General features: G+C 34.8%; 1 protein-coding gene and 1 pseudogene across 2 annotated transcripts; both read left to right on the top strand.

The window, feature by feature from the left end:
- The first annotated feature begins 19,263 nt into the window (after window positions 1–19,263).
- LOC108485723 (beta-glucosidase 46-like) lies at window positions 19,264–22,620 on the top strand. Of its 2 annotated transcripts, XM_053029946.1 has the most exons (12): window positions 19,264–20,020; window positions 20,115–20,181; window positions 20,276–20,334; window positions 20,423–20,498; window positions 20,590–20,664; window positions 20,743–20,830; window positions 20,918–21,170; window positions 21,246–21,361; window positions 21,432–21,690; window positions 21,766–21,868; window positions 21,962–22,070; window positions 22,185–22,620. In XM_053029946.1, the coding sequence occupies exons 1-12, from the start codon at window positions 19,880–19,882 to the stop codon at window positions 22,420–22,422; spliced, it is 1,584 nt and encodes a 527-aa protein (XP_052885906.1). In that variant the 5' UTR covers window positions 19,264–19,879; the 3' UTR covers window positions 22,423–22,620. The 2 variants fall into 2 exon arrangements, with proteins under 2 accessions (XP_052885906.1, XP_052885905.1); XM_053029945.1 differs by having other exon boundaries at window positions 20,590–20,830.
- A 2,545-nt stretch (window positions 22,621–25,165) lies between these two features.
- On the top strand, window positions 25,166–58,398 carry LOC108485340 (jasmonoyl--L-amino acid synthetase JAR4-like; annotated as a pseudogene).
- Window positions 58,399–72,089: the final 13,691 nt, after the last annotated feature.

The raw sequence follows: 72,089 nt of genomic DNA, 5'->3' as shown, positions 1-72,089 counted from the left end.
AAATGCTAATGTAAATTTTAAATATTGTTAACATGGTTAAAATTCTTTATTAAATTCAGGTCCATTATAATGTCTCTTTTTTGCAACATGGTTAACAAGTGAGTTTTTTTTTTTTGCCATAATAACAAATTCAACCCTTAAAGTTTACATCTTTTATCAATTTGATGCTTATTCTTTTGTTTTTTTTTAGCTAAATTTGACTCTCAAGATTTAAAAAGAGTTGAATTTGATCATTAACCTTTCAAAGGATTTAAATTATTGTTTTTTAACATAAAACACAAATAAAACATTAAATTTTTAATGTGGCGATCCTCATGACAATCTACGTGTAATTAATGCTATTTTCTTATTTTTAAACTTTTTATTATTTTTGAATTTTAAATTTTTTGAATATTTTATAATTTTTAAATTATTTTTAACATGACATATCGAGAAATATTGTCAAATCAACATAGAGTATACATGAATTGCCTTGCAAGTTGCCACACATTCATTTGATATGACCAAACATTGAAAAGAAAATTAAGATTGAAAAGAAAATTAAGAGTGTGTTTGAATGAAAAATTTTAAAATTTTTGAGATTTTTAAAATGCTAGCATTTTAGAATTCATCAATTCAAAATGTTAGGAGTTGTAATTGCTTTGTTTAGATAAGTAATTGACTTAGTAAAGAATTGTACAAATTATAAAAACTAATTATAAAATAAGAATATACTAAAATAAATAATATAAAAAATATTTAATATGAATGTCATTATATTTGTAAGATTTTATAAATATTTTAATAAAATAAAATTTAAAAATATATTATAATTAAATAAAAATTATTTTTAAAGTTTAAGTTTTTTATCTTATAGTGGGACCATATGTATTAAGTCAAATAAAATTATGAGAAAATTTGAAAAACTACATATTTAGGCGGAGTTTGAAAAAAGAAATTGAGGTATTAAAATCTCCTCTTAAAATTACTCACAAATTTTGGAATTCACCAATATATTTACCTAAATAAGTAAATTCATTTTTAAAATTTTGAAAACCATGAGACAAATAAAATCCTTCCTACAAGTTATTCAAATACACCCTAAAAGATTGGAGGAGAAAGAGGTTGATGGAGATGGAGTTTACGCAATCTATGTGACAAAGAATTCCTTAGCTTCCAAATCCCATGTAATCTACTATAAATGTTCTCTACATTCTTTTTTTAGACCAAGGTTTTTGTTTTACAATTCATGATGAGTAATTTTTTTGAAGTTCATGGTAACTTTTCTCAACAATGTTATTTGTAAGGTTTGAACTTGAGTTTGTTTCCTTATAACATAGTCAATTTTTTTTTTTTGTTTTTTGGAGATTTGAGATAAACTTATAAAATTTTATGGGGCAAAGCTAAAGAAATTTGTTAAAAGGGTATAAATTGAATTATTAATTTTTTTGTAAGGGTCAAAAATGTAATTTTTAATAATTAACAGGGTTAAAAAAGCTTAAATTAACTAATTAATTGCTGCTAGGTCCTCAATCATTTTCTAAATTAAAACTCAATAGCGATTGAACTTTTACAATTTGGTTTCTAAGCTTTAATTAAAAATTTTCTTGGTTAAATTATTTAACCAATATTCATTATATTTTCATATTAACTTCATTATCATTATACTTCATCCTTGCAAACTTGGTTTTTTTTTAAAATGGGGTTTCAAAACCACAGTTTTTGACACCATTTAAAATTAGGTCTTTATAATAGATGAGTTTACACATTTTAGCAAAATCAGAAAAGATCATAAACTAAAGATTTTGTTAACAAAAATTGCAAACTCCATATAGGCAAGTTATGAGGCTGAACAGTGCCAGACAACAATAGGCACTGTTAGTGGCACTCCTCATAACTGCCTCAATAATAGAACATTTATCAAGTCTTAACATGTCACGCCTGGTTTCCTTTAAACCTAAAAATTTAGAACATTTAGGGATTTAATTGAAAAAGACCGTAAAGTGGCTGTCTCTACTAAAAGATTAGAAAATATAGTAATTGAAATTGGACAGGGTTGAGAACCAAGTTTGGTTTGGTTGGATTAGAACTAGCCAATCCTTTAGTGGGAGATAAAATAATTTTCAATGGACGGCTTTTACATGGTCAAAGACTGTGCAGGAAGGGTTATAAATAGCTGAGAGGTAACTTCCAGGAGGGGTTTCATCTCAATTTTGTTTCATTTTCTCATCTTCTTCATCTTCCTTGGTTGCTCTGAGTAAGTGGTGGTTATGGAAAGCTCTACATGGAGTGGTGACTATGAAGAGTCAGAGAAGTAGAAAATTCGAGGAGCTGGTAAGGTTCTAAGTTCTTCGGTGTACGTAAGATTTAGGAAACATTGTTAAGGGTTTTCAGAACCATTTTAGGTGTTTTGCATGTTTCTGGAAAATCTGAGTTTAAGATGCAAATACTAAGTTTAACTTATGATTTTGGATTTGTCATGCTTAGCTTCCAGAAGAATGGAAGCTCTGGCATTTAGAAAAGCCAAGCTAGGGAGGCAATGAAGCATCAGGTGAGTTTCTGCACTCCACTTCTAGAATGATAAATATTCTAAGATTTCATGGGTTTATGAGTATCTACCAATCTAGTTTAATATGCATGATCCCAAGATATTTTATTTACAAATGCATGTATTACATACAAAATATGGAAAGGGGTCTTCATCGGGATTAGACAAAGTAAAGAAGGAAAAATGGGTGATTTTGTTAGATATTGTCATACGGTGTTGTTGTGTGCACCTGTGATGTGCGAAGCTCTGGACCTTGAGGAGGGGACACTGTGGTGTTCGAGCATCAATGCTTGGAATGGTGAAATGGAGGAATGGATGGAATAAAATAGAAAAAGTAAATGAGAAAGATCATGGCTAGGCAATGGGTCTGATCGGGGGCCATATGCCTAACAAAAGTAAACTATAGTTGAAAGATGCTATGGCATCACGATAAGTAGGACAAATATCATAGCTGAAACACGCTATGACATCCTTGGTAGTCCATCGAGACAATAAACACTGGGTTATATTGTGTAAGACTATAGCTGAAAGATGCTACAGCACTATAGAGAGTCCGCTGAGACAAAAAACACGGTGAATACGAGGTGTAAGACCATGGCTCAACTTTGGCAACCAATGGAGTCCACCGAGACAGAAAACATGAGGAAGTTCATTGGGACACTAAACACAAGGTAGTCTGCCAGAATGATAAACACGGGATTATATTACGTAAGACCATAGCTCAGTTGTGGCAGCATGAGGGAGTCTATCAAGGCAATAAACACTAGTGGGTAATCAGGGAAATAATCGTGGGAAACCCTACCAATAAAGAGAAAGGGGTATAAGAAAATTGGAAGCATAGACATGAATTAGTCAGCCAGCGGGTTGAAGGAATCCACTAATGAATGAGAAGCATAAGAAATGTGGGAAACAACTTTTAGAATAGTAGTTGCGAAAGGCAGTCGGACATATAAGTAGTAACCTAGTAAGAAATAGTTACGAAAGACGACGCACCAGTGATGCCAAAAGTATAGATGAACGAAAGATGGATTATCCAAGGATATCAAATAAGGGTTTTCCAGTAAGAGCCACCAAAGAATGTTCAGTGAAATTCTATTCGTTAAAGGTTGAGCATAGGAAAAACAATCAGTTTACAAGGAAAAGAGAGGTTAGTTAGAACTCATTAACAAAGAAAGATACAGGGGATGACAGATATGTCTGTCAAGACTATTCTTCATTAAGGGGAAACCATTGAGGAAGTGTTAGCCAAAAGGGCTAGTTAAGGGAGGATGTAGTATGAAAGAGAAATCATAAACCTTGATGGTCACTCAGTGACAATTGGTTGCGTACTGTAGGCTATAGTGGTGGTAGGAGGGCATGTTATGCTTAAGGTTAAGGTAATATGACAAAAGCGGGTTACAAAGAAGTAATCTGACCACTATTTAAACTAAGCGGGATTTGGTCCACTAGAGTGGCGTGGGATCTTGTTAGTCATGCCCATGGATGGAATGTGGAAAAGGTATTCAAAATTATAATAAGGAAAAGAGTCTGATATGGACTAAATGGATGTGAAAGAACTCTTAGGGGGAACTGTGAAATGACTAGTAGGTGGGATGGTCGATGACCACCTTATAAGAAAACAAGGGAAAAGGAACACATGTGAAGGAAAGACAGAGTCCACAAAATGGTGGGACATTCGAGGAACCACCAAGACGGGTCAAAGGGTGTTAAAAATCTTAGGAGGACCATTGATATAGGACTACCTTTTAAAAATCTTAGAAGGACCATTGATATAGGATTATTTTATTTAAATGATTCAAAATCTCTATTAACCGGCTATGCTGATGCTGGATATTTATTTGATCCACATAAAGGTCGATCTCAAACAGGATATTTATTTACATGTGGAGGTATTGTCATATCATCGCATTCAATAAAGCAAACATTAACTATCGCCTCTTCAAATCATACAGAAATAATTACAATGCATAAGGCAAGCCAAGAATGTGTCCGGCTAAGGTTATTGTAACACCCCCTACCCAAATCCGTCATCGAAACAGGGTACGAGGCATTACCGGAGCTTATCGATGTAACAGTTCGATTTAGACCCTAATCGAAACGGTGGTTTTGGGACCATGAATCCGAGTCAAAAAAATATTTAAATATTATTTTTCGTGTTTGTTATATGTGAATTAGCATGTGTGAAAGTTTCGTATGAAAATTTGATTGTTTGTGTGCTTAATTAAACAAAAGGGCTTAATCGCGTAAAATGAAAACTTAATAGTTTAAAGCATAAGGACTGTAGTGTTAGTGGCTTTTTAATATAGAGTACTTATGTTGTAATTAGGCCATTGGCTATATGAGTGGATGGTTGAAGGCATGTTTTATATGGTTTTATTATTAAATTTTTAAGGATAAAAATGTAAAGTAATAAATGGTATATATGATATATTATAACATAAAAAAATAAAGCCATGCATTTTTTTTCATACTTGGTGACCGAAACCTTAAAAAGAAAAGAAGGAAAGAAAGCTTAGGTATTCGACAACTTTGAAGCTTGATAAAGGTATGGACTTTGCTCGGTTTTTGATAATTTTTACGTTTTTGAGATCGTTACTTCGAGTACTACCCGACCCATGCTTGAATTTTTTATTTTGGTGAATATTTTGAGTTATTCCATTGATGAATATTTGTGTTTTGTGATGTTTGATGATAAACTATGAAAGATATGTTTTGGATTAATATGTTTTGTATTGGAGTTTTTGATGATTTTGAATTATTAGGACTAAATTGAAAAATATAATAAATTGAAGGACTAAAATGCAAAATAAATGAAATATATGGATTAGTATGAGCATAAGGAAGATTCAACCTAACTATGATGTGGTGAGATTTTGTGTATTTTGTGTTTTGTGCAATTAGGACTAATTTTTAAAAGTATGAAATATTAGGGGTAAAAAGGTAATTTTCCTATTTATGTGTTGTTGGATTAAATTTAATGAAATTGTGTTTAAATGAGGTTAATTTGAAATTATATAGATCAAGAACAAAAGAAATCAGACTTGGATTGGGAAAAAACAAAAATAGTTGAATAGCCAATTTACAACGTACGTCGATATCCGAGGTAACTTTTTAAGCAATTAAACATCATTTATATTGAATATAATCTGGTTTAATATGCTATTTTGGAATCTATAGATTCATAAAAGAGCTAGCCGAATGTGTTTAAGTATAGAAATATTGTATTTGAGTTTAATTTTACTAAGTTATATCATTCGAAAGTTCGTATGATTGATATGAAATATTTGGAATTTTTGTTATATGAGTTGTGTACAAAACAGCTTTGTAATGTGATATTTGGGCATTGAGCCTAGCAAGCCTTGTGCTGGTGATTATAATCGGGTTTTATGCCTAGTAGGCTTAATGCCGGTAAATAAATATCAGACCTTCGGTCTAGCAGGCCTTGTACCGGTGTGTGATTCAGGCTTATACCTAGCAGGTTTTATACCGGTGATTTATTTTCAAGCCTATGCCTATAAGGCTTCACATTGATGTGGAAATTGAGCACGTAAGTTGATCTAAATGACCTTGTATATTTGGTCACATAGGTATGTACATATGTGATGATATATTGAACTTGTATATTTGGCCACATGTGATGTTATATTAAACTTGAATATTTGACTACATGTGATGTTTTATTGAGCTTGTATATTCGGTCATATATGATGATTTATTGTACTTGTATAGTTGGCCATATGTGATGATATAATGAACTTGAGTATTCGGCCATACAAGTAAGTATTTATAAGATGATATATTGGATCTTGAATATTCACCAAATAGGTATGTATATATGTGATATTATATTTGATTTTCTATAATAGACCAAATGAATGATGTTGGTTTATAAAGTTGAGTTTAATTCATGAGTATATAGGTTTGAATGTAAGCATAATTAAGATAGTGTTATTTTGGGAATGAAAAGTTGAATAATATTATGCTAAATGAGAAATATTAGTATTCGACCAAGGTAACTTATTTTTCTTAAAGTATAACATTAATGATACAATTCGACTTGTTTGAAATGTTTTGATTATTCATTTGAGTTGTTTAATTTGCTTAAAGCTTACTAAGCTAAGTTAGCTTACTCTGAGTGTTTTTGTTACTCTGTTTTATAGATTTTGGTTGTAAGTTACGAGCTTGAGGATCGTCATCGAAGTCATCCACGATATCGTCAACCTTCGGTATTTTTTTAAAAGTCTATTTTCGAACTTATGGCATGTATAGGCTAATATATATATATTGATCGACCTTGGATATGTATAATTTGAGCCATGCGAATATGGTTTAACTTTAAAGTTTGGACTTGGTTATGTTTGGTAATGGCTTAATCCGTTTTAATTATAATGTTATATGAAATGAATGAATAGCGTATGTGATTGGTTCTATATGTTTTGAAAATAGCTTGAAAATGATTGTGGTTGATGTGTCAGTCATGGTGTGTATAATTTATCATGAGTTTGTTTAGATGATTCGGCTTTGATTGAGTATGAATAAAGTATATATATATATATGAAATTGGTTTTATGTTTAATATTGGTGTTATTATGTAAATGAGCATTTGATGGTATAAATATATATATTAAGTTCGAATATATAGTAAGAAGTTATTATGATATTTTAGGTTTTATAAAGGACTTGTAAGTTGACTTAATAAATGAGTAAGATGTTGATTGTATATATATATATATATATATATATATATATATATATACGTGCGTTTGTGCGTTTGTGCGTAATCGAATGATGCTTGTCATTATGTTTCATTTTTTTTTTAAATGAAAGTGAATATGCATATGTGATGTTTATGTGATTGGCATAATAGGTATATTTGATGAACCTAAAATTCGAATATACAATATGTTTATAATGTATGTTTTATAATTATGTAATTATATGCTTTACATATAAATGTGATTATGACTTGTGTGAACATGAGAATGTTCGGAACTGTAAGTATGTTCAGTAATGCCCCGTGACCCTAGTCCTACGATGGATATGCGTTAGGGGTGTTACATTTTATTGGTATCAGAGTTACGATTTAGTCAGTTCTAAGACTAACGTAGCATGTGTGAGTCTAGCTCTACATGTCATAATTTTATACTGAGATAGTGTGATGACTTCTGACATTTGAAAATGTGCTTTCATATAGTAAATGGATCCCGACAGAGCTATAGTTGATGATGTCGAGAGCGTAGTGCCTGCTCCCACGCATGGGATAGCGCTAGTTAAATCTCGACCTATCTCGAGTAGCCATGAGGGGGAGGCTAAGGAAGCCTTCTATCAAATGATGAACGATTGGTTTACTCAGTATATCCAGACTATCTTGCTACACAACAACCTCCACCCCCGAATAATCTATCTTCAATACCTGTGGTACCTCCGATGATTGATCCAATGATAATTAATAGGCCTCCTATAGATAAAATCAGAAAACACGGGGCCGAAGAGTTTAAAGCTAATGATGATGATGATGCTGAGCGGGCTGAGTTGTGGCATGATAATACCATCCGTGTGTTCAACGAGCTATCTTGTACTCCAGATGAATGTTTAAAGTGTGACATATCTTTATTACGAGACACGCATATCACTGGTGGAATACACTAGTATCGGTGGTCCCAAAAGAGATAGTGACCTAGGAATTCTTTCAGACTGAATTCCTTAAGAAATACATCAGCCAGAGATTTATCGATCAGAAACGCAAAGAATTTCTGAATTGAAACAGGGCCATATGACCGTAACTGAGTATGAACAGAAATTTGTAAAGCTCATTCGATATGCTCGTGAATATGTTTCAACCGAAGCTATCATGTGTAAAAGATTTGAAGATGGTTTGAACGAAGAAATTAAATTGTTAGTTGGTATACTTGAAACTAAAGAGTTTGTGGTACTTATTGAACGAGCTTGTAAAGCCGAAGAACTCAGAAAAGAGAAAAGAAAAGCTGATTTTGAAGCCAGAGATTCCCGTAAGAGATCAACGAGTAAGAATTTTCACTCAACATCGAAGAAGTTTAGAGATGATTCTAGTCAATTTAAAGCTGCTTCGGACTTTTCTAGACGAGATCGAGACTGACCTCCTGTGAGTTCACGATCCACTTCTATTGCTAGTGTTGGCAATAATCGACAAAACAGACTCGAGTGTAAGCATTGTGGTAAATGGAATTTTGGAAATTGTAGATTGCATGATCTATCTTGTTTTAAATATGGATCGATGGAACATTTTATTCAAGATTGTCCGATGTTAACCGAGCAAAACACTGTTCAGAACGTGAGACCGAGTAACATGTCAGTGCGAGGCAGACCACCCAGACATTTGAGTAATATAGGTGGCAATCAGAGAGGGACGAAAGATACAGCGGTTCGATCTGAGGCTCGTGCACCTGCTAGAGTATACGCTATATGCGCTCGTGAGGATACTTCTTCCCCAGATGTTATTACCGGTACTTTCACTCTTTATGATACTAGTGTTATTGCATTGATTGATCCTGGTTCGACTCATTCATATGTGTGTGAAACATTAATATCCAGTAAGACTTTTTCAGTTGAGTCTACTGAGTTTGTGATTCGAGTGTCAAACCCCTTGGGCCGGTGTGTTCTGGTTGACAAAGTGTGTAAAAATTGTCCATTGATGATTCGAGATTCATGCTTTCCAGCTGATTTGATGTTGTTACCTTCCGACGAGTTTGATATAATTTTGGGTATGGATTGGTTGACTTTGCACGATGCCATTATTAATTGCAAAAGAAAGACCATTTATTTGAGATGTCAGAACAGCGAGATTATTCGGATTGAATCTAATGATCTAAATGGTTTACCAGTAGTAATATCTTCGATGTTAGCTTGGAAGTATGTGAGAAAAAGTTATGAAGCTTACTTTGCTTATGTGCTTGATAGTAAAGTAACTGAAAAGAAGATTGAATCTGTACCAATTGTGTCTGAGTATCCGGACGTGTTTCTTGAAGAATTACCGGGTTTGCCACCTATCAGAGAGGTAGAGTTTGGTATTGAGTTAGTACCAAGGACGACTCTGATTTCAATAGCTCCTTATCAGATGGCACCTACTGAATTAAAAGAGTTGAAAGCACAGTTGCAAAAGTTAACAGATAGAGGTTTTGTACGACCGAGTTTTTCTCCCTGGGGTGTGCCAGTTCTATTTGTGAAAAAGAAAGATGAAACTATGAGAATGTGTATTGATTACCGCCAGCTAAATAAAGTGACTATAAAGAATAAATACCCATTGTCACAGATTGACGACCTGTTCGATCAGCTGAAAGGGGCTTCAGTGTTTTCAAAGATAGATTTGAGATCGGGTTATTATCAGTTGCGAGTCAGAGACTCCGATGTGCCAAAAACTGCTTTTCGAACAAGGTACGGACATAATGAGTTTCTAGTTATGCCATTCGGACTTACTAATGCACCTTTTTTTTATGAATTTGATGAACCGAATCTTCAGGCGGTATTTAAACCAAACATGCTGAGCATTTGAGACTTGTGCTACAGACTTTGCGAGAAAAACAGTTGTATGCGAAGTTTAGTAAATGTGAGTTCTGGTTACACGAAGTTAGTTTTCAGGGACATGTTGTTTCAGCATCAGGTTTTCGGGTTGATCCAAGTAAAATTTCAGCAATACTTGAATGGAAACATTCAAGAAACATTTCTGAAGTCTGAAGTTTTCTGGGACTTGCTGGTTACTATAGACAATTTGTGAAAGGGTTTTCGATGATTGCAACCTCGATGACCAAACTACTGTAAAAAGATGTTAAGTTTGAGTGGTCAGAAAAATTTTGATCAATTGAAAACTCTTTTAACCGAAGCTCCAGTGTTAGTTCAGCCAGAATCGGGTAAAGAATTTGTTATATATAGTGATGCATCTTTAAATGGTTTGGGCTGTGTTTTGATGCAGGAAGGAAAAGTTATAGCTTATGCCTTCAGACAGTTAAAGCCGCATGAAAAGAATTATTCGACACACGATCTAGAATTGGCAGCTATTTATGTTTGCGTTGAAAATATGGCGTCACTATTTGTTTGGAGAAAAATGCCATGTTTATTCCAATCATAAAAGTCTAAAGTATTTGATGACTCAGAAAGATCTGAATTTGAGACAACGCCGATGGTTAGAGTTGCTGAAAGATTATGAGCTAGTGATTGATTATCATCCGAAAAAAGCTAATGTTGTTGCTGATGTTTTAAGTCGAAAATCCTTGTTTGCTTTGCGCGCAATGAATGCACATATAGCTATGTCAGATGATGGTGCGATAATAGCTGAGTTAAAAGCAAGACCGTTAATTATTCAACAAATTTGTGAAGCTGAGAAAATCGATAATGATTTGATAGTGAAACAGGCTTAATGTAGCACCCCAAACCCGGCCCAGAAGTTATGGCCGGATCCGGCATGCCACATCAAAAACGTAAAAAAAAAAATTCATTCTAAGTCCAGAAAATCGTACTTGATGTTCAAAAGATTAATTCATTAAGGGTTAAGGTGAATGGAAGGCATGCACCGGTAGGAAACCGAAAAAGAGGTGGTGAGTCCATCGGATTGCTTAAGTACCAAGCTCCTTCGGATCCAATCCTGACATGCATACCGCCATTGCCACACCTTAACGTCATGGATATTTCTAGAAACCGATTTGATTAAATCATTTTTAGGAAAAGTGATTAATTTTGGAAAATACTTTCATTCGGAAGCTTTGCTTGTTGTCGTGTTATTTTGAAATCAACTGTTGTTTTTAAAACGCGCCTAAAGCTATCCAATTTCAACAGTTAAAATAAGTATTACCTATCTTAGTAACACATATTAAAACCATCAAAAATAATTAAGTGGCCTTATTACATTTAAAAGCCCAAAACTTCAAACGTAAATAAAAGGATGTCCAGTTCACGGAAGAAAATCAAACTTTCGAGCGGGTGGCCACTCCAATTCCCTCACGACTCAAGCCCACTATGGTTCGGGATTTCTGCGTGGATGAAAATAAAAGGGTGAGTTTGGGGAAACTCGATGTGTAAGGAAAACCCATTCAAAGCCCAAGTCACTCAAGCCTATTGGGCCTAAGCCCATTCAGTAATAGAGTGTTCTTGGGCGAGCCCTTTTGATTACAATAAAGCGGGCCTTAGCCCTTATTCAGATAACAAGATGGCCCATAGGCCTATTTCAAAATACATGCAACATCGGTAAACATATGCAAGCCCATTTGGGAGACTACTCAACCCACCAACCACTACACTCCACCGTACCAGCCATACACTCCATGTGGGAATAGCTCAACCCACCCAAATTTAACACTCCACAACACGGCCTTCTTTGCTCGATTATCGATAAATTGAGGCAAAGCCTCCAAGACGTGGACAAGCCACTTTCAGTGCTTCCTCCGTCAATATCCCAGGTCCATGCATCGAGATAATAACATGGCATGCGATAAATAACAACGATCAAACATGCATTTAGGTCAATTTAACCCTAAGGGTATTTCTGTAATTTATCTACTAGGGGTAAAAGCGTAAATTTTCCACTTTTAAAGGTATTTCAATAATTTATCTATTTTAGGGTTTTTCATGCATATTCCTACCTTTCACGTACTAATAGAATCACGTCTGAGGGTTCTTACCGAATTGAGCAGATTGGCCCATCATTCCAATTTTGGCCCATTAAGCCCAAAAATATCGAGGCACAAATCTTGCACTTTGCAGTCTAAACATTGCAGCTTACCAAAAATATTAATCGATTTACCTCACGAGCATTCGCATACGATGCAAATCTAGAAAATACTGGTTTTCGGCATTTCGGCTTTTGATCTAGACTAAGAAAGAGGGTGTTAGTTACACACTGTTTGCGACGATATCTTGTGAGATCCACACACGAACGCCTACAATTGGATTACTAATCTGTTTGACTAATCTGAAAATAGACTCATATATCTTCTATCCATAAAATTTTCGAATTTTTCGTTTAGCCAATCAATACCGATTTTTCTCAAAGTTTCCCATGTTTCCTTTGTTTGACTAATCGACCACTCTTCATTACGAATCAAATTTCTCATTGTACAGAATTAAAAATAAGTTCTTGTTTATTTCATTAGAAACTAGACTCAATAAGCTTTAATTACATAATTTATTCAGCTTCTAATTCATCTCCCACAATTTATGGTGATTTTCCAAAGTCACATTCTCTTCTTTGTCCCAAGCGGTTATTACCAAATCACTCTTTCACACATAACTTGCATGCATGTTATTTAAACATGTATATCACCAATCAATCATCACATATCTATGAGTTTACTTAAGTATAGTCTCCATTTCATCATTTTAAAGCACAACATGTTAGCCGATTTTTCCCCTTAGCATCTAAGGCACATGCATGCTCATTTGTTTGGCTCAACTTCACCTATCTTCCATTTTTCATCAAAATAACATGAAACAACAACCATTCCCTTCATTTTAATTCATGACCAAATGCTCACAACACAACCAAAAACCAAAATATGCTTCAAGAGTTAAGGTAGAATCAAGAAGAACTCATGAACCTCAAAATAGAAACAAGGTACCAAGAACTTACCTTCAATTTTCCTCCTCCTAATGACCGAATACTCAAGAGCTTTCCCCTCTCCTTTCTCTTCTCTAACTTTCAGCTATGATGAACAAAGATGGACAAAACTTTGTTCTTTTCACCCCTTTTTCTTTTAATAAAACTTCATATTTCATCCATTTAATTCTTTAATACAAAAGACATGAAATTCTTATCATGAAGCATTTACCTAACCCATTATCATGAAACATTTACCTAACCCATTATCATGGAACATTTACCTAACCTATTATCATGGAACATTTACCTAACCTATTATCAATTTGTATCAATTTGTACCATAAATTATGGATATCAAGTGCACATTTTGTCTACAACAACATGATGGCGGCCACTTCATGTAAAATGGGAGGTTTGTCATGCAAATCCTCCTATTTTGCACTCCTATTTATTTGGTCACTTCAATTTAGCCTATAGCATTTTCAAACATTTTCACATAGGTCCTATTTCATAATTTCACTCACAAATGACAAAATTAAAGCATGAAATTTTGCCAACATTCATAGAATTCTCGAAAATTGGGGCGTTACACTTAATGTGATTCAAATGCTGATTCAGAGTTTTGAATTGATGATGATGACTGTTTGAGATTCAGGAATCGAATATGTGTTCCAAGAAGTACAGAGTTGATTCAGATGATTTTAAACGAAACTCATAACAGTCGGTTATCTGTACACCCAGGTAGTACGAAGATGTATAATGATTTGAAACAACACTATTGATGGCAAGGTATCAAACGAGACATTTCTGACTTTGTATCAAAATGTTTAGTCTGTCAGCAAGTAAAAGCTGAACATCAGGTACCTTCTAGATTGCTTCAGCCGATCATGATACCTGAATGGAAATGGGACAGAGTTACGATGGATTTTGTATCTGGTTTACTGATGTCATCGAGCAAGAAAGATGCAGTCTGGGTTATTGTGGATAGATTGACAAAATTAGCTTACTTTGTTCCAGTTCGTACAGATTATCCGCTTGATAAACTTGCTGAGTTATATGTTTCTCAGATTGTAAGACTACACGGCGTCCCTATTTCTATTGTTTCAGATAGATATCCGAGGTTTACATTGCGGTTTTGGAAGAAATTGTAAGATGCATTAGGTACTAAACTGTATTTTAGCACTGCTTTTCATCCCCAGACAGACGGTCAGTCCGAGCGAATCATTCAGATACTTGAGGATATGTTGAGATGTTGCATTCTCGAGTTAGAAGGTATGTGGGAGCGATATTTACCTTTGGTTGAATTTACGTACAATAATAGCTTTCAATCGAGTATCGAAATGGCACCTTATGAGGCTTTGTACGGTCGTAAATGTCGTACACCATTGTACTGGACTGAGCTCAGTGAAAATAAGTTACACGGGGTCGACTTGATCAGAGAAACTGAACAGAAAGTGAAAGTGATTCGTTAAAGTCTGAAAGCAATATCAGATCGTCAGAAATCATATGCAGACTTGAAACATAAAGATATAGAGTTTCAGATCGGGGATAGAGTGTTTTTGAAAGTCTCACCATGGAAGAAAATACTCAGATTCGGTCGTAAAGGCAAATTGAGTTCAAGATTTATTAAACCGTACAAGATTATAGAGAGGATTGGACCGGTTGCGTATAAACTGCTGTTGCCACCTGAGTTAGAAAAGATCCATAATGTATTTCATGTTTCGATGCTTCGACGATATAGATCCGACCCCTCGCATGTGATTAGTCCATCAGAGATTGAGATTCATTCAGATTTGACTTACGAGGAAGAACCGATTCGTATTCTGGCTCATGAGATTAAAGAGTTACGAAATAAGAAAATTTCGTTAGTTAAAGTAATGTGGCATAAACACGGAGTTGAGGAAGTAACATGGGAGCCAGAGGATACAATGAAAGAGTGTTATCTGAACCTATTCATCGGTAAGATTTTCGGGGACGAAAATCCCTAAGGGGAAGAGTTGTAACAGTCTGATTTAGGCCCTAATCGGAACGGTGGTTTTGGGACCACGAATCTGAGTCAGAAAAATATTTAAATATTATTTTCTGTGTTTATTATATGTGAATTAGCATGTGTGAAAGTTTCATATAAAAATTTGATTGTTTATGTGCTTAATTAAATAAAAGGGCTTAATCGCATAAAATGAAAACTTAATAGTTTAAAGCATAAGGACTGTAGTGTTAGTGGCTTTTTAATATGGAGTACTTATGTTGTAATTAGGACATGGGCTATATGAGTGGACGGTTGAAGGCATGTTTTATATGGTTTTATTATTAAATTTTTAAGGTTAAAAATGTAAAGTAATAAATGGTATATATGATATATTATAACATAAAAAAATAAAGCCATGCATTTTGTTCATTCTTGGTGATCGAAACCTTAAAAAGAAAATAAATAAAGAAAGCTTAGGTATTCGGCAACTTTGAAGCTTGATTAAGGTATGGACTTTGCTCGGTTTTTTATCATTTTTTACGTTTTTGAGATCGTTGCTTCAAGTACTACCCAGTCCATGCTTGAATTTTTTATTTTGGTGAATATTTTGAGTTATGCCATTGATGAATATTTGTGTTTTGTGATGTTTGATGATAAATTATGAAAGATATGTTTTGGATTAATATGTTTTGTATTGGAATTTTTGATGATTTTGAATTATTAGGACTAAATTGAAAAAATAATAAATTGAAGGACTAAAATTCAAAATAAATGAAATATATGGATTAGTATGAGCATAAGGAAGATTCGGCCTAACTATGATATGGTGAGATTTTGTGTATTTCTTGTTTTGTGCAATTAGGTTTTATAAAGGACTTGTAAGTTGACTTAATAAATGAGCAAGATGTTGATTGTATATATATATATATATATATGCATATATGCGTTTGTGCATAATCGGATGATGCTTGATACTATCTTTATACAAATAGTACACTTGAGTTGCACAATTCTATAATTATGAACGAACACATTTATAAAATATATTCTATGTTCATATATCATAGTCTCATGTCTCCATATATCAAATATATAACCATCATTTTCTTGTGTTTCAGATAAATACATATAACCATACATAAACATGCCATTCACTAGTTCTTCATGTCTATCACAATTTCAAATGACAGATTCATGTGAATGAGTTCAATAATAACCATGAAAATACTTACCACATTCTTTCACACATGTTCCACTTATAACTTTTTTTTTTATATTTGGTTTGACATTTACTAAGCAATATCGGATATTCATTTATTAGGCAATACCAAATATTCAAATTATTCTTTAACATATATAACATTTAATTCAAACATGAATTTATAACATTTTCATTTTAACAAATTTTAACATTTACCAAATATAATCGAGCATGTGATCAACTTATTTATAAGTCACTCACATATTTTTCTCCTCATCCTCTCCATTCCACATTCTTAATGCATATAACACGCTTATAAATAACATTATCTATAATTTCACTATTTAACTATATTTATATTCCAAAGCTGTCCATCCGTGTCATAGTCACTTAATTATTTTTAACTTGAGCTATAGAGATCCAAATTAAGATCATCTAATTTTCCTTGAAACTGGACTTATATATCTTCTTACCATAAAATTTTCAGAATTCTTGATTTAACCAATAAGTACAGTTTATTCTTTAAAATCACCCCTATTCTGCTGTCTGACTGTTCCGACCCTTCTACACTAAAAATTAATTATCTCCTCCTAAAAAATTCAAATGATATTCCCATTTATTTCTCTTAAAAATATACTCATTCAGGATTTTAAACATATAAATTTAAACCCATAATTATTTTTCTTCAATTTTTGATGATTTTTCAAAGTCAGAACAGGGGAACCCGAAATCATTCTGACCTTGTCTCATAAAATTTATTATATCTCATGATTTACAATTCCATTATTTACATAGTTTCTTCTATAAGAAACTAGACTCAATAAGCTTTAATTTCATATTTAATTAATTCTCTAATTCGATTTAAAAAAATTTTGGTGATTTTTCAAAGTCATACAACTGCTGCTATCCAAAATTGTTTTATGCAAAATATTAACTACCATTTTTTCCTCTAAACTTTTAATAAGTGACAATTTCATCCCTGCTCAATTAACCTCTCAGTTCAGCTAATTTTCTCAATTAATACTTTATTCTATCACTTTAAACTACTTTATAATGTTAGAGATCAGAATTTCAGCACTAAACTATAATTCCAAACTTTTTCACAATTAGGTCCTAAAATCAATTTCCATCAATTTTACTTGATAAAATCATCATATATCAAAATTAAAACTTTAATTCTATGTTTATTCATCATATGCTTCTAGCACTCATCCATAGAAACTTTAAAAATTAGCTATGAAATCAAAAACTAATGACATAATAAGTTGGACCCAATTGTAAAAGTCCAAAATCTTAGAAATTTCAAGGAGAAAGAAAGAATTAAACTTACATGAAGCTAGAGTATGAAAATCAGCTTGAACACTCTTCCATGGTTATTTTTCAGCTGATGAAAATGAAGAAAAATGAAGAGAATTCTAGATATTCCAATTTGGTCCCATTTTTATTTAGCTAATTTTGGTAATTTTCCAATTTTGCCCTTATTTCACCCAGTTCCTGATTTTTTTCCTCAGCTATTGCCGCCCAAAATATCTCCTTTGAGCTTATTTTCACTTTAGGTCCTTCCTTATTTGACAATTGAGCTACTTAATCCTTCTAGCAACTTTTACACCTTTTTCAATTTAGTTCTTTTTATTTAATTAATCACCCAAACGTCAAAATTTTCTAACGAAATTTTAATACTACCTTATTGACACTCCGTAAATATTTATAAAAATATCTATGGCTCGGTTTATAACACCGAGATCTCGATACTTTTTTCTCAATTTCTTGACCAAATAAATCTTTATAAAACACAATTTATTATTTCAAAAAAATTTAAAAGCTACATTTGGTTCATAAATATTAAATAATATAATCTACGAGTTCATTTTTCAGATTTAGTGGTCTCGAACCACTATTTCTGATATCGCTGAAATTTGGGTTATTATAGTTATTGACCCAACATATCCAGAATTTATGTAATTTGCCTGGACAGGAAAAGATGTCAACTATCTTATATGAAGGTAATACATGTATAGCTCAATTGAAAGGTCGTTCCATCAAAGGCATTGCTAACCACAATATTTGAAAGACTAGTATACAAGATTGAATGCGTCGACTCAAAGATGTAATGTGATGTTGCCATTAGGGAGAGTCTAAAACAAATTGTACTCTTTTCCTTTAACTAAGGTTTTGTCCCACTTGGTTTTCCTAATAAAAGTTTTTAACGAGTCAGCTTGCAATAGAAGATTGTATACTCTTTTTCTTTAACTAAGGTTTTGTCCCACTTGGTTTTCCTAATAAAAGTTTTTAACGAGTCAGCTTGCAATAGAAGATTGTATACTCTTTTTCCTTTCATTAGATTTTTATCTTGTAAGGTTTTTTCTAATAAGGTTTTAATAAGACACATTTTTATTGATAGACATCGAAGGGGGAGTGTTGTAAATCTATTGTTAAATGGATGTCCATAACCCCCCAAATTTATCTTATTGTATAAAAAATGAATATTCATAACCCCTAAATTCATTATCTTGTAACCCCTAAATCATGTATAAGCTACCTTAATATTAGTTTTTAGTACTTTGTAACTTATGGTTTTTTAAGCCTTATAAAAAGAGGGATTTTAAAGATTATTGAATGTGAATGTTCTCTTGTTGATTCTATATTTATTTTAAATTTTATAACAACATTTCTTAAAACAGATATTGTTTAGTTTATTAATATGGAAATGATTGTTTGGAGTGAATGGAATTTTAAAAGGATGCGATTCCCCTCTATATATTCTGTTTCCATCATAATTTATTGCGTTCCCCTTCTTTTTCTCTATTATTATGTTAATTTAATCATTATTTTTATTCCATTTATAAGATTCGTCAACATCGCATCCAACCCTGTCAGCATAACTGTATCTTTTTGGTGTTTTCTTATTCTTTTTTTAGTGCTGATACTGTTTCTCCATTATTGGATGTCTGCCCAACTCCTTGTCTAACTTCATCTATTTAAGCAACCTCTGCTGAAATTGATTTATGGTTAAAAGAACTGGAATTTGAGATGAAGAAATTAATTTGGGTTCGATTTTTATAAGTGAACTCCCGAATGCATGAATTCCATATAAGAAACTGCACTCCGAAATGAGATTAAGACTAGACAAAGTCTAAGATACCCTCGATTGTCACCTTATCAGAAAAATCTCATGTAGTTCCAAAATTGTTGCTTTTCTTAAAGAAGGAGAAAACCGTGGAATGAAATATGTTAATTACACTATGGGGTTTTTTGCTTAAATTTGTTCAAATGAGATTCTGTAGTTGCTAATGAGCAAGAGTTAGGCTTAGATAACTTTATTTAGTGTAGTTTTTGTTCCGGCAATGATTGTTGTTTAGGCTTTTGTCATTCTCAGTTTTTTTCTCTTGGCACTAGCTTTCCATGCCAATTCCAAGCTCCAATTCTTTATTTTTGTTTCAAAATATATGTCCTCTCAATGCGCATATATGGACATGAAAAATATGATTCGTATTTGATACTCATGTTTAAATTTCTCCTCCTGCATCAGTCACTTGGCACCCCAAGCTTTCTTCAGTGACTACTCATACTAAACTACTGAAGCAGCAGAGATTATTGTTTAGCTTCTGTTCTCTTGTTATGGAGTTCTCACTCTTTGTGCTAGAGATGTGTTTCACAATTATAGCATTACTATGTTATCCAGTGTGTCTACAGGGGAATCCAAATGCATCCCCGTTCCCCAGTAATTTTCTGTTCGGAACAGCCTCTTCATCTTATCAGGTTCCTTTTTTGCTTTTTATCAGTCTCTTTTTACAGTTTGTTTTTAGCCACTAATGGATTGTTTATCATGTTTTCATACATAACTTTCTCCCAGTTTGAAGGAGCATTCTTGAGTGATGGCAAAGGCCTAAACAATTGGGATGCTTTCACTCACAAGCCTGGTTAGAATTACTCATATTATACAAAGTTCAATGCACATGTGTTTTATCTGTTGTTCCTTTGGTGCTCAAAACAGTTATGTGGGGGGGTTTACAGGCAATATTCTGGATGGAAGCAATGGAGATATAGCTGTTGACCATTACCATCTATATCAGGCAATAGTTTCAAAATAAGACTGCATTTTGTTCAAATATCTAAACATGTTCCATGAAAATGAGCAAGTTTTATATGATTTTGAAACAGGAAGATTTGGATTTGATGCAAGACATTGGGGTCAACAGCTATCGCTTCTCCATTTCATGGGCAAGAATCCTTCCTAGTGAGTTTTGTTTCATGAAAACGAATGAGTTTAACATGATTCGTCATAGCTGTTTCTTTTAAGTCTCTTAATCTCAAAATGACTTGTGCAGAGGGAAGATTTGGAAGTGTTAATAAAGCTGGCATCCATCACTATAACAAGCTCATAAACACTCTTCTCCTTAAAGGTCTCTCTCTAGTTCCCCTTTATGTTACTCAGGTATCTCCCATGTATTCGGAGGATCTTTTAACTTTTTGTGTCACAGGGATCCAACCCTTTGTGTCATTGACTCATTACGACATTCCTCAAGAACTTGAAAATAGATATGGGGCATGGTTAAGTTCCCAAGTACAGTAAGTGGCAATCAATCTCCTACAATTCCTTGTCTTGCTATTCCATCTTCATTTGGCTACCATCAATATAGATTTGAACATTTTCAGGGAAGACTTTAAGTACCATGCAGATATATGCTTCAAATATTTTGGAGACAGGGTGAAGTATTGGACTACCTTCAATGAACCTAATGTTGCAGTAATAAGGGGCTATAGATCAGGGATTTACCCACCTTCTCGTTGTTCAAGCTCATTTGGGAATTGCAGTAACGGGGATTCTGAAAAAGAGCCTTTCATTGCAGCCCACAACATCATCTTGTCACATGCAGCTGCTGTTGATGTTTACAGAACCAAATACCAGGTAAATTCAATTACTCAAACTCTGAGAAACATAGTTCAATGTTAAAAGCCATACTGTTTCATTGTAATTATGTAGAAACAACAAGGAGGTAGCATTGGAATTGTCATGAATGCCATCTGGTATGAACCTATAAGCAATTCCTTAAAAGACAAACAAGCAGCTGAGAGAGCCCAAGCTTTCTACATGAATTGGTAAGAAATCAAACATTCAGAAATGAAATTAAGAGCTTTCAAGCCTTGCTTTGACTCTTTACAACTTCAGGTTCTTAGATCCAATCATAATGGGGAAATATCCTAAAGAAATGCAAGAAATCCTTGACTTCAATTTGCCTTCATTTTCAAATCATGACCAGGAGAAACTAAACAGTACTGGACTTGATTTTATTGGTATTAATCACTACACCTCTTTCTACACAAAAGACTGCATGTTTTCAGTGTGTGAACAAGGACCAGGAAATACCAAAATAGAAGGTTTTGCCTTAAGAACAGCTACTAAAAATGGGGTCTTCATAGGTGAATCAGTATGTAACTTCAACATATACCCAACTTTCCCGTTTCCTAGAAAAACACTAATTTTTGCATTTGGTTCCATGTAGACTGCACTTGATTGGCTATTTGTTCATCCTCAAGGAATGGAGAATATAATAACATACGTAAAAGAGAGGTACAATAACATCCCAATGTTCATTACAGAAAATGGTGAGTTGAAAAGCAGAACTTAAAGTGTTATCATTATTCATTAGCATTAAACCAATACATTTTTATCAATGATTGTGGTTGTTCTTTCATTAGGGTTTTGTGAGAATGACAAGTCGGATAGCCTTACAGAAAAGACGCTCAATGATGTGAACAGAGTGGAATACATAAGTGGCTACTTGGATGCCCTTGCAGCAGCTTTGAGGTAATAATTTTGTCGATATTTTCAGTACCATACTACCATCTTAAGAAATGCAAACAAACCCAGGATTCGAGATAAATATCCTTATAATTTTGACATGTTTGATGGAATAAGCAGGAAAGGAGCAGATGTACGAGGGTACTTTCTGTGGTCCTTGTTGGACAATTTTGAATGGACATTGGGATTTACAATTAGGTTTGGCCTTCACCATGTTGATTTCACCACTCTCAAGAGAACACCAAGAGGATCAGCAACTTGGTACAAACAGTTCATTGCCAACCACACTGCTGAGAAGATTTTAATGCCTCAACATTATCCAGGGAATCAACTGGGACAACATTTCAATACCATTTGAAAAACTTTGTTCAAACTTTATCTTATTAGAATTGGTCCATAACCAATGATCATGGCTGCTGATTTCTGAACCCCGAAAATTATTTATTGGAAATCTAGAGTCGGCTATTAGTGCTAAAGAAGACAAAAAAGGGTTCTAAATTCTGTACAAAGCAGATTATTTGGAGATAATATGCATCTTATCATCGAAGTTTTCGAATTCACTTTTCAATCCCATCAATATTGCTTTGAAATTTTCCTTTTACCCCAAAAAAAAAAATGAAATTACATGAAAAGAGTTTGAAAATCTGAATGTATTCGCACTCAAATTTAAATAGTATAAATAAACAATCTTAATTAAATTGATGTGACAATAAAATTTTAATAATTAATTCCAATATTTTCCATAGATGAGTCATATTTATTTCAAAATTATACGCCCTAATTTTTAGAAAACTATATTTATCAAAATATAACTATTTTCAAAATATTTCTTAGAATTTTAATGAAAATAATTTATTCAAGTATGGATTATTGGAAATATTCAATAACTATAATGAATTAGTAAATTAATTTCAATAATTTTCTAAAATGCTCATAATCCAGATATTTTATTCTTAATTAGAGATCTGGACTACAATTCATCATCGCAAGTTTCACTCTGTCAGATATGGAAAACTATCCAAATCTCTAATTTTCATTTAATCTTTGTATCCTAAAATATAAAGGTAAAAAAAGGCTATAAAATTTGTAATTTTTTTTAAAAATATTTTCTGATTGTGTAAAAAAAAAATTAAAATGATGAAATGAAGACCGGATCAATTAAGATTTAAAATCAATCTGATGACATATAATTTTCCCTTGAATAATGACAAAAACTGAAACACCTTAAGCCGACAATTCTTTCTAACATGCTTATGAAATGAATTTAAGGAAAGGAAATTTAGTTTTATACTTGAATATATCATTTTTAAAGATTCTTAAAGAGGTTCTATTCTACAAAGACACTTCATTTTTTATCACATCTCGTTTTTCACAAGAAAATCATATTTCTCCATACTCTAATCAACTAAATATCAAAATAAAGATTAACTAATCAATTCAGCTACCAACTAAATTCTGTATCAACAATAATGCAGTGGGCGTGGTCTGAATCGTTGCGACCTTCATCCTCAACACCAACCACTGTATTGAAATATTCTACACTATTTAAATCTCTTCTCTCTTTAATTATTCAGTCTATGCGGTATTTGCATGGGGTCCGTAATTTGAATTCGGATTGCAAATTGGTAGTAAAATCTCTTTTGGGTGTTTGTATGGACATGAGGTCCGCTGGTTGTGGCAAAAAAAAACAAGGGGAAAATAATGATGAGAGTGATGGTGCACCTTCCCCAACGTCAGAGACTCCCACCAAAAAAAACAAAGAAAGCTCTAATAATTTTATCAATTTTTATTTTGTGCAAAGAAGCTTTATGTATATGCATACCAAGTGTTTCATCCATAAATCTTTAACCTTTTGAGAATGAATTGGTTGGGAAATGTTGTTGTCTGTGAGTTATAATTTCCTTGACAATCTTTAGATCTAGTATAATCTCTTTAACCTGACTTAAATGTTATGGAAAATTACATTCGTTATCAAGATAGCCTGACACTATTATCCAAGTTTTGGAAACTGTCATCTTAAAACATTTGTTTAATTTAGTATAACATTTAGTTACAAACCTTTTTGTTATTCCTCAAAATCTTAATTCTAATTTAGTATCGGAAAAGTGATATGTTTGTTTTTAATAAAAATCGGGATTCATGCATACTAATCAATAATCATAACATGATTTCTTAATAATTTATATTGAATATCATGCAAAATAAAATAAACTCAAATCTTAAGTCTCATGTCATAGCTTTAAATAAAATAATAGAGTTTCTGAATAAAAATAATCTTAAAGTACTTTAATAAAATAAAACATTCCGAGTCAAGACCTCCGGATGTCACATCCGCGTCCTAACCCTGTGAGTTTTCTATAAGGATGAAATCTTAAGAGGGAGTGAGCTATGACACTCAGTATGAGTTCATTTACAAGGAAATCAGTGCAAACAGTTGGTAAGTCACATTAAATAATATTGCAAAACATAATCACAATCAAACAACAATCCCGAGTATTGGTTTTTCAATGCAACCATCATTAATATAACGAAACTCATAACAATAGTTTTTAGAATAACCAATTTTTAGATTTGCCCACAATATACATACATATATATATATATATATATATATATATATATACCATAGTAGAGTTTCCAAATTTGTATGCACATGATTATAAAGATGCCATACAATTTTGGCTTTTAACAGAACAGATCCTACCCCACTTCTGCACACCAAAACCAAGGTGTAGGCAAGGGGTTGGCTGGGGCCCCGATATCCTCTAAAATGGAAAATTTTCTATTTCAGCCCTTTAATTTTAAAAAAAATCAATTAATAAAGTAAAATTGCACTTTGGCCCCCTAAAAATGATAAAAATTTGATTTAATCCATTAAAAATTATAAAGATATAAGCTATTTAAATAGTGAAATTGCATTTTTACTATCGTAAAAATTAAAATTTAATTTGGCACCCCTAAAAAACTTTTTTCTCTTCCCCGTAGCCATAACAGGAGTTCCCCTGAACTCCTTCTCCAACACACCAAGATGTGGATAAGCCATTACTGATTCGAAGATAATAATTGTCATTTGGTTGTGGACACACATCAAGTCACCACAGATGGAATCTGCCTTTGGCTGTTTACAGCAAAAAGTCTTACAAATGAAACTTGCTTTTGGCTGTATATTGCGCAGCATAAACCCGCAGTTGGAATCTGCCTTTGGTTGTGGATACACAGTAATACCCGCAAATAGAATATGTATTTGGCTGTGGATGCACAGCAAAACAGATAAATGCATATAAACTGTCAAACTTCCTCCAATCACATCGTCCTATCCCATACGATGCAATGTGACATATTTAATATAAAACAATATGATAGCAATTAATGTACTAAACAAGAAAAATCAGTAGAAAAAGTCATGCTTTTCATGTATTCAGATTAACAGTAACATAAGGCATGTTGTACGTATGATCCCAATTATAGATACAATAGTTATATATACTATTCATAATTTGTGAATATATATACATATAAATACCGTATTAATGCAGTCAATCATGGATTCTAACATAATTCATATTATCAGGGACTAAACTAATCAAAACATAAAATTTTAGGTCAAAACTGTAAAATTTGAGGTACAAGGAACACACAGCCATGTGACCGGGCCGTGTGAGAAGCCCTGAACCATGTGGATAGGGTACATAATCGTGTGTCTAGGCTGTGTGACTGACTGTAACTCTATGGAACATGCAAAGTTAAGCTTTAGGGGTGACAGAGGCGTATGGGGGTCCTAGGCCATGTGAGAATCAAACATCCTAGGGTTTCAGGGAGAGGCATGGTCGTGTGGTCCACATGGATAACCCACATGCCCGTGTGACTGGCTGTATGGCGCTATCCTAGGCTTAGTTTTATCTTGATTCACTTGCAAAAGAACACACACATATCACCAGAGTCTTAAGCAAAGTCCATTTCATTCAAATCTGGTCTGCAATACCTAAATCCGGTCCTTCAAACGACATTTATCCAAGAATTCGAGATTATTTTCAAGGTTTGTTAAGATTTGTGAAATATGTCACAAGATTTTAATTAGATCCATTAATTGAACTTAAAGATTAAGGTTGGAGATTCATACAGTGAAATTACGAAAACAAATCATAGGATTAAGGTTCACTTACCGTTTCTTGGCAAGAACAAGGGCGTTATTGACAGTAATCACCAAAATGATAAAAAAAAAAAGGTTAAAAAAGGCAAAAAGATAATTCTTAGCAATGGAGTAAAGATGTGATGCAAAAGAATAGGAGAAGAGGAGAAAAATAAGATGATAAAAGAAAGGGATTGAGAGAAAATTCTAATTGTATTGGGAAAGAAATTAAAATTTTAGGGTAATTAGGAAAACAAGGATTAAATACCTAGGGTTTTCAAAATTTTAGAGGTTGTTTAGTAAATTACCCCTTGGCTGCAGAATTTAAATTGGAAATAGGGAAGGATGGCGTGATTCAGACTTGGTATGTAAAGGGAGAGTGGATAGTTAACCAATTGGGTAGTCATAGGTTGCTAAAAAAAGAAAAGAAAATAGGAGAAATGTGATTTGAGCCTTGGATATCTAAGCAAATATGCTAACTACATAACCATCAAGATTAAGCCATTTCTTAGTAATTTATTTTATCTAAACCTATATATTTTTGGGGTGTTACATCAAGGGTTAGGTTTTATTGAGAATAGGGGCTTTTGTTGTTTTTTGATTCATCATAAATGTGTTGATTCATATATGACTAGTTGTGATGGTCTAGAGTTTGCAAAGAATGTGTTTGATAAAATGTCAGAAATAAATGTTCGTGTGGAAAAGTTGATGATGTAAAGAAAGTGTTTGGTAAAATGATGGAAAGAGATGGAATAGGGGAGCAAATGCAAAAAGAGAATAGGAAACCTAATTGAGTTACTATTGTTGTGTTTTGTTGGCATGCTAGCGACCGGGACTGTTAGAATTTTGAAGATGGGATCATTCGTACATTAAAAACATCATAGGATAGAGCTTAACCAATTGATGAAATTTATTCATATTTTTGGGCAAAGATTGTAGTTTATTTTTCTTTTCTTGGTATGTATACACGTTGGATGATTTTTCTTGCTACATTTGGGCTTATCTTGCAGTTGATTGATTTTGGGTAAGCCTCACCATTTCTCTTTCATCTTGGAAGTTATAATTGTCTTATCAGTTGTTGAATTTCTTATCTTTGGTTTTAATTTAATTTCTAGTGTGTAATGATTTATCCAGATCATTAAAATTGCTAGTATTCATTACTTTCTTCATCAGCATAGTATTGTGGGCTGTGTTGTTTTTCCAATTTTGGGAACGTAAAAACTCTGCGCTTTCATCCAGATGGTATTTTAATTTTTCAGTCAGCACAAGCCAAGGATACAAATTATCTGGGATTGAGTGGAACTCACTGCAGCCTTCCCTAGAACTTGTAAAAAAATTAGGAATTGATAAAACAAAAAAGAAAGAAGCATTGCAAAGATATGAATGGTTTGGTTATCTCAAACGATTCAGAAATGATGTTATCATTATTTTAAGTATCATTTGCCTCCAATTGCCATTTGAGTTGGTTTATGCTCATCTCTACGAGGTTCTCAAGTCTGATATGGTGAAGTTCAGATTAACTGTAGTTTATCTTCTTGTAATTTAGTTTTTCAGAAAAAAATAGGGGAAAGATATCATCTGACTCATTAAGCTTGAAAACAACGACAATAGTAAATATCAACCTATTGTTTACACCTGTAACCGTAGAGAATTGGTGAATTTGGGGTTTGTTTTTTACCCGATCATGTCATGTGTACTTGTTATCATTAGTAGCCTTGTATACAGATTGAGTACAATCAACTTGAACATAGGGAGTTTATATCTATATCACCCATTTTTTCTTTCTATGTGTCTTATATGATATGCTCTTTGGCTCATGTTCTTTTATCTTTTTGCTAATTTTTCAGTGTCGGCTTCTGGTTCTCTTTATGGCAGGGCAAAGCATGTCCAAGCTCCATCTTGCTTGTACTTGGTTGCATAAAAAGGGAAAAAACTAGTTTAAAACTTTTTTTTGAGGTCTTGTTAGTAATTTGCTTCTTTTTTCATGCTTTCCAATCAGTTTCTTCAATAGGAAGTTAGATAGTGATCATTTCATTGCCTTCTCTTATTTTTAGTCACAGTTTCAACGATTTTGGAAAAGATGGAAATTCTAGACGTTGAAAAGGTTATAGCATATTTCGAAGTAATGACCAAAGATGTTGAGAATGTTCAAAGAGAGACTTTAAAGATGATTTGGAAGAAAATGGATGCGTCGAGTATTTGCAGAATATGGGCCTCAATGGCAGAATTGACCTTGAAAGCTTCAAGGCTTATGTTCCTCTCGTCACTCACAAGGACTTGAAGCCTTATATTCAGTGAGTTGCTGATGGTCATTTTCCCCTATTCTCACCGAAAAAATAGATAACAACCATTTCTCTCAGCGCCCAAATTTATGCCTTTCAATGATGAATTGATGGAAATTAATTTGCAAAATATACCATTCTTCTTTTATTTTCAAAAATAGAGAATTTCCTATTGAGAATGGTAAGGCTTTGCAATTCATTTATAGTAGCAAGCAGAGTAAGAAAAAATGGGGTTTGTTTGCTGAAACTACAACCACCAATGGCTTTCGTAATTCACAGTTCAAAAAAGCGATGAAAGTAATGCAGTCTGAGTGTTGCAACCCTGATGATGTGATATTTGGTCCTGATTTTCACCAATATTTGTACTGCCATCTTTTATGTGGGCAAGTTTGAGAAGAGCTTTGTGATGATATAAGAGAAGGGGTCCTCACAAGTCGAATCAGTTCTCCTTTTGTTCAGTCTGCTATGGCCAAATTGCTGAAAGCTAAATCCTGAATTGGCTGATGTTGGGATTTTGGAGCACTTTATCTGGAGGAAGTATGAAGTTTAGTCAAAACTTGAGCAACAACGTAATTAATCCGAATAAAGAATGAAGGAATATTGAGCTTCAAAAGGGTCGATATTTGCAGGATAAACAAACAGAATTTTACTTGGTGAAAGAAAGCAAAAATTGAGAGGCATTTTTCTTTGAATGATTTCTATTGAAAGTCATTGATTAAAAAAAATGGCATACTGCCAATACATATACCAGTCATAAGCTAGTCTGTTTTAACATATTTACTATTTTTAAACTTACTTGCACTGCTTGCACATTCCAACTTGCAAATCAACTTGCACAATTAGGTAAGCTGATCTATCAATCTTATCAGCACCCAATTACATTAAATACACTACCTACTTCATTCTAATTTAACTAAGTTACAAAATATTACTTAAAGTAACAAAATGAAACTGAAATTGAACAATAGCATCAACTTGATGAGTGCATGTACTTCATCCTAAATACTACAATGACTTGATCTTCATACTTTATCCACATAACTTGGACTGTATGTACTTTGTGTGCTGTAAGTGCGACTTGATCTGCTTCTTCATACTTCATCCGCATAACTTATGTTGCATGGTCTGCTCCTTGGTTACTTTATCTGCTTCATGCATGCCAACTTCAACACTCCTCCTTGGCTTGCATGCTGCAAACTCCCATTTTGGCTCTTAAATCTTCAAATCTTGACACACTAAGGGGCTTTGTTAGGATATCAGCAAGTTGTTCTTTAGATCTGCAATGAATCAGCTTCACTTCTTGAGCTTGCTCCATCTCTCTAACAAAGTGCAATTTGATCTTCAAGTGTTTCGTTCTCTCATGGAACACTAGATTTTTTGCAATTGCAACGACAGATTAGATGTCACAATTGATCTCTGTCGCTTCCCTTTGGTGTTGATTTAGATCGGCCATTATTTTTCTTAGCCAAATGGCTTGGTTGATAGCTCCTGCAGTTACCACATACTCTACTTTAGTAGTTGATTGAGCAACAACAGTTTGCTTCTTTGAAGTCCAGTAAAAAATGGCTGAACCAAGGGTGAACAGATACCCTGAAGTACTGTTCATATCATCTATCGATCTAGCCCAATCACTATCAGCATAGCCAATTAATTTCATGTTTTCAACTTTGCTAAATAGCATTCCAGAGCTCTTAGTACCTTTGATGTACCTGAGCACTCTTTTGGCATCTTGGAAGTGCTTCTCATTGCAGCAATGCATGAATCTTGAAAGCAAACTTACAGCAAACATAATGTTTGGTCTAGTGGCAATTAAATAGAGCAAACATCCAACTAGACTTCCATAGGTTGATTCACTAACCTTTTCAAAATCACATTGGCTTGATAGTTTCTCTCCAATGGCAACTGTTGTACTTGTTGCTTTGCATTTCAGCATGGAGAATTTGTTTAGAATTTTTAAGGTAAAAGCCTTTTGACTTAGGAAGATCCCTTGCTGATTTTGGGATACTTCCATGCCAAGAAAGTAAGACATTTTTCCCAAATCATACATCTCAAACATTTGTTGCATTTTGCACTTGAAGTCTGTCAGCATTGCTTGGTCTCCTCATGTTATTAACAAATCATCAACATATAGAGACATTATCAGTTAAGTTTCACTACCTTGCTTTTTCACATACAAAGTAGGTTCACTGATGCTTCTTTCAAATCCAAGGCTAGCTAGATAGCCATCGATCCTACTATAACAGGCTCTTAGAGCCTGTTTCAAGCCATACAACGCTTTCTTCAGTTTGTACACCTTGTCTTCTTCACCAACAATTTTGAAGCCTTCAAGCTACTCAACATATATCTCTTCTTCAAGAAATCCATTGAGAACGGTTGACTTCACATCTAGCTAATGGATTTTCCATTGCAATTATGCTGCTAAGGCAACTAGCAGCCTTATGGTGTTAAGCCTAGCCACTGGTGCAAAGGTTTCAAAGTAGTCAATGCCATACTTTTGGCTGAACCCTTTTACAACCAGCCTTGCTTTCAGTTTGTTCAAGCTTCCATCAATATTGTGCTTGGCTCTAAACACCCACTTCACTCCAATGACTTTTCTATTGAGTGGTCTTTCAACAAACTTCTAGGTCTGATTCTTCTCAATCATACTGATTTCATCTGCCATTGCCTGTTTCCAGCCTTGATGAGCTTCAGCTTCTTCAAAGTAGCTTGGTTTAATAGCAGTCACATGAGCTCTTTTATAAATCTCAGCCAATGGTCTAGTGCCTCTGACTGGTTCATCATCAGTGTCTATTTCAGGACCATTTTCATCAGCTTCAGTCTAATCTGTCACCAAATCTTCAGCAGCAGTTTCTGGTTCATTTTTATCCCAGTTCCAACTTGACTTCCCATCGAATACAACATCTCTGCTCACAGAGACCTTGTTTGTTAAAGGATCAATTATTCTATAACCTTTCTTGATACTGTTGTAGCCCACCAGAATACCAGGTTGAGCTTTCTTAGCAAGCTTGTCTCTTTTTGCTGCTGGAATATGAGCATAACATACATATCCAAAGACTCTTAGGTGAGCAGTGATGGTTTGAACCCGAACCAAGCCTCGAATGGAGTTTTCTAAGCTAAAGCCTTGGTTGGGAGCCTATTTTAGAGGTTAACAGCAGTGTTAACTACTTCTGCCCAAAATGTCTTAGGCAAATTTCTTTCAAACATTAGGCATCTGGCCATATCCATCAAGCTTCTGTTCTTTCTTTCACTTACACCATTTTGTTGAGGTGTATAAGTGTTGGTGAGCTGGTGTTTGATGCATGCTTCATCACAAAACATATATAACTCGGATGAAGTATACTCAGTCCCATTATCAAACCTCAATGTCTTCAACTTGCAACCTGTTTCAGTCTCTACTGCAGCTTTAAACTTCAAAAATACTGAAGCCACTTTTGATTTCTTTTTCAAAAAATAAGTCCAGCAATATCTCGAGTAATCATCAATGAATAAAATGAAATACCTGTTGTCATTCAGAGATTGAGTCTTTATTGGACCACACACATCAGTGTGTACAAGTTGGAGTCTTTCAAAAGCTCTCCAGGCTTTGTTTGTAGGAAATAGTAGTCTAGCTTGTTTTCCTAGCTGACATACTTCACAAACTTCTTCCTTTTCAACTAAGTTAGTGAAGTTTTCAACCAAATCTTCTTTGGTTAGCTGATCCATTGAGTTGTAGTTGACATGGCCAAGTCTTTTGTGCCACAGCTTGGATTCATCCTGAGTAGCTGTATAGGCACTGTTTGCGCCCTTGTTCCAGTCCACCACAAAGTTTTTGTCAGCCATAGTCACTGTCATGAGCTTGGATCCATATGGATCACTGATTAGGCACTGATTGCCTTTGAACACCATAGAGTAGCCCTTTTTCTAGTAACTGAGCTATACTGAGCAGGCTTCTATCTATTCAGGCACCAAAAGTACATTAGAGACAAGTTTGCTACCTATAGAAGTGTCTATCAGCACATCTCCTTTGCCTTCTACTCTGATGAAGTGTCAATTTCCAATCTTCACCCTTGTTTTGAAGCTTTTATCAATTGACTTAAAGATAGTAGCATCTGGAGTCATGTGGTTTGTGCATCCACTGTCAATTAGCCATCTTTTTGTGGCTTTTCTTTTAGCAGCTGAGCAAGAGACAGCAAAGACTTGCTCTTCTTGGTCACTACCTTCTTCTACTACTTGAGCTTCAGCTCTTGGCTATTGAGGTTGATTTGGCCTCTGTTTGCCTTTGTTTATGCAAACTTTGTCTGCATGGCCCATCTTTTTACAGATTTTACACCATCAGGCCTAAACCAACATAATTCACCTGGATGACTTAGCCTTTTGCAGTGTGGGCAAGGTGGATATTTTCTTGCACCATCTGTTCTAGGCTTATCTTTTCAGGTTTTCTTCCCCTTGTAGGCAGTGGAGTTTGTGGCTGGTTTGCTTTTGGCTTGGAAGGCTCCTTCTTGATGCTCCTCCAGTCTACTTGCTCTCCTTTGCTCTTGAGCATAAAGAGCATTAATCAGCTCTGTCAAGGATATGCTAGTCAGGTTCCTCGAGTCTTCAAGAGATGAGATATTTGCCTCATACCTTTCAGGTAAGGTTGAGATCACCTTCTCCAAAATTCTTGCTTCACTAAATTGTTGTCCAAGTAGCCTTATATTGTTTACTACAGCCATGATTCTATTTGAATATTACTTGACTGTTTCTTCCTCCTTCATCTTCAAGTTTTCAAAGTCCCTTCTTAAATTCAGTAGCTGTTGCTGCCTTGTTCTTTCAGTCCCTTGGAACTCCTCCTTCAACTTATCCCAAGCCTGCTTTAGTGACTCACAAGCCATGATTCTTTTGAAAATCACATCAGATACACTGTTCTGGATACATGACATAGCTTTATGCCTCTTTCTTCTTTCATCAGTATGCTGGCTGATCTGAGCCACTGTTGGATTGGCTCTGAGTGGTTCTGGTTCAACATCTGAGTTGACCACCTCCCATAGGTCAAATGCCTGTAGGTAGGTCTTCATTTTCACTACCCAAATATGGCAGCCTTCTCCATTGAAGACTGGTGGTGGCACTGGTGAGAATCCTAATGAAGACATGGTTCTAAGGATTGAAAATGACAGGTCCACTAAGAATAAGGCTCTAGATACCAATTGATGGGATTTTGGAGCACTTTATCTGGAGGAAGTATGAAGTTCAATCAAAACTTGAGCAACAACGTAATTAATCCGGATAAAGAATAAAGGAAGATTGAGCTTCAAAAGGCTCAATATTTGTAGGATCAACAAACAGAATTTTACTTGGTCAAAAAAAGAAAAAATTGAGAGAGTATTTTTCTTTGAATTATTTCTATTGAAATTCATTGATTAAAAAAGATGGCATATTGTCAATACATATACCAGTCATAAGCTGGTCAGCTTTAACATATTTACTATTTTTAGACTTACTTGCACCGCTTGCACATTGCAACTTGCAAATCAACTTGCACAATTAGGTAAGATGATCTATCAATCTTATCAGCACCCAATTACATTAAATAAACTACTTACTTAGTTCTAATTTAAGTAAGTTACAAAATATTACTTAAAGTAACAAAATGAAACTGAAATTGAACAGTAACATCAACTTCAGTAGCTGCATGTACTTCATTCGGAAATACTACAGCAGCTTGATCTTCATACTTCATCCACATAACTTGGACTGTATGTACTTTGTGTGTTGTAAGTGTGGCTTGATCTGCTTCTTCATACTTCATCCGCATAACTTATGTTGTATGGTCTGCTCCTTGGTTGCTTTATCTTCTACATGCATGCCAACTTCAACAGCTGATTTGATTGAGAAGAAATGTTCAAGATCAAGTAATTAGTATGGATTAATACCAGAGTTGTTCCCTAATGTTAAATACATTTATGGGATCATGACTAGGTCCAGGGAGCTTTATCTAAAAAGGTCAAGGTATTATGTTACGGATGTGCCTCTTATAAGTGTTGATTACAATTCTTCTAAGGGGTGAATTGCAAAAATATCAATCCAAGTCTACCTCCTGAGTTAGCTACTTATGTGTGCTTCCTAATATTGGGTATTTTGAGTTCATTCCTCTAAAAGAGAATGTTGACGAGCATATGCAAGAAAATGGTAATGTTTCTTTCCTTTTCATGGAACCAAAGCCAGTGTGTTTCACTAAAGTTAAGGTTGGTGAAGAATATGAGGTTATCATCACAAACTTTGCAAGTACCTTAAATTTTTCACCTTATGATTCAGATAATTTTTGTAACGCCCCGTACCCGAGACCGTTGCCGGAGTTGAACACGAGGTGTTAACAGACTTAATTCCTTTATTTACACAGTTCATTTTAAAATTTCCAGACAAGCTGGTTAACTGCATCACAGTCACTTTAAAAGTCATCTCTCGAGTTCCAAAACTCGAAAACTGATTCTGTAAATTTTTCCTGAAACTAGACTCATATATCCATCTACAAATTTTTTTCTAGAATTTTTGGTCGGGCTAATTAGTACAGTTTATTAGATAAAGTCTCCCCTGTTTCAGAGTTCGACTACTCTGACCTTCATGCATTACGACTTAGATATCTCCCTGTACAGGGCTTCAATACTTATGCCATTTGTTTCTAATGAAAATAGACTCAAAAGGAATCTGTACATATAAAGCATGACTTCTAATTATCTCTGGTTAATTTATGGTGAATTTCCAAAGTCAGAACAGGGGATCCAGAAATCGCTCTGGCCCTATTTCATGAAAACTTAAACATCTCATAAAATACGGCTCATATGGTCGTTTCATTTCTTTCATATGAAAATAGACTCATCAAGATTCGATTACCTAATGTATTCATTATTTAATTACATTTCTACTATTTTTAGTGATTTTTCAAACTCACATCACTTCTTCTTTGTCAAGATCTACTTTAAGGTAAATCTCACCTATTTCATAGTTTCCATAATTCAACTAGCCACTTGACATACATAGCACCAAATATGATCAAGATTAACCATTCCAATGGCTAGTCATTACCAAGCATTTCCATACCACTCAATAACCATATATACAAAATGATTATAATGCTATGCTCAAAATATATAAGCCATTTTCGCATGACTATCCGAATGTATACATTACCAAAAGGTACTTAATTAACAACAAAGGTCAGTCCTATACATGCCACTATTGAAGTTCAACTAAAAGAGTACCAAAAGGGCTTAGATAGTGTGGACGACTTGACTTTGACAATCCCGAGTCCGATGGTGACGAACAAAATCTATAAAAGAGAATTAAAGAAATGAATAAGCATTTAATGCTTAGTAAGTTTTGAGTAATGAAATTATTTACGACTAAAGTATAGCGTTCATATGACCAAATGAATAATTGCATATATGCATATTCTCAAAATCATACTTACTTCACGCTTCAACCATTATACTTATACACAGGGAATCAAACCTATCTAAAGGCCGGAAGATCGTTAATCAATTGAGCGAATACTATTAAAAAGGAATCAACTTTTCCGATGCATATACGAAACATACCTTATCGTTTGGATTTTATGAGCGGATATAGCAACTCGCACGAATGCCTTCGGGACTTAGCCCGGATATAGTCACTAGCACAAATGCCTTCGGGACTTAGCCCGGATATAATCACTAGCACAAATGCCTTCGGGACTTAGCCCGGATATAATCACTAGCACAAATGCCTTCGGATCTTAGTCCGGTTTTCATTCGAATAATCATGCACATATATCAATAAATCATAACACATCTATATTTCCTTTTCATTACTAGAACTCAAACACAAGACACTTATCAACCATTACCATTTTCGGCTCAATAGCCACATACAAAGAGCATGATTTTGATTTACTTCATAACATGATCTCTATACACATTCGACTACCCGTCATAAGTATAAACTAATTACCTCAATATATAACTCAAGTAGAATCATTATATCACCGTTTATTTGTTATGCTTATGTGTCATGACTTAAACAAATCATAAACTAAGTTCCATTACTCGAAGACTTACCTCGGATGTTGTCGAACGACTTCAACGGCTATTCAATTACTTTTTCCTTTCCTTTATTGGATTTAGTTCCCCTTTGCTCTTGAGCTTAATTTAACAAATAAATTGATTTAATCATCTTGAACATCAAGAGAAATTCAAGGTACTTAGCCCATATACATATTAGACATTAGAGTCATATGTATGAAATCATGAATCAAATTCAACATATTAGCTAATATTCTCCTTTAGCCGATTATCTAAGTCAAGATAGAATCATCAATATGCTTACCTATAGCCGAATACATGCAACACCAATCTATGTATTCATTCATGTGGTCGAGTATACATATTCCAATATGATATCATTTCCATTTCATTTAACACTTAACATTTACCACATATCAATTAACCCATTTTTTTTTTATAATTACAAAACTCTTCATCTATTCATGCTCTCATATTCGGTTATCCATACCTATACTAACCATATAACTAAAAATTCTAAGTTTAAACACAATACAACATTTTAGCACCATGGCCGAACATTTCATGAAGTTGCTAAGACCCATCCTTTTCAAATTCTCACACACACTCACATCCAATCCTTTTTGTTAAGCACTCAAACTCTATCATCTTCATACCTCATCAACACAACATCAAACACCAACCAAGAAAGACAACATCCATGGCCGAGTATCATCTCCATCAAATAGCAAAGATTTAAACCATGGGCTAGGTAGAATTCAAACTAACAACTAAAAATATGCATGAATTTCATGGAATAACATCAAACTTACCTCTTCCTAATCATCAACCAACCAAACATGAAGCAAGAGAATTCTTTTCTTCTTCCTCCCTCAAGTCATGACAATAGAGGAGCAAGGATGAAACAACTTTGGTTTCTCCTCCCACTCACCTCATGTTTTATTATTCTTAATTCATTATTTTATTTTGTAACTAAAAAATTTTAATAAAAAAATACATATTACCGTTAATAGCCCATACCATGGCCGGCCACAATCCAAGATTTGGCTAATTTGACATGCAAGTACACTTTTTTTGACATCATGCACTATTAGATCCTTATAGATTAACCTATCACGTTTCAAAAGTGTCACACCTAAGTCCTATTAACTAAATTCACATGCAATCGACTAAATCGAAGCTTAAAACTTTCACATATTCATATCCACATATTTTAGACAATAAATATTATATTCAAATACATCGGTGATTCGGTTTAGCGGTCCCGAAACCGCTTTCGACTAGGGTCAATTTAGGGCATCACAACTCTCCCCACTTAAGAAATTTTCGTCCCCGAAAATCTTACCGGTAAATAGGTTTGTGTATCGTTCTTTCATAGAGTTCTCGATTTCCCAAGTAGCTTCTTCGACCCCGTGTTTGAGCCATAACACCTTTACTAACGGAACCCTTTTGTTTCGCAACTCTTTCACTTCACGGGCTAGGATACGAATCGGTTCTTCTTCATAACTCATATCGGCTTGAATTTCGACCTCGGAGGGATTTATTACGTGCAAAGGATCGGATCTGTAACGTCGAAGCATCGAAACATGAAAAACGTTGTGAATCTTTTCGAGATCAGGGGGTAAAATCAATCTATATGCCACAGGACCAACTCGTTCGAATATTTCATACGGCCCTATGAACCTCGGACTCAGTTTGCCCTTACGGCCAAATCTGAGTATCTTTTTCCAAGGTGAAACTTTAAGAAACACTTTGTCTCCCACCTGATACTCAATATCTCTTCGTTTTAAATCCGCGTATGACTTCTGACGATCTAATGCTGCCTTCAGACTTTCACGAATTATTTTTACTTTCTGCTCAGCATCTTTAATCAAATCAACTCCGAAAATTTTACTTTCACCGAGCTCGGTCCAAAACAATGGTGTACGGCATTTACGACCGTACAAAGCCTCGTAAGGTGCCATCTTAATACTTGATTGAAAACTATTGTTGTAAGCAAATTCAATCAAAGGTAAATACCGCTCCCATGAACCACTAAACTCAAGAATGCAATATCTCAACATATCCTCGAGTATCTGAATTATCCGCTCGGATTGACCATCAGTCTGTGGATGAAAAGCGGTGCTAAAATGCAACTTGGTACCCAAAGCTTCTTGCAATTTCTTCCAAAATCGCAAGGTGAATCTCGGATCTCTATCCGACACAATAGAAATAGGTACCCCGTGTAATCTCACAATCTGAGAAACATACAATTCAGCTAGTTTATCCAGTGAATAATCCGTACGTACGGGAATAAAATGAGTCGACTTAGTCAGTCTATCAACAACGACCCAAATCGCATCTTTCTTACTTGCCGACAATGGCAACCCAGATACAAAATCCATCGTGATTCGTTCCCATTTCCATTCGGTATCATGATCACCAAGTAAACTCAGAGGCACTTGATGTTCCGCTTTCACTTGTTGACATATTAAACACTTCGAAACAAAATCGGAAATGTCTCGTTTCATACCATGCCACCAAAACTGACGTCTCAGATTGTTGTACCTTTTCGTACTCCCCGGGTGAATTGACATTCGGCTACGGTGAGCTTCGTTCAGAATCATCGAAATAAGTTCTGAATTTCTTGGGACACACAAACGACTTCTGAACCTCAAACAATCATCATCGTCAATTTGAAACTCTGATTCCACGTTCGAAACACATTCAGCCCGTTTTGCAACCAATTCATCATCGACTTTCTAAGCTTCACGAATTTGATGAATCAACAAGGGTTTGGCCTTTAATTCAGCTACTAACACATTGTCGGATAGAACAGACAAGTGTACATTCATCGCTCGTAAAGCAAACAGTGATTTACGACTTAAAGCATCCGCAACCACATTAGCCTTTCCCGGGTGATAGTCAATGACAAGCTCATAATCTTTTAATAACTCAAGCCAACGTTTTTGTCGCAGATTCAAGTCTCTTTGAGTCATCAAATATTTGAGACTTTTGTGATCCGAATATACACGGCACTTCTCACCAAATAAGTAATGTCGCCATGTTTTCAAAGCGAATACGATGGCAGCTAGTTCGAGATCATGGGTTGGATAATTTTTCTCATGTGGCTTCAATTGTCTCGACGCATAAGCTACAACTTGACCTTCTTGCATCAATACACAACCCAACCCAAGTAAGGATGCATCACTGTAAATGACAAACTCCTTGCCTGATTCGGGCTGCACTAGTACTGGAGCTTCAGTCAAATAAGTTTTCAGTTGATCGAAACTTTCCTGACACTTTTCTGTCCATTCAAACTTAACTTCTTTACTCAAGTAGTTTCGTTATTGGTGTGGCTATCATCGAGAAACCCTTTACAAAGCGTCAGTAGTAACCAAAGTCCCAAAAGCTCGAACTTCATAATATTTCTGAGGCTTCCGGTTAAGTATGGCGAAATTTTGCTCGGATCAACTCGAATACCGATCAGATACCACATGACCCAAGAAGCTAACCTCTTAACCGAACTCACACTTCATCGAACTTAGCATATAAGCGCTTATCCGTAAAATCGCAACACTAATCCCGGTGTTTAGCATGATCGGTTTCATTTCTCGAATAGACCAAGATATCATCGATAAACACGACTACAAATCGATCCAAATACAGTCTAAAGATCCGATTCATCAAATCCATAAATCTTCTGGGGCATTAGTGAGCCCAAACGGCATCATTAAAAACTTCGCGATGACCGTATCTCGTTCGAAAGCGGTTTGGGTATATCTGAGTCTCGAACTCATGGCGATAATAACCCGATCTCAAATCTATCTTTGAAAACACCGAGGCTCCCTTTAGTTGATCAAACAAATCATCAATACGCTGATAACGGATATTTATTCTTTATTGTCACTTTATTCATGGCGATAGTCGATGCACAATCTCATGGTTCTGTCCTTCTTTTTCACAAACAATACTGGTGCACCCCAAGGTGAGAAACTCGGTCGAGCGAAACCTCTATCCATCAACTCTTGCAACTGAGCTTTCAATTCCTTTAATTCCGTTGGTGCCATACGATACGGAGCTATAGAAATCGGTGTAGTCCCAGGTACAAGTTCGATGCCAAACTCTACTTCCGAGCAGTGGTAACCCGGTAATTCTTCGGAAAAACATCCGGATATTCACAAACCACTGGTACCGATTCAAGTTTCTTTTCTGACTCTTTATTATCAAGTACGTATGCAAGGTACGCTTCACACCCCTTTCTCACATATTTTTGAGCTAACGTCGAGGATATTATTGTTGGCAATCCATTCAAAACAGTAGACTCAACTCGGATTATCTCATTATTTGCACACCTCAAATCAATAGTCTTACTTTTGCAATTCACAATTGCATCATGTACTGATCAACCAATCCAAACCGAGAATAACATCAAATTTATCAAGCGGTAAAAGCATCAAATCGGTAGGAAGCGAGAACCTCTCGATTACTAGGGGCATTTCTTACACACCTTATCGACAAGCACATAACGACCCAAGGATTCGACACTCGAATTACGAACTCGATGAACTCAACGGTAAAGTCTTCTTTGGATGCTAAGGTCTCACATACATATGAATGAGTAGAACCGGGGTCAATCAAAGCAATCACATTAGTATCAAAGAGAGTGAAAGTACCGGTAATAACATCTGGCGAGGAAGCATCCTCGCGTCTTGGCGTATAGCATAAGCTCTAGCAGAGCACGAGCCTCGAGATCTGGTTGTAGCATCTCTAGATCCTCTCGACCACCACTAGCATTCCCGTATTTCTAGATGGTCTACCCCGCGATAGTAGCACCTGGTTTCCCACTCGATTTACATTTTGTTCGAGACAGTCTTGGGCAATCCTTAATAAAGTGGTCAGCTGATCCGCACTTATAACAGGAGGGGTCATGGAATCTACAACTCCCGAATGCCATTTACCACAATCCTGGCACTCTGTTCTGTCTTGACGATCATTTCCAACACCGCAACCGAAGTGACTCGTGTACTCACAGGGGGTCGATCACGATCTCGTCTAGAAAAGCTCGAAGTGTCTTTAGATCGGCCTAAATCATCTCTAAATTTCTTCGATGACTGTTGAAAGGGCTTTCCCAAAGATCTCTTACGAAACTCCTTTGCTCCCATATCAGCTTTTCTTTTCTCCATATCGCTCTTGACTTTGCAAGCTCGCTCGACAAGTACCACAAATTCTCTGATTTCTAAAATGCCAACATACAGACTTTATATCATCGTTCGGTCCATCTTGAAACGTTTGCACATCACGACTTCGAAGAAATGCATTCTCGCGCATCTGGCTAAGCCTTACAAACTTTCGTTCATAGTCGATGTAGACATGGAACCTTGTTTAAGTTCAAGAAATTCTTTCCGTTTTGATCAATGAATCTCTGGTGATATACTTTTTGAAACTTGGTTTGGAAAAACTCCCAAGTTACTTGCTCTCTGGGCTGCAGAATCAACGTATTCCACCAATAGTAGGCGGAATCACGTAGCAAGGAGATCGTACACTTTAGGCATTCATCGGTGTGCAAGATAGTTTATCAAGTACCCGAATAGTGTTGTCCAACCAAAATTCAGCTTGCTCGGCATCGTCGCTATCTGTAGCTTTAAATTCAGTAGCCCCGTGTTTTCGGATTCTGTCAACTGGGGGCTTATTTAACCTTATCTGGTAAGTTACCGGAGGTATCGCAGGTGTGGGGGCTGTATTAGTCGGGAATGGAGGTTGTGGAATAGCCGTATTAGTTCGAATATACTGATTGAACCAATCATTCATCACGCTATAAAAAGCCTGTCTAGCTTCATCATTCTGATTACTAGCAATAAGTTGAGAGTCCCCTAGCGCTGTCCCTTGTGTGGGAGCAGGTGCTACACTCTCAAGATCATCAGCTACCGCTCGGTTGGGATCGGGATCCATTACTATAAATAAAAACATTTTTAACTGTCAAAAATCTCCACACTATCAAATAAACACATAATGGCATGTATAGATAGACCCGGACGTATTACGGTAGAACTAGAATCGACTAAAACGTAGCTCTGATACCAATAAAATTGTAACACCCCGTACTCGAGACCGTTGCCGGAGTCGAACACGAGGTGTTAACAGACTTAATTCCTTTATTTCACAGTTCATTTTAAAATTTCCAGACAAGCTGGTTAACTGCATCACAGTCACTTTAAAAATCATATCTAGAGTTCCAAAACTTGAAAACTGATTCCGTAAATTTTTCATGAAACTAGACTCATATATCCATCTACAAAAAATTTTATAGAATTTTTTGTTGGGCCAATTAGTACAGTTTATTAGTTAAAATCTCCCCTGTTTCAGGGTTCGACTACTCTGACATTCATACATTACGACTTATATATCTCCCTGTACAGGGATTCAATACTTATGGCGTTTGTTTCTAATGAAACTAGACTCAAAAAGGAATCTTTACATATAAATCATGACTTTTAATTATCTCTGGTTAATTTATGGTGAATTTCCAAAGTCAGAACAGGGGATCCAGAAATCGCTCTGGCCCTATTTCACAAAAACTTAAACATCTCATAAAATACGGCTCATATGGTCATTTCGTTTCTTTCATATGAAAATAGACTCATCAAGATTCAATTAACTAATTTATTCATTATTTAATTACATTTATACTATTTTTAGTGATTTTTCAAAATCACATCACTGCTGCTGTCAGCATCTACTTTAAGGTAAATCTCACCTATTTCATAGTTTCCATAATTCAACTAGCCACTTGACATACATAGCACCAAATATGATCATGATTAACCATTCTAATGGCTAGTCATTACCAAGCATTTCCATACCACTCAATAACCATATATACAAAATGATTATAATGCTATGCTCAAAATATATAAGCCATTTTCGCATGGCTATCCGAATGTATACATTACAAAAAGGTACTTAATTAACAACAAAGGTCAGTCCTATACATGCCACTATCGAAGTTCAACTAAAAGAGTACCAAAAGGGCTTAGATAGTGTGGACAACTTCGACTTTGACAATCCCGAGTCCGATGGTGACGAACAAAATCTATAAAAGAGAGAATTAAAGAAAGAATAAGCATTTAATGCTTAGTAAGTTTTGAGTAATGAAATTATTTACGACTAAAGTATAGCGTTCATATGACCAAATGAATAATTGCATATATGCATATTCTCAAAATCATACTTACTTCACGCTTCAACCATTATACTCATACACGGGAATCAAACCTATCTAAAGGCGGAAGATCGTTAATCAATTGAGCGAATACTATTAAAAGGAATCAACTTTTCCGATGCATATCTGAAACATACCTTATCGTTTGGATTTTATGAGCGTATTAATTGAAATTATTACAGCAAGATCACTCATTTCCAAACCCAAGTACCTTGAAATTTAGCGGATATAGCAACTCGCTTTTAATGCCTTCGGGACTTAGCCGGACATAGTCACTAGCACAAATGCCTTCGGGACTTAGCCGGATATAGTCACTAGCACAAATGCCTTGGGACTTAACCGGATATAATCACTAGCACAAATGCCTTCAGGACTTAGCCCGGAAATAATCACTAGCACAAATGCCTTCGGATCTTAGTCCGGTTATCATTCGAATAATCATGCACATATATCAATAAATCATAACACATCTATATTTCATTTTCATTACTAGAACTCAAACACAAGACACTTATCAACCATTACCATTTTCGGCTCAATAGCCACATACAAAGAGCATGATTTTGATTTACTTCATAACATGATCTCTATACACATTCGGCTACCCGTCATAAGTATAAACTAATTACCTCAATATATAACTCAAGTAGAATCGTTATATCACCGTTTATTTGTTATGCTTATGTGTCATGACTTAAACAAATCATAAACTAAGTTCCATTACTCGAAGACTTACCTCGGATGTTGTCGAACGACTTCAACGGCTATTCAATTACTTTTTCCTTTCCTTTATCGGATTTAGTTCCCCTTTGCTCTTGAGCTTAATTTAACAAATAAATTGATTTAATCATCTTGAACATCAAGAGAAATTCAAGGTACTTAGCCCATATACATATTAGACATTAGAGTCATATATATGAAATCATGAATCAAATTCAACATATTAGCTAATATTCTCCTTTAGCCGATTATCTAAGTCAAGATAGAATCATCAATATGCTTACCTATAGCCGAATACATGCAACACCAATCTATGTATTCATTCATGTGGTCGAGTATACATATTCCAATATGATATCATTTCCATTTCATTTAACACTTAACATTTACCACATATCAATTAACCCATTTTTTTTATAATTACAAAACTCTTCATCTATTCATGCTCTCATATTCGGTTATCCATACCTATACTAACCATATAACTAAAAATTCTAAGTTTAAACACAATACAACATTTTAGCACCATGGCCGAACACTTCATGAAGTTGCTAAGACCCATCCTTTTCAAATTCTCACACACACTCACATCCAATCCTTTTTGTTAAGCACTCAAACTCTATCATCTTCATACCTCATCAACACAACATCAAACACCAACCAAGAAAGACAACATCCATTGCCGAGTATCATCTCCATCAAATAGCAAAGATTTAAACCATGGGCTAGGTAGAATTCAAACTAACAACTAAAAATATGCATGAATTTCATGGAATAACATCAAACTTACCTCTTCCTAATCATCAACCAACCGAACATGAAGCAAGAGAATTCTTTTCTTCTTCCTCCCTCAAGTCACGGCAATGGAGGAGCAAGGATGAAACAACTTTGGTTTCTCCTCCCACTCACCTCATGTTTTATTATTCTTAATTCATTATTTTATTTTGTAACTAAAAAAATGTTAATAGAAAAATACATATTACCGTTAATAGCCCATACCATGGCCGGCCACTATCCAAGATTTGGCTAATTTGACATGCAAGCACACTTTTTTTGACATCATGCACTATTAGATCTTTATAGATTAACCTATCACATTTCAAAAGTGTCACACCTAAGTCCTATTAACTAAATTCACATGCAATCGACTAAATCGAAGCTTAAAACTTTCACACATTCATATCCACATATTTTAGACAATAAATATTATATTCAAATACTTCGGTGATTCGGTTTAGCAGTCCCGAAACCGCTTTCCGACTAGGGTCAATTTAGGGCTGTCACAATTTTTTTGCTTTATTTGTGTATAGTCATTTTGAGGATAGGTTAATTCTAGTTCAATTCTTCTCATTTCTGTACTTTTTATTTTCGTAACTGCTTGCATTGTTCTGAATAATTTTTTTAAACTCAGACATTTCAGATCTAGTTGGTTCAGACAAAGTCGCACCTTGCTCATATAATCATGAAGTAGCTGTATCAAATAGTTAAAGGCTAATTTATTTAGCTTTTCGATATATCTTTCTCTGCATGCACATGGTTCTTTATTGTTACTATCTTCAAAACTAGGAAACAGAACTTCTATTTTCAAGAAGACCTATGTGTGCTGTGCGATATTTCTCCTTGCTTCATACTAGTTTTAAAGTTTGCTGATTTATAATCACAGCTTCACTTTATTGATTTACAATTATGAACACTTCACTAAGAGTTCACTGATTTATGATCACAACTTCATTTAAATAGCTCATTGATTTATGATCATAACTTTCATTTTTTAAAACTCACTAATTTACGATTATGAACACTTCATTAAGAATTCGTTGATTTACGATTGCAGCTTCATTTAAACAGTTCATTGATTTATGATCACAACTTTCATTTTTCAAAGTTCGTTGATTTACGATCACAGCTACAGTTCATTGATTTACAATCATGACCATTTTATTAAGAGTTTCACCGATTTACGATCGCAACACCATTTAAATAGTTCACTGATTTACAATCACAACTGTAATTTTTTAAAGCTCGTTGATTTATGATCACAACTTTAGTTTATTCATTTATAATTATAAATAATTCATTAAGAGTTTGTTTATTTACAATCATGAACAATTCATTAAGAGTTCGTTGATTTACGATCGTAACTCCATTCTCACGGTTTGTTAATTTATGATCACAGCTTTCTACTTACGAAATTTTGAGAATTTCACGGTCTTTCAAATATTTCCCAATAACCTTTTAACTTCTGTACCACACTGTCAGACAACAAAACTTACTCAGTAAAGTTTTGAGTTAAAACTTATGTAGTAAACTCCCAATTACACGATGCATGCGTGTAAGTCTGTCTTAAAAGAATCACTTTATAACTCTTCTTCAATAAGGTGGGGGCCAAATTGTTATAGAATATATCATAACCCAACTCGAAATCCGACCCGATATACATATAACGCCCCAAAAATATGAATTTCTGATTTGTTAAATTATGTCATAATTAAGTATCTGCTTCAATAGTTAAGTGTTCTGAGTGTGTGTTTAAGGTTATGGGTCTAATAGTCTCTTTTGGGAAAATTATGTTATTTTTATTCCTAGGCCTATCTTTGTTCATTTGGCTTAAATATGATTTTTGGTTAACTTGTAATAGAATGAGCCTGTTAGTTCAATGGTAAGGTGTTAGCTTACCCTTTGGTCCTGTATTTGGAACCATGTGTGTGCAAGTGGAGGAGTATTATTTTTGCTTTTTGTCTGTGTTGTTCACTGGTAGTAGTGGGGTCAAATTGAAATTTTGAAATGCAGGTGGTGGTTAGTAGTGGGATATTGTTCTGACGTTTTTTTTCTTTTTCATGCTACTGTTTTTTGTTGCTCTTGTTAATTTCTTTTCCCTAAATATTTCATTCTCAATTTTTTTCTTTTACCAATTACCAAGCCGAAATTGCTCATAATCTCTGTTCTTCAATTCATTCTCTAATACTACATTCCTGTGTGATTTCGTGGTGTTGGGTAAGGTTTAAGTTCCATTATTGGATATGTATGTTGGGCGAATTGTTTGTTTCTTTTTTATGTTTGTTACGAAAGAATTAGTTGGAAATTTAATTTTTATATGTGTTATGAATAGGAAAGGATCGTGTGACGATGGGTTCTTCAACAATCTGAGTTCGTTTCAATTTTTGTTTCGATAGGAGGTGAGTGTTTTATTGTTATGGAGTTCGTTCGTTTCAGTTTTTGGGTTTGTTTGTTGTAGGATTTGTTAAATCAATTGTTTAGGTTGGTAATTTTTCGGTTATTATTTCATATTATTCATCAATCTAGGTATTGGAATATTTGATTTTAAGTGTGCATTGGATTTTTGACCAAGGTGTGTAACTAAAACCTGAGAAAACAGCAAATGATGGAAGCTGAAAAAGGGAACTATCGACGCCACACAGTTGTGTGCCAGATCATTGATAAACATGTTAATTTGCATATTTTTTGTGTTTAATTTGGTTAATTGTTGAATTGAACCTGCTAATTAAGTGCTTTTATGATCAAATCTTGTCAGGGATGCAATCGGTCGAAAACAAGCTAAAAAGGGTCAAATTGAAAGACAATCATTAAATTGAGATCAAATCAAAAAGATGGAGAAAGCCAAGGAGTTATCAAATTTTGTTGACTTTGCAAAAAGCCAAAAATAGGAAGATATTATTTTATTTTTATTTTTATTTATTTTTATTTATTTTTATTTTATTTTATTTTATTAAATTAGTTAGGTCATTTTTAGTAAACCCCATGTATATAAATAGGGGTATTTTGTTCTTTGAAAATCATCCATTTATTTTGTCTTCCTGGTATTTTGTTCTTTGAAAATCATCCATTCATTTTGTCTTCCTACTCTAATTTGGAATAGAATTACTTTTCTTTTTCTTTCACTTTGACGTTAACATTTTGTAGCTTTGTTTCAAATTTTTGCTTCTTTTTTAAAATTAGGCTAATTGCCTTCCAAGTACTTTTCCTTCCCAAATTTCATCACCTTTCATACAAATCCCATCATCTTCCACAACTTTCAAGCATGAATAATTTCATGCCTCACTAAACTTCCTCTTAGCTTTAGGTCGGTGTTCTTTCTGATCGGGAATCGTGATATACGAATTCGTGTTAAAAATCCATCCCATTGGTATTCACCTTTTTCCTAAGTATTGGGATAAACCAATCATCCCTTAAAGTTAAACTCAATTTCAAGTCAAAGTGCACGTTGGGTTGAAGTCGTGTTTGTTGACAATTGGAAAAACGAGTTAGTCGTGCTGTATTCGGTTCTCCGAGAACAAATCAAGGAAGAAGTGATCGGGTTTAAACAGCCCACACGGTTGAGGCCATTAATTTAAGTTGGGTTCTTCAGAACGCAAGGCTACCGGAAACTTGAATCGGGAACACTTGTATCTCATTTAGATAATCGGTAAGGGGTGGTTTGCAGGTCGTACCGGAACCAGCTACTAGAGGAAGAATTGGTGGTTAGGACGTTCTTAACTGCTATAACCAACTTATCGATTGGAGGAGAAGATTAATTTTTTAGGATCGATTCTTGATACAAAATTTACCAAGTCTAAGGCTAAGGCTTATTTTATCTGTTTACACGAATCTGAATTTATTTCCAGTTTACATTTATTGTCAATAGCATTCAATTGTTTATTTAAACTGATTAGATTATTTTACTTTCTTAAGCATTCTCAAACTCCCCCCAATTTACTTGTTTATTTTTGTTACAGGTACGTTTGGATTCATGGGAACAACTCTTGCCACGACCTTAACACGACGAATTCTCTGTTCATAAGTGAATACGGAAGTTGATTACGACATCCAATCCCTATGGACTCGACCCTACTACCACTCTTTACTACTATTTAGAGCTATTTTAGTAGGAATTATTTTTGGTGGTTTCGACGCCCATCAGTCATGTGTGACGGGTCGTATGTTGGACCGTGCGAGACACACGATCTAGGCCAATTGGGCTGTGTGGGCTACACAGGCGTGTATGAGGCTGTGTGGGCCATACGGGCTGGCCAAGTAAACTGCTTGTGTTGGCCCAAATTCTAAAATTTTACCCTAAGGCCGTAAACATCATTCGGGCCGAACGTAGGCCTTTCATAGGGTCCATATGACATAAATTAAGGTTTTAACAATGATATCTAATTTTCTGTTAATGTGAAATATTGATATGAGTATGCATGATTATTATGATGTATGGTCTGCATGATTTATAATAAGATAAGTCGATCTATTTTTCGTCAAGAATAATCTATATCTATTATGAGAACATGTATGAAATGGATATATGATATATTTTGTATCTGTATTGGGGTGGGATTTGCATTTTGGAGGAAATGTGAGCAATTTAATTATCTGTTGTATTTGGTGGCTCAGCTACATGTATATTTGTATTTGGCGATAAATGGCCTATTGATCTGGCAGCTAAGCTAAAAATATTCTAAAAAGTTTCATACTGACATTAAGCGCTATGTAGGGATGGATGGGTACTTAATACGCTAAATGGTGTGTTAGGATGATCGGAGATAGTGTGTGGCAGATAGGGGTAGGAATAGAAATCTGCATCTGATGTGTTCTATCACTATTACTGTATTTGAGATATGTCTGAAATGTTTTTTTTTTTGGTTTCATGATATGTTACACACTGAGTTCGAAACTCATTCTCTGTTTGTTTGTTACTTTCAGGTAACCTTCAAACCTAGGACGGATCAGTGCGACAGGAGCTTAGCTAAACGCTTTTATTTAGTAGCTATTAAAAACTAGTCTATTTTGTTTCAGTATTTTTGGACTGTTTTAAAGTTTGGGTTTTATTTTGTTGATTTGTTTTCTACTTTTAATTATTCAACGTATTTCTTATAATACTCACCGTATTTGCAAAACCATGGCTTTCCAACAACAAATCGTATTTTATAAAAATTCAAGTTAGATTAAGAACTCTGCTGCAAACCTAAATGCTTAAAAGGTACAAATAATCAACGTTTTTACCAAATTGGTTAAGAAAGATTTTTACCTAGCAAGAGCTAGCATCATCCTTTCAAGTCAAACGATTTCTAGGTTTTCAAATGTTTTGCAGTAACATCTTCAGATCTGGTCATGATATCTAGACCGGGTTTGGGGTTTTACATGAAGACTTTTCATTTTTTATCCCATCTCCTTCTTCACAAGAAAACCATGTTTCTCCATACTTTAACCAACTAAATATCAAAAAGAAGATGAAGCGGACAACTCAGCTACCAACTAAATCTTGTATCAGCAATACACAACAATTTATGGGCTAATTTCACTTATGTCGATATGTATTTTATAGTTGATTATTAGGTTCACTTTACACAATTTAGGCTTGCATGTTACATCCATATTATATTGCATCCTTAATATGCTATTTTTAATTTAAATATTCTTACTCTAATATTATATTAATTTAAAGTTTACAAATATTATATTGCATTTCACATTTTGAGGGACAATAATAAGGTTGTTGACTACATAATTAAGGAGGCAAGAGGTGGAGTCGGTTATTTGATCGTCCTTGTTGATCCTTCGTCATACGTAAGAAGTTTGTTGAAAGAGGACATTCAACACGCAATGCACGAAGTGACTGGTAGAACCTAATCTTTTTGAAATTTTAGTCTAGTGCTAAATTTTATTTCTACCAAAAGAAAGTATTTATAAATATTTTTAAAGTAATATTATTTAATTATTATTCCTTTATAAATAAAATTCATTCCTAATATGTTGAAAGATCTCCGAAACTAATTTATGCACGGATAAGTAAACCATATAATATATATTCTATAGCAAAGTTTTAGAATAAGTAAGGAACCTTTAAATTTTAACGACTAACATACTTTGTTTTATATCATATTATATTTCTATTAAATTTTCTCATTAGTCGGAAAATGTGGAGCCCAAATAATTTTAAATTTCAAAATTAGTGTTTCATTATGAAAATTTATTTGCATTAAATTCAATGTACTCGTATTATTTTTATACCTTAAATATTTTGGGGTTTAAAATTGATATTGATTCCTTTAATGGATTCTATATTTTCGGTTTTCACTAATTACAATAATTCGTTTACTTTTTGTATAAAAATATAAATAACAGTTTTGTAAATGAAGTGTAGTTATAACATTTTCGATCATTATTTTTATATCAAAATATAAACATAGTGTTATCAATTTGAATTTATTTGGTTATAATATGACGAAATATTTTCCAACATATTACTAATTAAATAATACATAAAATCAACTCGTACATCGCATAGGAAGTAAAACTAGTATATATATATATATATATAGAATAAATATTAAATTTATACATGAATTTTAGTTAGATGTGCAATTTTATACATGAATTTTGATTTGATCCAATTATACACATTAAATTTGAATTGAGGTTCATATATATAAATGAAACTTTGATTTTGATTCAATTTGTACACATTTAAAGAAATGAATGTATACATTTATTTTCATATCGAATCAATATAATTGTTTGTCTATGCAATATATTAACATAAAACGGTGGTAATTCAATAATGTTAGTGATTTGTGAAAATTGAATCAAATCAAAATTTTATGTGTAAAATTGCACAAAATCAAACTTTATATATAATATTACACATTGGACCAAAGTTCATATATAATTTTATATTTATCCATATTTATATACCAAAATAGCGTATTAATACAAACATAAGTTGTTCGACATAGATAAATGTGCGATAATTGTCACATTGTAATAAATTAAATTAAATTCTCACTATTAATGTGATAATAAATTATAGTAATTAATAGGGTAATTCATCCTTCAATAATTCACTTTACTAATAAATAAAAATTGGAAGAAATAAACTTTTACAGCTTCAAATATTTAAAATATTACTATAATCGAAATCTTTTGTTTACATCACTCAACTAGAATTCAAAATATAATTGATTTTATATTTCATACAAATAAATATTTGGGTAATCAAAATTATTTTCCTTATTAATTAAAATTAATTTTGTCTATATATATTTTAGATTTATGAAAGAAATCTATATTAGAACCTATACCACATTACAATTTTAATATTATGTTTGTGATGATACTCACTATTATTAACCCGTTACAGACTCGCTACCTGATTATCCATTTGGATCTTGACTCATACTTTACGTGGTTCGCACTTTGGGTTCGCATGCAAGGTGCTCGCACCCTTCTATGAGACTGCATAATGTGGGTTCGCAGTACCATGTTGGCGAACCCACATCTAGAAAACACGTGTTAGTCCTAAAGTAAGGTACATGTCGACATGGATGAGAATACCTACAATATCACATCCATGAACAGTAACCATATAATATAAATACACAGTTTAACCCTGATGAAAGATACACTCTAAATTACTCAATAATTGGTGCGGTGAACGTGGATAGACTTTCAATCTCCAGATTTCCATATTGCTAAAAAACCAAAATGACTCACCCCAACGAGAATTTCCCCACTAATTTCCCATCAGGCCAAGCAGGAGGTTCTGGCACTAGCAATCAACCCAATGAGGTAGACTTTTTTGCTGGTTGTTTTGCTGACCAACAAGAGAATTTAGGTAACTCAACCCATGCAAGTGCTTCCAACTCTTTTGATCTCAATGCTCTCTTTGGTCAAGAACCGTTATTTCCCTCTAATCAGGGAGCATCACCACAACAATTGTTTGGTTTGCAATAGTAGCTAAGGTTGATGAAGGAATAGATCGCTTAACAAAGTGCTTGGTTCGAGCAGCAACAAGTGTTTCAATAGCAACTGTTAAGACAAAACAAAGAATTAAGGAGAAAGATGCAGTTTGATAACTTTGATCTTCAAAATCGTGTCATGCCTACTTGGGAGGAGGATGTAAGGGCACATGCAAAGCCATGGTAGAACGAAATGGATGTTTTGCATAGAGATGTTCGAGCATTGCACTTTCTATGCAAGATTTGGGCTGGTTGTTTTGTTCTAACAACCCATTGTCCCCTAAAATAAGAGTTGTGAGCCTACCAATTAAGTTTAAAGTTCCAAAAGAAATGTTCAAAGGAAGAAGGGATCCTCGAGCACATCTCATGCAGTTTTATGATTATATGAATATGCTAGGGGCTTCTGATGCAACAAAATATAAAGCTTTCTCGATGACCCTTAGAGAAGCGCAAAAGATTGGTATTTGTCTTTACCACAAGGCTCCATTCAAAGCTTCTTGCAGCTAGGCCACATGCTTTTGGGAAGGTTTCAAGCTCATAGAGCAATAATGAGCACTCCTATGGGTTTGATTTTAATGAAACAGAGGGATGAAGAATCTTTGTAAGATTATGTCAAACAATTCCATGTAACTACGTTAAATACAAAGAATTTGGAGGACCAATAGGTCATTGATACCTTCATCATAGGAGTCTAAAATGAGCACGTACAATATTTGTTTACTGATAATAGGCCATAAAGTTTGGCAAATTCGTATGGGGGCTCATAAGTTCATTGAAGTAAAGGAAATTAAAAGGGTAATACTTTCCAGAGGGATGACAGACAATTTAGAGTTGATAAGGCCTTTATAGTCATCAGGGGTCCTCCTTCTCAAAGTCTACTAGTACAAGATGAGGGACACCAGAGGAACTATTCGCAGAATAAATCTTCGAGGTCATTTCAGAGACCTCAAGTTGAGCACACAATAAGGTACGTTTCTTATGGCAAGTTTGAAACTTATACTCCCTTAAATGTTACACATCCTATATTCTTTGTAACAGCCCGTTTTTAGTCAAATTGGAACAGTGGTTTCAGGACCACAAATTCAAAGTCAAAATAATTATTTTATTATTATTTTAATGTCTACAGCATTAAAAAATGTTTGTGTGAAAATTTCATTAAGGAATTTTATCGTTTGAATGTTTAATTTAATAAAAAGGGCTAAATCGCGTAAAATGCAAAAGTGATGTTCTAATAGCTAAAGGTGTCAAATAGCTATAGAACCTTTAAGTAAAGGTCATTATGTGGTAATTAGCCCAATTATGAGTTAGTGGATGATATTTGGTTTGGCATTTGTGTAAATATCAATTTTTTAATGGCAAATTAGTAAAAAGATAAATAATGTTTAATTAAATAAAACCAAAACCAAATTTCATCTTTTATTTTCTATTCTCCACTGAATATAGAAGAAAACCTAACCATTTTTGTGCTAAAATTTTGGCAATCTCATCTTCTTCAATTAAGGTATGATTTTTGTCCTGTTTTTAATGATTTCTACGTTTTTGATATCGTTGCAACTAGGTCTAGCTAACCCAAAGACTAATTTGCAAAATTGTTAAAGATTTTGAATGTTTCCATTGGTGAATAAGTAAGTTTCTTGATAAATTATGAATGCTTGTTGATAGAAATACAAGTTCTGTTAAGTGATTTTTAGTGAAAATGCAAATTAGGCATTAAATTATGAAATGTGGAAACTTTATGGTTAAAATGTGAAATAATTGAAAAATATGGCAACTAGGGACCTAATTGTAATTTGGCTAGCATGGGTTGATATTGAATTTCATGAATTTGTGATTTGATGAAATAAGGACTAAATTGTAAAAGTTGTGAAATTCTATGGGCAAATGTGTAAAAATTCCTTCAAGTGAATTTTTGGATTAAATTGAATAGAGAGATAATTGAATAAGCTGAATTTGATATTATATAGATAAAGAAAAGTGAAATACGGACTAAATTGTGATTTGATGAAATAAGGACTAAATTGTAAAAGTTGTGAAATTTTATGGGCAAATGTGTAAAAATGCCTTCAAGTGAATTTTTGGATTAAATTGAATAGAGAGATAATTGAATAAGCTGAATTTGATATTATATAGATCAAGAAAAGCGAAATACAGACTTAAATTGGGGAAAGAACAAAGTCTCGTATTAGTTGACCCGTGTCGTCGTTTTTACATCCGAGGTAAGTTCATATGTAATAAGCATTGATATAATTATGTTTTAAATGCTTTGATATTGTATGAATTATGAATTCAACTCTACAGATACGTTCGACGATGATTCGGCATTGAAACTCCTAGTTGAACCTTAGGAAAAGATTAGGATAGTAGTGACATGTCATTAGGGGATACATTGATTTGGCTTCGAGCAATGATATCGGCACTTCGGTGTGAGCTTCACTAATTTTGGCTGCAGGCCATGATATTAGCACTTTGGGTACGAGATATATTGAGTTGGCTTCGAGTCATGATATTAGCACTTAGTGCGTGAGACTCCTGAGTATTCGACTTCTATTTCGAATGGTTGAACGGGTATATTGAAGATGGGAATTGGTGAGAAATAGATACGTCTCGATACAGGTATGTACGAAAAAGTATTTGAGTAATGAATCAAAGGAAGTTGTAAGCTTATGATCAATTATGTAGTTAAATTTCATGTTAACTTGGTGTTTAATGTTTTGATGCAATTTGAGTTACTTATTTGAAAATGTAAATGAATGATGAAATTTACTTAATTATTTCATACGAGCTTACTAAGCTATAAAGCTTACATTGTTTATTTTTCCGTGTTTTATAGTGATTTCTGAGCTAGCTCGAATTTGGGGATCGTCGAAGACTTCATCACACTATCAAGCTATTAATTTGGTACTTTTAAGCTTATGTTTTGGTTATATGGCATGTATAGGGTTTTGGTCATTTTGATTATGAGTTAATAATGATTTTGGCCATTAGAATTGGCTTTTAAATGTTTATGTTTTGACTTGTAAATATAGCCATGAGATTTGGCTTAATTTGGTTGTTTTGGTTATGTATAAATATGTGCATATATGTTTTGTGTTGTGAGTTTATGGATGAATATATAATGCTTGGGAATTATAAAGATTAGGATGTTAAGTGGTTGATTTTAGAGTAGTTACATGCTTATGGTTTTGATGCAAAATGATGCAAGTTTAGAAGTGTATAATTAGTTGATTTATAAATGTGAATTGGTATAAATGGTATAGCAAGTATTTGTGATTTGTATGTGTGGAGAATGAGAGAATAGAATGTGCATGAGGTATGGCTGAATTGGTTGATTAAAATGCCTTTTAATGTTATGTTTTGGTGCCATTTGGGTGGCAAAATGGCTTGGTAAATTGCCTATTTTTGTCCACACGGGCAGAGACACAGGTGTGTGTCTCAGCTGTGTGTGATACACGGTCATGTACACGGGCATGTGTCCCCTGATGCTGAAATTAAAATCAAGTCAGTATGCTCCACACGGCCTCACACATAGGTGTGTATGGCCATTTTTAGGGCATGCGAGCGTGTGTGTTTGCCGTGTGACCCAAGTTAGAGAGTTACACGGGGTCAGACACAGATTGGAACATGGCCATGTACTCCCAATTCGAATGTCCAAACGGCTTGTGACACGGGCGTGTCTGTTGGCCGTGTGAAACACACGGCTGGGACAAACGGGCGTGTGTCCCCTGTTTTTGATAAAAATTCTTAAGTGTTCAAAAAGTTTATAAAGTTATCGATTTAGTCCCGAACCACTCCCAATGTATGTTTAAGGCCTCGTAAGCTCGTATTAGTGACACAATGATTGGTTGTGAATGAAATGTATATGATTTGATTAACTGTATGTGAAATGTATGTTTGAATGTGTTATAAGTCTGGTAATGCTCCGTAACCCCATTTCGGCATTGAATATGGGTAAAGGGTGTTACATAAATGTATGTTTAAATGTGTTATAAGTATAATAACACTTCGTAACCCTATTCCAGCATTGAATACGGGTGAGGGGTGTTACATTCTTACTCAGGTTAAATGTTTGGGCATTTTTCAAAGCCCTCTCTACCCATGCGACATAATTAGTCAACAATCAATTTGAGAGACAGGTGTAGTTTTCACAAAGAAGGAGGACATAAGACCGAGGATTATTTTTCTTTAAAAGATGCTATTGAGGAGGCGGTTAGAAATGGCGAGCTTAAAGATTTTATGGCTCAAGATGCTACACCATTAAGTTAGAGTTTGCGGGGTGCTAATAAAGGTAAACAAAATGTCAGAGGCACAATACATGTGATAATTAGTATAGATGAATAGTGGACGACCTTTAACACAAAAAGAAAGGCCTATCTTAGAAGTATAATGTCAGTCAGTTCATCAAAGATACTACATTAGCGAGAAAAGTAGAAGGTAGAGTTTAATGATGAGGATGAGGATTTGGTATGTGATGAAGAAGGAAATGATCCAATGTTTGTGCCAGCAACTATAGCAGGATTTGAAGTGAATAGAATTTTGGTTGATAGTGGCAGTGCTGTAGAGGTGTTGACTTGAGACGCATACTAAAAGATAAGTCTAAATGAGCAAGCTTTGAGGAGGGCAAGCCTTTTGTATGGCTTTGCGAACCATACAGTTGAGGTGAAGAGATGCATTACCTTACCTGTTACCTTGGGGGATGGCAAACAAACCACCGCAGAATATATTCAATTCTTTGCGGTAGACCATCCAATGCCTTATAATGTAATTTTTAGATGTCCCATTATGAGATTGTCTAAAATGATGATTGCAAATTTTTGTATGAAGATTAAGTTTCCCACTAAGACATGAATAAGTTTTATGAAGTTTGACCAGCGAACAGTTAGGCAGTGCCATATGTTGTTAGTCAAGCAAACACGTGAATAGGTACCACAGGGTCAGAGTTCGCAATAGACATAAGTGGCTACTTAAGTTTTAGATTTGGATAGTTTGGATGTCAAAAGTAAGGAGAGAAATCGCAAGTAAGAAGCAGTAGATTTCACGAAAATTTGCAGTTGTTTTATGACAACACAGATAATTTGGTAAAGACTTCATCAGCGTTGGCAAAAGAAGAAAAAGAGAATTCAAACATTTTTGCCTGGCCAGCTGCAGACATGCCTGGTGTGGATCCTCAAGTGATTGTTCATAGGTTAAATGTTTCTTATGAGGTCAAACTAGTCAAACAGAAAAATAAGGTTTGCTCCGCAGGTCATGGAGGCAATTAGGCAAGAAGTAGGAAAGCTACTTTCAGCGGGATTTATTAGGGAAGTAGCGTACCCAATGTAACAACCCGATTTAGGGCCTAGTTGGACCAGTGGTCTCGGGACCACAAATCTGAATTAGAAAATTATTTTTATTATTTTTATGAGGTTATGGTACGATTATTTAAGTGCATATAAATTTTGGTAAGTTATTTTTAGCTATTTCTAGTCCAATTTCGAAAAATGACTAAATCGCATAAAAGGCAAAAGTTACATTTTAGTGCCCAAATGTGTTAAATAGCTAGAGAATCAAAATTGGGGGCTTTTAAATGGCAATTACACCCTTTTTAATAGTGTTAGCCAGCCATGGAGTGAGGGGAGAAAAAATTGTCAAAGTTAGGTGAAGCTTAGGTCACCAATTTTGACTAGTTTCATTTTTAATAAAAGAAAAAGAAAGAGAGGGAAAGAGCTATCATCATTTCTCCCTTCTTAGCCGAAATTATTAGCAAATATTTGGGGTTTAAGAGATTGAAATTTCAGAAACTTGAAGCACTCATAAGTAAGTGATTTTGATAGTTTCTCTTAATGATTTTTGTATTTTTGAGACCCTTGAAGCATGAGCTTTCAAATGAGGGTGATATCTTACAAAATAGTCAAGAGTTTAGGATTTTTCCATGGATGTATTTTTGATATATGCTGAGTTTTTTATGGAAGAATATGAGTCCTAGTTGTGTTATAATCAACTTTTGTGAAAAATGTTAGCATGAAATCACCTAAAGGGATTATTTTGCATAAGTTGCAAAATAGGTGGTTAGTGTGTAGAATAGTGAGAATTTTGGATTTCCCTAGTAGTAAAAAGAGTTTAGATAGGCTTGAAATACGAAGAAATTCGATAAAAATCAATTTTCAGGAATAGGAGTAAATGGTCATTTTGCCAAGGCTAGGGGCAAAATGGTCATTTTACCAAAGCTGTGAATTTATGAATGCCTAATTGTGTTTAGTGACTAAATGGATGCATATTGTTATTATAGATCAAGATTTTCCAAAACTGAGCTTAGACCGGGGCAAAGCCAAGCAATCTGAATAAGCCGACTAGCCAAGAACTTTTTGTAAACCGAGGTAAGTTGTATGTAAATAATACAACTACACTGTTAATACTTGTATTCATATTTTCATTGAATTGATATTGTACGAATTGTTAAGTTATAATTGAGAATGCCTTATAATAATTGAGATAGTAGAAATATCTCGTTGAAACCTTAGGATATGAACTGGATATTCGTGCCAAGACATTGGGTGATTTGTGCGCCAGTGTAAGACATGTCTGGGACATGGAATCGGCACAAAGATGAGTGCCAGAGTAAGACATGTCTGGGACATGCATCGGCCTCGACAGAGATAGCCAGTGTAAGACGTGTCTGGGACACGTATCGGGTAAGAGTTGTGCTAGTGTAAGACATGTCTGGGACATGCATCAGCACGCATATATGAGAGCCAGTGTAAGACCATGTCTAGGACATGGCATCAGCACAGAGATGAGTGCCAGAGTGAGACATGTCTGGGACATACATTGGCTTCGACAGAGATAGCCAGTGTAAGACGTGTCTGGGACACGCATCGACTAAGAGTTGTGCTAGTGTAAGACATGTCTGGGACATGCATCAGCACACATATATGAGAGCCAGTGTAAGGCCATGTTTGGGACATGGCATCGGCAATTTATCCCATGTTGAAGGTTCATAGAATATCCAGTAGTATTCCAAACGGTTCAATGGTGAAAGTTATAGTTCAATTTTGATAAAGAAAGGATGATCATGTTGTGAGTGTTACAAGTACCTATATGATAAGTTTGAGTAACGAGCTTAATTTAGAAAATGAGACTCGAGTAGATGATAATGATTAAGTTAAGTTATGTTTACCTTTGAGCTATAAGCATGATGGAAAATGGTGAGATTGTTGTTGTATATTTATTTAAATGCAACTTACTAAGCTTTATGCTTATTCTTTTTCCTTTCCCTCTTCTTTCAGTATCGCCAGGTTAGCTTAAGGATCCCATAAAGTCAGAGAGATCGAACACACTATCAGCCGCAGCACTCGGTATAGTTTGATTTATATTTTTGAAGGTGGCATGAATAGGTCTAAACTAGGATGTTGTATTAAGAGATTTATTCATGTATTTTTGGCTTAAGTCAAAGGCCCTTCACTTTGTATCAAGCCTAGAATAATGGCTATTATTCATTTTTATGATTGCATATAATGTTCTTTCTATGGATGAATTGGTGTCCATTGTAATGAAATTTGTATATTGACATGATCTTGTGTAGGTTGTGCAAAATGGGTGACAAAATGGCTTGGGAAATAGCCTAGTTTGTCCACACGGGTAAGACACACGGGCGTGTGTCTAGGCCGTGTGTGACACACGGCTCACGCCTATGGGTGTCTATTGTGGTCATGCGTCCTCTGAACTTAAAACTTTAAAGTTATTTTTGTACACGGGCAGGCCACACAGGCGTGTGCCCAGGCCGTGTCATAAAGTCAGTATGCATGCTAGTAATGCACGGACAAGAGACACGGCCATGTGTCTTGACCGTGGGAAGGACACGGTTATAGGACACGGGCGTGTTCTTGGGCCACGTAGTTTTAACAAAATGCCCAGTTTTTTAAACACGGGTTTGGGACATGAGTGTGTCCCTAGCACACGGTCGTGTGTTCTATACCCACAGGGGCATATGGAGCCTTAATGCATGAAATTTTCTAAGTTTTTCTTGAGTTCTCGGTTGGGTTTCAAACCACCCTGGATGTATGTTTGGGCCTCGTAGCCAGTATATGAGACAGATTACTTGTGAAAAGAGAAGTTTTAAAATTGTTTGAAATTTCACAACCCAGTTTTATACAGTTGGTTGAGTTTAAGTTAGGTAGCACCACGAACCCTATCCTAGTGTTAGATACAGGCGAGGGGTTTTACACCCAAAATGGGTATCAAATGTTGTGATGGTGAAGAAAGCCAATGAAAAGTGGAGAATGTGCATTGATTTCACCAGCCTTGACAAAGCTTGACTAAATGATAGTTTTTATTTACCCTTGATCGGTAAGCTGGTAGATTCATCCTCAGGCCATAAATATATAAGTTTTATGGATGCATTATCTAGTTATAAAAAAATTTCCATGGCTCTAGAAGATCGAGATAAAACAACCTTTTTCATGAAAGAAGGCTTGTTTTGCTATCGGGTTATGCCTTTCTGCTTGAAGAACACAGGTGCAACCCATCGGAGATTGGTTAATAAGATTTTCAGAGAATAAATTGGTCGCAGTGTTGAGGTCTATGTTGATGACATGTTGGTAAAAAGGTCTACTTTGAGGAGGGCATATTCAATATTTGTCTAAAGCTTTTGTTGTTTTGCGAGTTATAGCATGAAGTTGAATCCGAAAAAATGCGTTTTCGAGGTGAGAGCAAGAAAATTCTTAGGCTTCTTGGTTTCAGAAAGGGGTATTGAAGCAAACCTTGAAAAGATTCAAGCCATTCTAGATATGCCTCCCCCAAATATCATTAAAGACATTCAATGCCTAACGGGGAGAGTGGTCGCACTCAACAGGTTCGTCTCCAGAATGGAAATAAGTGCTTACCTTTCTTTAAAGTCTTAAGAACTTCTTTTAGTGGGGGAGACTCTTTATCTTTCTCTTTTGACCTCTACAGAAATGATAGCAATAGTTTTGATCAGGATAGAGGGGGTTTGCCAATTTCCAGTATATTACATTAGCAAGGTGTTATAGAACGGCAAAAAAAGGCACTAAAAGACAGAAAAACTCATTTTTTTTCTTTAATAGTTGTAGCTTACAAGTTGTTACTTTACTTTGAAGCTCATCCCGTAACTATCATGACAAATCAGGCCATCAATGATATTTTGTCTAGATTGGATACTTCAGGTAGAATGACCAAATGGGGAATTGAATTGGCAGAATTTGAATAGAATATGCCCCGATAATAGCGATCAAGGCTCAGGTCTTAGCTAATTTCATGGTGGAATGCTCTTTTGACAAATCATCATACCCTTCAAGTAACTTTTAATTTCAAACACTATTACTAAAATAAATGATATGGTAGCATGTCATACAAATTATTGGAATTTTACTTGACAGATACTTATTTTTTCTTACGATGTTTTATTACAAGTACGTATTTGATTCTAAAAAAAATTTATGTTTATTACACAAGATGTAGTAGTTAGCTCATCATAGAGGCAAACAAGTTCAGTTGCAAAGCCAAAGTGTTGGACAGTTTATGTTGATGGCTCAACAACGAAGACAGAGTCAGGAGTAGGTGTTCTTCTTATAAATACTAATGAAATAAATGATAGTATGGGCTATCCTTTGACTTCTAGGCATCTAACAACATTGTAGAGCACTAAACATTGATTTTAGGATTACAAATGGTTCTACTGCTAGGGACGAGGGAATTGATCATACAAACTAATTCTCAGCTAGTACAAAAGTAGATAAATAAGTACAATGCCATAGCAGCCCAGCTACTCGTTTAGTTTGATAAGGTACAAGTAAGACACCCATCCAGGATGGAGAACACCAAAGCTGATGTTTTATCAAAGTTAGTGTCCACTATTACTATTGAGTAGAGAGGAAAAATCATGTTAGAGCATAGAGCCACCCCAAGCTGTGACACTCATAAGTGCTAGATCTGTTCCAGGAAGAAATGTGGATGACACCCATTGTACAAGCACTATAAGGGGAAACTCACTACCTAAGCAAAAACAAGCTCACCAAAATTTAGCATAAGGTTGCAACGTGTCTCACACAGCCACCAGACACGCCCGTGTCACAAACCGTGTGGACATTCAAAATGGGATCACATGGCCGTGTCCCAGCCCGTATCTAACCCCGTGTAACTCTCTGACTTGGGTTACACGGTCAACACATATGCCTGTGTGGCTAGCCCGTGTGCCAAGCCATGTGTTAGGCCGTGCCAAACCTGTAGGGTGTACTAACTTATGCCACACGACCAAGTTACACACCCGTGTGTGAGGCCGTGTGGAGCATACTGACTTGATTTTAATTTCAACACCAGGGGACACTGTGACAGCCCAAAAATTGACCCTAGTCGGAAAGTGGTTTCGGGACCACAAAACCGAGTCATAAAAATAATTAATTGTTATATTCTATGCTTATTGTGTGTGTACATGCACATGTGGAAGTTTCATTCTCTAATTTTACCAATTGTATGAGAAATTATTAAATAGGGATCAATGTGAGACATGGTGAAATATGATAGGCTAATTTTAAATGGCTTATTAGTGCATGTTAACACAAAGGTGGACTTGCATGTCAAATTGCCCAATTTATTAATGGTGGCCGGCCAAGATGGGATATTGATGGGCAATATATATGTTTAATTAGATTTTAATAATAAGGAATGGGTCATTGGAGATAAAATAATGTTAGTAAAAGAAGAAAAAGAAAAGAAAAAAAAAAAAGAATGCTCATCTTTTCTCCATTGCCGTGACTTGAAGGAGGAGGAAGAATGGAATTCTTTGGTTCATGATTTGGCTTGGATGATGCTTAGGAAGAGGTAAGCACTTTGAAATCCTTGGAAATTTAGGTATAAATGAGTTAGTTCAAGTTCTACTCATTTCATAGATTAAATTTTGTTGTTTGGAGGTTTGATATTCGGCCAAGTAGTTGAAGCTCTTGGTGCATATGTTTTTTTTTTTCTTTTAAAGGTTGAAATTGGTTTGTTCATAAGGGGGGGTGCCGAATGTGGCCATCGAAGGGTCTTAATGAACAATATATGTAGCTTGGGTTTATAACATTCGGTTAAGGAATGTTGTGTGCTAGCAAGTTTGGTTTAATACTAGATGTAAACCACTTTGTATTTGATGAATTGAAGAAAATAGTGAAGGGCAAATTAAAAGATGTTGAATGAATTTTTGGCTTAGTTGAGCTTAAGCATTCGGTCAATTATGGGCATTGTTGTAACCTAATTGTAATTTGCAACTCTTAATTTTGAGATGTGAAGCTATGCTAGAAGAGAAAAGAAAATTCGCCAAGTGTTCATGGGAGGAAACTATGTGCTTGAAAGAATAAAAGTGACACTATAATTGATAGTATAGGTATTCGGCCATTCAATCAAGTGTATAGGTGATGTTAGATCAAATTTAGCACATTCGGCTATATAAGTATACCCATTTATGATATTGCCTTCGATTGTATAAAATTGACTAAAATGGGTAATTAGTAAGGGTGGTTACCTAATATACGAATATGTATATGTGTATGTATGATTGGATTATTGATAGTATGGTAATTGCATAAGGCTATTAGCGAATAGCTAAGAACGTAAGGTAGTAAGATAAAAATTTTACCATGTCGTTCGTATGTCATAAGATCATTAAAATGTGGATACCAATATATGTACCAAAGCGGTTGAATGAGTTAATTTATTTGTTTAAGCTCAAGATCCTAAAGGAGAGGCGTCCAACAAGGGAAATCGAAGATCATCGAGTAGCCGACTTGGAATTATTTACCCAAAGACAAGGTAAGTCATTAAGCACATATGTTTGATATTGCTTAAATGATTGGAAAATCTATGCAATTGTGTTTAATGGAATGCTATATATATGTATAAATGAAATTGTATGTGTATGGAATGAGGATAATTGTTGAATGTAAAAGAAATAGTGGAATGTGTAGAAAGTTTGCTTTCGGCACTATGTGTCTGGGCAATACGTGTGTATGGTGACGAGATTGGCACTAAGTGTGCGTGCTGGAAATATATGGCACTAAGTGTGCGTGCTGGAAATATATGGCACTAAGTGTGCGTGCTGGAAATATTTGGCACTAAGTGTGCAAGCTGGAAAAATACTGACCTTGGGTGTGCGAGTTCGGAGGGTATGGCAATTGTGTGTGCGAGCTTAAATTACGTGGCACTAAGTGTGCGAAATCGAGTGGTAAGCACTGTGTGCGTACTCTATATATATGGAGGTGTGTCTCCATTGAATTGAGTATGGACAGCGGATCGGGTAAGTACCTCGAGCTCATGACGAATAGAGAATTCGTTCATGCTTGGGGATTGAAATTGGTAAGCCTTAAATCTATGTGATGATTGAAATGTGTATGGTTGTGCTGGAAAATGAGTTAATGTGTAAAAATGCTTGATTATCTTGTTGTGTAGAATATGAAATGTGGATGTATGAATTGGTGCGAGATTGGACCGAAAGGTCCGAGGTATTATGGTATAGATTCGATATGGACGAGTACCTAGCCTCATTTGTTGTACATGTAGTAGTAACTTTATCGATGGATTGATTAATGCTTATGACTTCTGAGTTGTAAACTCACTCGGTGTTTTTCTTGTCACCCATTTTAGGTCTCTCGGACTCGTATTGTTTGCGTGATCGGGACCGTCGCTGAAGTCATCACAACGGCTGAAATCTTGTGGTATTGTTTTTGTTGTTGTAGAACATTTGGCATGTATAGGCTATTATATTTTGTCGGATTGTGGGTTGTGAACTTTAAGCCATGCGAAAATGGCCTATGTGGTCGTCGATTGGGATGCTAGAGCCTATAGCCACGAGTCTTAGAAACTCTAATTTTGATAAGGTGGCCATAATTTGTGTCATGTATGATGGATGATTAAGGCCAAGGGAAAATTCATGAAATTGGCATAGTCTACTGCAGTAACTGTCGCGGACAGCAGCAGTGAGATGAGATTGAAAAATCACTAAAAATAGTAGAAGTAGAATTAAATAGTGAGTAAATTATGGAACTGAACCTTGATGAATCTATTTTTATAGGGACGAAACGAAACGACCATATGAGCAGTATACTGAGAAATATTAAAGTTCTCGTGAGACAGGGCCAGAACGGTTTCTGGGTCCCCTGTCGCGACTTTGAAAATTTACCATAAATTATCCAGAAAGAATTAGGAGTCATGCCTTGTATGTACAGATTCCATTTCGAGTCTAGTTTCATTAGAAACAAACGGCACTAGTATTAAAGCCCTGTACAGAGAGATATCCAAGTTGTAACGCACGAAGGTCAGAGCAGTCGATCCCTGTAACATGGGTGACTTTAACTAATAAACTGTACCAATTGGCCCAACCAAAAATTCTAAAAATAAATCCATGGATGGGTATATGAGTCTAAATTCAGGGAAAATTTACAAAACCAGTTTCCGAGTTTTGAAACTCGAGATATGATTTTTAAGGAGACGGTGATGCAGTTTTCCAGCCTGACTGGAAATGTCAAATTGGTTGGTATCTTGAGAGGATTTGGCCGTTAACCCTTCGTGTCCGTCACCGGCGTCGGTCATGAGTTAGGGGTGTTACAGACACACTGCTACATGACTGTGTATCGTGCACGGCTAAGACACATGCCCGTGTTTTTGCCCATGTGGACAAAAATAGGTTATTTACCAAGCCATTTTGCCACCTAACTTGCACAAACATATACCAAACCAAATTGCACAATTCATGACATAAAAACAGACACTTAAACCATCCAATTGAAGCCTAAATCATACACATTTATACCATCATCTTCAATACACTCAAGTCACAAGATAGGCCATATCATTTCCATACCAATTAGTACAAAACATAAATATCATATTATGTCATCTAAGTCCATATAAATCTTTATATTCTCAAATCATCAAAATGACCATTAACCAATATGCATCATTTGATCTATACTCTCAAACATTTCAACCATTCAAAACATCACACAAGCCACATACACTTATATATATACATGATTCTAGCATACCAAAACAACCCAAAATAAGCCATTATTCTTGACTATATAAACGAAACAAAACATATACATTTACAAGCCATTTCAAATGGCCAAGATTATTATCAACTCATAACCAAAATGACCATAATCCTATACATGCCATATAACCATAACACAAGCTCAAAAATATCAAATTGATAGTTGGATAGTGTGATGGAGTCTCTGATGATCCCTGAATCCGAGCTAGCTTTGAATTCACTATAAAACATGGAAAAATAAACAAAGTAAACTTTATAGCTTAGTAAGTTCGTATAGCATTTATATCAACTCATCATATAAACTCAAATTAAGCCAAAAACATAACATAACATATCTCATAATGAATCATCAACCTACCACATTTGCATCCACCAAATTAGATTAATTTCCATAATTTTCATCATATTAGTTTATTACTCGGTTCCTGTACATACTTGTACCTTCTCGTATTTAACTCATATTCTTTCACATCTTTGACATATCCATTAAACCAATTGTAATATTTTTGGATACTCGGGAAACTCGCACACTTAATGCCACATAAATAGCCAAAGTTATATTAATCTCGCACACTAAGTGCCAATATACATATATATAGTCGAAGATATCTCGATCTTGCACACTAAGTGCAAATATATATAGCTGAAGCTATCTTGATTACGCATATTAGGTGCACATAATTAGCCGAACCATCACCGAACACGACTATAGTCTCGTATACACAATTTATGCAATATCAAAGCATTTAAAGCATAATTATAATGATGCTTATTACATACAAACTTACCTCAAATGTAAAAATGACAACACGAGTCAACTAATCTGAGACTTTGTTCTTTCCCCGATCTAACTCTGAGTTTCACTTTTCTTGATCTATATGATACCAAATTTAGCTTATTTAATAATTCCTCTATTCAATTTAGTTCAAAATACACTTTAAAGCACTTTTACAAATTTGCCCCATTTGTTTCACCACTTTTACAATTTAGTCTTTATTTCATAAAAACACAATTTCAAGCAATTCAACCACAACCCATGCTAGCCGAATTTCAATTAGGTCCCTAGCAGCCCATATTTTTCATTTATTTCACATTTTAACCACAAATTTTGCACATTTCACAATTTAATCCCTAATTTGCATTTTTACTAAAAATCACTTAACAAAACTTGTATAACTATCATCAAACATTCAAAATCTATCATTAAATATCAAAATACTCGTGTATTCATCAATAGCAACATCTAAAATCTTTAACAATTTTGCAAAATAGTCCCTGGGCTAGCTAGACCTAGTTGCAACAATCTCAGAAACATAGAAATCATTAAAAACAAGACAAAATACATACCAATTTAGCCAAATGAAGTAGCTGAAACTTTGAAAGCTTTAAAATGGATTTTCTACACCCTAATTTCAGTTACAAGAAGAAGATAATGGAGAAAATGGCTTTTGGTTTTATTAAATTATCATTTATTAACTAATTTACCTATTTAACCTTAGTTGAAAACCATCAAAATACATGATAATATGTCCACACATGTCCACCCACCTTAATAATGGTCTAATTACAACATAAGGATGTCCACTTTAATGTTCCACAACTATTTAATACCTTTAACTATTAGAACATTACTTTTGCACTTTACATGATTTAGTCCTTTTTATCAAATTGACGCATCAAACAATGAAATTTCACACAAACATATTATCATGCTATAGACATTAAAATAATAATAAAATAATTATTTCAACTTCAGATTCATGGTTCCAAAACCACTATTCTGATTTGACTAAAAATGGGTTGTTACAGTGAAAATGCAAACCTCCATTCGGCCGGGAACACTGGCCCTGGTATAGTTAAAAGATATAATCCAAGGTCCTTCATGACTGACGTGGATCCTGATGCAGCTCTTGCATGCGAGTTCCCAGAATATACAAACATTGTGCTAGGTCACCTACTTGGTGATGAATTTGGCATGAAGAGTTGTTTATAGGACAACAATTCGATAACAAAAAAGACTGTTTACATGCTATGAAACAACTTAGCTTGAAGTTAGGTGTGGATTATAAAGAAATAAAGTTGACGCAGTCTTTGTATGTAGGAGAATGTTAGAAAGCGTTAAGTGGTTGTAACTGGCATTTTCGAGCCGTATTAATGCAGCAGACACAGATGTGGATGATAAGGAAACTAAAAGGTCCACCCACATGTACGTCTGTTCGTATGTCGCAATACCATAGAAAGTTAGATGCAAAAACTATATGCAATTACATCATCCCTTTGGTGAAAGACTCGCCCACCATTCAAGTGTCGCTCCTTATTGCGGATATGCAAACTCAATTCAAGTATAAAGTGTCGTATCGAAAGACATGGTAGGCAAAGAAAATGGTGATGTGAGAGTTGTATAGTGACTAGGATGCGTCATACAACGAGCTTCAAGGGTGGATAGTCGGGATGCAAGAGTATGTGCCCAAGACAGTAATTGATTTGCAAACATTACCGTATAAAGGCCCAGACGAGGAGATACAATCAGGGAAACAAGTTTTTCACCGATTGTTTTGGACGTTCGAGTCGTGTGTTAGGGCCTTCCCTCACTACAAGCTAATGGTGCTGGTGGACGGGACATGGTTGTACGACAAATACACGCAAATACTCCTGATTGCTGTAGCACAAGACGGAAACCGAAATGTAATTTCGATCGCTTTCGCCATCGTGGAGCGTGAGTGCTTCGAGTCTTGGGAAATTTTCCTCAGAAATTTGCAGAGGCACGTTGTTAGAGAAGACAACATTTACCTTATATCAGATAAATCGAAAGGATTACTTGGTGAGATAAGGTAATCGGGGGTTTCGTGGAGGTTTGTTTATTGTATCCAGCACATCGCGGCAAACTTCCATAGAGATTATAAGAATAAATATTGGAAAAAAAACTCGTGAACATAGGTAAAAAAAATATGTTTGTATTTATTTCAAAAATTACTTTTCAAATTTTTTGTTGTTTTTAAAATATTGATTTCAAATTATATATGTAGTTCATGAGTTAGAACAACGAAGATTCAGGTAGAGGTTTGCAAGGCTTGAATCTCAAATGTCATCTTTACCAACAGATCTCTGGACATATTTGGGTAGCATGGAGAACTGGCAATAGACTCAAAGTTACAATGAGTGGTTTCGGTACAGCCAGATGACGACAAACCTAGTAGAGACGGTCAATTTTGTATTGAAGCTCACATGTCATCTGCTGATTTCTGTTGTTTTCTCGGCAACATTCTATAGGTTGGCCACATTGATGCCTAGGATAGGGTTGAGACAAGCTAAGCAGATCGAGGTCGGGCACGTGTACGTTGAGGTCGTCCGAAAGGCCATGGCGGTAAATAGTCGAAGGGCACAAACAATGAACACAAAATTGTATTCCTGCGACTTGGAGACTTTCCAAGTTCAAGAGTACATCTGTTGTCGTTAGAGTCTTCCACCTAGGTCTTACGTAGTTGATCTGTGAAATAGGCGATGCAAGTGCAAGATATTTTAGATTCTTCGATATCCATGTGCGCATGTTCATACAGCGTGTGCGAGAGCAAACTTAAATGTTGAACAATTCATAGACAATATCTACATGTTGCAATGCACATTGCGTATATGGAGGAACGAATTTCCTGTAATGTCCGATGTCTCAAATTGGGAAGTTTCACCGCCTGCTTTCGAGATGCTACCTAACCATAGTCTTTGTAGACATCCTAAAGGTTGACCACAATCGACGAGAATTCGAAATGACATAGATGTCAGGAACACGGACGAACACAAACTGTGCACTATGTGTCGAACATCTGGACACAACCGATCAACTTGCCCACATCGTGTCTATGTTTCCGGTCAATCGTCTCGTAATGCCGGACTCAAAGATGATGAATGATATATTATTGAGCGCATGTTGTTGTAAACACATTGTAAAAATATGAAAAATTAGATAACTGATATACTTTATTCAAATTATACACTTGATTAAATATAGTACAATATATATACATATTTAATTTAAAACACATTAAAATTAAATAAATTTATGCAATAACCTAAATTTACCCGGGCCCATAAAATAAATAAATAAATAAATAAACAACAAAAACAAATTTATCAAAAAATAAATGTAATACCCCTACCCGTATTCATTGCCAGAATAGGGTACGAGGCATTACCGGAGTTTACGAATTAATTTTTTTTTTTCAATTCAACATATTTTCATAATAGATTCATGCATTTATATAAGATAACGTCATTACATATCTATAACCAGGTTTGTTAACCATGCTAATGGCTAACTTTACATTCATTTCACGTTAACATTTACTTTGTTAGCTTATACATGCCATTGATTTCCAAAATAAAGTTTCTTTATATACCGAAATCTTGAGGTTGACAGTGTGATGTGTCTCCGACCAAATCCGACCTCCGAGCTCTTAACACTACAAAACAGGGAAAAAGGAAACGGGGTAAGCACTTTGTGCTAGTAAGCTCATGTAACAAGAATTATACTTACCTAATATTTTCAATACAATATAATAAACATTCATATATCCATTCAATGCATTATTACCCTAACATGCACAAACTCAACATTCAAGTTAGTACAATAATTTCCATGTATCAATAATATATATATATACCATGATTGATGTACTCATCAATACCATGATTTTCATTCCTTATTATTTTCATATTTATCCCGTTGAATTTATCGAATTTCAATGGATTTTCAGAGGTACACTTTTAGTGTACAATTACGGGTCCGTCAATTCATATTCATGTGCGCACATTTCCATTTCAGAGAGCACACTTCCGCGAACCTCAACCTTGCAATGGGATTACCAATCCAGCTAAATCCTGCAACGACAATTACTCTAATGAGCTTGGATCCGAATTACCAGTCAGGCTAAATTGAGA

This window comes from Gossypium arboreum, chromosome 6, assembly GCF_025698485.1.
Source record: "Gossypium arboreum isolate Shixiya-1 chromosome 6, ASM2569848v2, whole genome shotgun sequence".
Lineage (NCBI taxonomy): Eukaryota > Viridiplantae > Streptophyta > Magnoliopsida > Malvales > Malvaceae > Gossypium > Gossypium arboreum.
The sequence above is the reverse complement of the archived record's forward strand: the minus strand, read 5'-3'. Positions and strand labels throughout refer to the sequence as shown.

Coding starts and splice junctions, on each gene's coding strand:
- LOC108485723 (XM_053029945.1), top strand. CDS start 19,880: ATGGAGTTCTCACTCTTTGTGCTAGAGATGTGTTTCACAATTATAGCA. Junction 20,021..20,114: donor CAGCCTCTTCATCTTATCAG/GTTCCTTTTTTG, acceptor ACTTTCTCCCAG/TTTGAAGGAGCATTCTTGAG. Junction 20,182..20,275: donor TGCTTTCACTCACAAGCCTG/GTTAGAATTACT, acceptor GGGGGTTTACAG/GCAATATTCTGGATGGAAGC.